Source organism: Solanum lycopersicum, chromosome 9, assembly GCF_036512215.1.
Source record: "Solanum lycopersicum chromosome 9, SLM_r2.1".
Taxonomy (NCBI): domain Eukaryota; kingdom Viridiplantae; phylum Streptophyta; class Magnoliopsida; order Solanales; family Solanaceae; genus Solanum; species Solanum lycopersicum.
In genome coordinates this window covers 60,980,763-61,051,674 of record NC_090808.1, presented here as the reverse complement: position 1 = coordinate 61,051,674, position 70,912 = coordinate 60,980,763, and the positions used below count along the sequence as shown (strand labels likewise).

Genomic DNA, 70,912 nt, shown 5'->3' with positions numbered 1-70,912 from the left:
GTAATTTAGTATAATAAAGGCAACAAGTAAGTCGAAGAGTGAGTTATAAATTGTTGACATGAAAGGAAGCTTCTTAAGTGGGGCAATGTGGCAAGGCATGGGGGTGTATCACATTGTATATGACGAGGCAATTCAATGTGCTAAGTGGAACCCACTCTCGTGATCCACTTGTTTAATTCTAGTGTATTATTTTTTGAAAAAAAAATTAGCAATTAAATCATAATACTTGACATATTTAGTCAAAATAACAATATTTTAAATATTTATTTAAAATATCATAATAATATTTTAACAAATAAAGAGTATCATAATATAATTTATTTATCCTCTTTTATTTTTCAAATTAGACTCACTTTTTGACTAAAAAAAATAAATTTCATTATCCATTTTTCAGTTTTCACCCTTTAAATACTTTTACCTAAATTCTATCATTTCTCTTTAAAGATTTCTTTTATTATTTCATATCTTCAATTAACCTAAACCTTGTCTTTTTTAAAATCAAAATCCTCTATTTTTTTCTAAGAAACTTTAGAAATCATTTCAAAGATTTTCAACCTTTATCGAAGTATTGAGATATAAAAGTATTTTATATGTTTTGTATGTTGGACTTATATGTATAATTTGCTATACATATACAATTGAAACGAATTGTATAAAACTAAGTGTATAAAACGAAGTATATAAAACGAATTGTATAATTATAAGTGTATATGATGATTATATACAATTTGAATTTGAACAAAACGAGAAAGGGAGAAAGACAAAAGAGACTTGAACAAGGAAGTACTTTTATTGTATAATTATAAGTGTATAACACGGAGATATATATATTTGCATGTGTACATACAATTTTCTCTCACTTTATAAAATTAAAAATACAATTTATAAAATTCTATTGTATAAAGCGAGAGAGGGAGAGTGGCGAACAAGAATATGAGGGAGAGAGGAATTGACAAATAATTTGTTATTGAACACAAATAAATTAATCGATAGCTACTATATTTATTTTATAATGTTAATTTATCGTTGTATATAATTATCCCTTACAAATACAATTTATAATAAGCATGAAAAAAATTTGACATTCAAAATGGTAGGTCGGTAATTTTTCCTTCTCTCTTCCTTCTTAATTTTCTCTTCTGGGATTTTTTAAAAAAGGTGACATTAAGGTTTCAAAATAAATGGGTAGTAATATAAGTCTTAAGTATTGGGTGTAGGTGACAATTATGTGATTAATGATTAAGGATTGTGGAGTTGCCCTCAAGTTTATAAGTTGACAGTTTGGTCCACTGAATTAAATGAAGGGTAAAAGGGTAATTTCACAATACCTAATTTAACCAACTTTTGGTGGGAATTAAATGAAGAGTAAATTGGTAATTTGACTATACAAAACCTAATATAACCAATTTTGATGGGAAAAAATCGAGCCAAAAGAGGAAATAAAGCTTTTTCCCCCGCCTCCAGCCGTCATATTCGTCCTCTTCTTCTTCTTCTGCTCTCGTTTGCTTGCTTGCTTTCCTTTCTTCCTGCTCTCTTCATCTTTATCTTCTTCTTCTTCTTCTTATTTTCGTACATTGCGGGTCTTCGCTGGTAGTGCTTGTGCTTTCTTCTTCTTGAATCAGTTTTTTACCTAATATGTAACTGGTGGACCAAATTTTGTTTTGTTTTGAAATTACTGCATAAGCGTTATACACCATTGTTCCTGGTAAGTACAATTAATAGTTATTTAAAATCAATTTATTATCATATGATCTGGGTACCTGCAATTTTTTCTATAATTTGCATTCATGTTTCCAACATATTGTTATATATGTTGCAACAGTTGACTATTAGAACATATTATAGTCATATGTAGCAACATGTGATTTATTTTCACAACAGAATAGTCATATGTAGCAACATATGACTTACATCTCGCAACAGAATAGTCATATGTAACAACATGTGATTTATTTTCACAACAGAACATTCATATGTAGCAAAATATGACTTACATCTCGCAACAGAATAGTCATATGTTGCTACATATGATATAACTAAAAAATGTAGCAACATGTGATTTATTTTTCACAACAGAACAGTCATATATAGCAACATATGACTTACAACTCGCAACAGAATAGTAATAACTAAAAAATGTAGCAACATGTGATTTATTTTTCACAACAGAACATTCATATGTAGCAACGCATGACTCAAATATCGCCACAAAATAGTCATATGTTGCTACATATGCTTATTATTCATGATTAGTAATTGTTTTTTTAATTATTTTCTTCAGGTGCAATGCCATTATTTGTAGGGATTGATTGTCGTGGTGAATGGATCGAGAAGAAAAATCGATTCATATGGCGTTGGGAGGATAGTAAAAAACGAGGAGCCGGTTAAGTAGGTATGTATGTCGAAAGAAACATTTTGTATGATGAGTTCTTGAATTTAGTCGTGCAAAAGTTTGGATACAATTGTAAACCTCAAGATCTTGTCATGAGTTACATTCCCCATTTTTTTCATAATGAGAAGGTTTTACCTTTTAAAATAACTGATCAATCTAGTTTGAGTGTTTATTTGGAAGGAATAGAGAAACCGCCAATATTTAGAGTCTACGTGGAAGAAACTCCTATCGAGGAGGATCATAATGTAGACCAAGGCCAATAAGATATGTTTAATGATGAATTTCATCCTGCGGACATGAATAATCCTAATGATGAAATTGAAATAGGTGAATGTGAAGGTGAAGCTCAAGCTAAAGGGTCAGACCTTGAGAGCAAGTTTCTTCCCACACCTATAGTTGGCAGCAACAATCCATGTGCTTCTCAAACTTCACGTGTGAATAATGTTAGAGATGATGAAACAAGATTTTACAACGGAATGACATTCAAGAACAAGCAAGAACTGGCAAATTCATTGGAAATTGCTTGCTTGAAAAAAGATCTTAGACTGAAAAAAGTGATCAATTCTCTAATGTGTTTTCCTTTAAATGTCATATCCGAATTACAATTGGTGGGTGAGGTCTGTGGAATTTACAAGTGGTGACAGGTTTTCCATTAAAATATATGAAAAGTACCATACGTGTGGTTCAGAGCATCTTACAAGCCATAATCCCCACGCCACGACAAAAGTCATAGGTAAGTACTTTGAAAATAGGTTTTCCAATGGTAAAGGCCCATCCACAAGAGACATGTCAAATCAACTCTGCACAGAATTGGATTGTAAGGTGAAGGAATATTGAGTGTATTGAAGTGTTAACCTAATAAGGGAATACATGGGAGATATATATAGGAGATATAGGAAGGAGTACTAATCCTAATAGGACTAGGATTAAGGAGTACTAATCATAATAGGACTTGAATTAGTACACAGTAAATACTAATATTATTTAATACTATTTATTTAATACTATCTGTTATTATCCCCCCTCAAGCTGACTGAGCGGAAGCGAACGGAAGCTTAGAACTGAGGTAATCGTGCTGTCGGCTCGGGAGAGGCTTGGTGAGAATATCAGCCGGTTGTTCTTCAGTGGGTACATACTGCACAGTCATGGTGCCGGCCTGAACTTCATCGCGAACAAAGAGACAATCGGTATCAACATGCTTCATTCTGGTGTGTAGGACGGAATTCTTGGCCACACAGATGGTTGATTTGTTGTCACAATAGAGAGCAGGAATAGTGTGAGTGGCGCGGAGTTCGCGAAGAATATATGTGACCCACATGGTCTCAGCAGCAAGAAGAGCAAGGGCGCGGTATTCAGCTTCAGTCGAGGACCGAGAGACCTTGGGTTGTTTTTTTGTACACCAAGAGATCAGGTTCGGCCCCCAAAAAATGAGAAACCCCGATGTAGATTTTCTGACATTTTTATCATTCGCCCAATCTGAATCTGAGAAACCCCGAAGCTCCAAGTCCCCGGGTCGAATGAGTAAACCACGACCAAGAGTGCCAAAAATGTACCTGAGAATGCGTTTTAAACAATGGTAATCATGTTCACTTGGTCGATGCATGCGCTGAGCAACTCGGTTGACAGCAAACTGGATGTCAGGACGGGTAATGGCCAGATACTGTAGAGCCCCAATGAGGCTGCGGAAGTGGGTGATATCGGCAAAGAGGGTGTCGGCTCCATTCGTAGACGAAGAGACTGCCATAGGTGTTGGTTGACTGGTGCATTTTTCCAGTCCAGCTTTCTGCAACAGATCTCGAGCATATTTTGACTGATAAAGAAATAAGTCGCTGCCTGTCCGAGAAACCTCCATTCCCAAAAAATAATGTAACGGGCCAAGGTCCTTCATTTTGAAGGTAGTATGCATAGCTCGAGTGACATCCTGAATGAGAGCTGCAGTAGAGCCTGTAATAATGATATCATCTACATAGACAAGATGAATGACTTTACCCTGTGCTGAATGTCGAGTAAACAGACTCGTGTCGTATACGCAACACGTGAAGCCGAGTCCCTGGAGGAATGTTTTTAGACGTGTGTACCAAGCACGGGGGGCTTGCTTGAGCCCATACAGAGACTTCTGGAGTTGCAAACATGTTGAGGGAAGCGGGGATCAACATAGCCCGGTGGTTGCGTCATGTAGATAGTTTCATCAAGCATGCCATGAAGAAAAGCATTGGAAACATCCAACTGATTGATGAGCCAATTGTTGCGCACGGCGAGTGACAGTACCAGGCGAATGGTTTCCTGTCGAATAACAGGACTGAATGTCTTGGAGTAATCAAGCCTTTAGCAACCAAACGAGCCTTGTACTTGGAAATACTGTCATTTGCATTGTGTTTAATTTTGTACACCCATTTACAACCCACTGGGTGCCGCCCATAGGGCTTAGGTACAAGAACCCAAGTTTTCTGATCAGTCAAAGCCTTAAACTCGTCATCCATAGCATGACGCCAATAAGCATTTTTTGAGGCAACAGAGTAGGTTGTTGGTTCACTATCGGGAAGGGGTGTATTTGGTAGTATGGTAGCCTGAAAGGTTTTGGGTTTAAAGATACCGGCTTTTCCATGAGGTAACATGGGATGAGTATTGGGGGGTGGCACGGGCGGTGATGATTCGGGGGTGGCCGGGAAGGACCCAAAACGGATCGGGCTGGAGATGTTGTGGGTATGGGGTGGTTCGGGTTGGTTGTGAGTGTGGGTGGTGGTTGCGGGTGTATTGTGGGTGACGGTCGAAGGGGTGATGAAGGGTGGTTGGGTAGTGGGTGGAGATGTGGGGGATGGTGGTGAGGGATCCTGTGAGTATGTTGGAAAAAGAGGAAGGACGCCAATGAATGATGTATTTGTGGAGGAGGAAATAGACTCGTAGGGAAACTCATTTTCGACAAATTTGACATGACGAGATATTAGACTTTATGAGTTTGTGGGTCAAGACAGCGATAACCCTTGGAGGTAGGATGATAGCCCAAAAAAATACAAGGACGGGATCGGGGTTGTAATTTGTGAGTAATATAAGGGCGTAGCCAAGGGTAGGCAAGACACGCAAAGACGCGGAGGTTGGTATAATTAGGAAGTTCTTGGTAAAAGAGTTGATAGGGTGATTTGTTGGAGAGGGTGTGACTGGGCATTCTGTTAATAAGGTAGTTTGCGGTGGCTAGAGCTTCTACCCAAAAGGAGACAGGGAGATGAGATTGATGTAGAAGAGTAACCATCGTTTCAATGAGATGGCGATGCTTACGCTCAACCACCCCATTCTGTTCGGGAGTATATGGACAGGAGGTTTGATGTATAATTCCCAGGGATTGCAGAAACTGGCCAAAGATGTTATTTACATATTCCTTTCCATTGTCACTTCGAAAAAGTTTAACATGAGAATTGAATTGTGTTTTGACCATTTTTTCAAAAGTGACAAAGGTGGTGTATGCCTGTGATTTGTGTTTTAGTGGGTACAACAAAGTGTATTTTGTAAAATCATCCACAAAACAAATATAATAGCGAAAACCAGTAAATGAAGGAACAGCAGTAGGACCCCATAGGTCAGAATGAATAAGTTGAAAAGGTGCAGTTGTACGCTTCTCAGATAAAGTAAAAGGTAATTTATGAGATTTAGCAATTGAACAGGAGTCACAATTGTTTATATAAATGGAAGAAAAATCTAATTGAGACATTAAAGAATTTATTATTTGAGTAGACGGGTGACCCAGACGACTGTGCCACAACAGACTGTGGCCATCAGTCGAAAGAGCCACCGGAGCCACAGGAACGCTTTCTGAAACTGGGTGGGCAGACGAACTTGTGTCAGGAAGAACGTACAGACCATGCTCATAGGGGCCCTGAAAAATCACCCTCTTGGTAGTATTGTCTAGGATCTTAAAATCATTAGAGGTGAACAAGAGTGAGCAATTATTGTCTTTTGTGAATTGGTGAACTGAAAGGAGATTGGTTTTAATAGAAGGGACGTGGGTAAGGTTACCTAGGTGAAAGATAGCGGTGGGGGTTTTAATGGTACCCGTGCCAGTGTGAGAAATATTAAGGGACTCACCGTTGCCAACAGTAATACAATTGGAGCCATGATATGGATTTGGAGCGTTAAGCTTGGATAGATCAGAAGTAACTTGCATGTTGGCCCCAGTATCCAACAGCCATTCAGAGGAAGGGCCGGGTTGAGACGCATAATTGGCACGGTTATCACTATTTCGGCTCTCCTCATATCGAAACCAGCAACGAACAACAGTGTGTCCTGTTTTCTGACAGATTTGACATGTTGGACGATCCCGCTCGTAAGTGCCCTGCCCGCCGCTGGAAGATGACTGCCCGCCGCTGCCGAAGGAGTGCAGACTGTTGTTGTTGCCGTGCTGCTGACCGTCGTACGGCGGACGACTGCCCTGCCGACCGCCGCGCTCGCGGCCTCCGCTGTTTCTGCCGTAGCCGCCGCGGCTCCCCTGCCGGCCGCCACCACGCCCCCCGCGATAGTTCTGGCTTGCGGTGAGGGCGGTGGCCGGCTCCATAACAGCGGCTTCTCGGAGAAGAAGTTTGCTCTCCAGATCCACATTGATTTCTTCACTTTTTATCCACGAGGAGAGAGTAGCCAGGTCAACGGGCGTTATACTGATGCGAACCGCCTGTTTAATGGAGGAGTAAGCTGATAGGAGCCCCCGAACGATGCACATGACGAGATCTTTTTCGAGAATGATTTCGTTCATGGTGTCGAGGGCTGTGATGATGGTGGAGACCTCGTCTAAATACTCCGCCATAGTTTTCGTGTCTTTGGTAATTGTGTGGAGACGATCACGCAATTGAAAAATATGAGAGTGGGAAATTGATGCATAGCGTGTTGTGAGGGCCGTCCACAGGGCTGAAGCAGTTGTGTAGAATCAGACGTGTTTCTGAACTGTGGGAGAGATGACCGCAATCAAACATGATCGGATCTGGCCATCCACGGCTTTCTAGGCGGCATGGGCTGGATTGTTTTTTTCTGATTTGTCTGTGGCGGTGATGACTGCCGGCGCCGGTTCTGTGCTTCCATCAACGTATTTGAGAAGGTAATTGGCCTCAAGGGCTGTAAGAACGGTAATTTTCCATGTAGGGTAATTTATGTCTGATAATTTTTTGGGAATCAGGGCATGAAGATGCCTGAGAAGGAGTTTAACGCCAGAAGGAAGTGGATCGAGAGGATCCACCTCGGTTGTCATGGCTGCCGCCGCCCAAGAGAAGAGAGGGAACGATCGGTGCCCTAAAGAGAGAAAAAAAACTAGAGAAAAAAAGATCTAGGTTTTCTGGCTCTTGATACCATGAAGGAATATTGATTGTATTGAAGTGTTAACCTAATAAGGGAATACATGGGAGATATATATAGGAGATATAGGAAGGAGTACTAATCCTAATAGGACTAGGATTAAGGAGTACTAATCCTAATAGGACTTGGATTAGTACACAGTAAATACTAATATTATTTAATACTATTTATTTAATACTATATGTTATTATAAGGTAATCTATTTGAATATTTATAAGGGCATGGATCCTGCTAAGTCTAATGTTAGGGGAACACATAAGCACAGGTGCACAGTGCTTAATGCGTACCGGTATATGCTTGAAGTTGCGAATCCAGGAAGCAAGACGACATTGTCTCTCGATGAAAATGGGAGAATCCAGTACTTTTTTTATCATATGCTGCTTGGATAATTGATTTTCAAGAAATGAGAAAAGTAATAGCCGTTGATGGCACATTTCTAAGGAGCAAGTATGGAAAAGTTCTACTATCGGCGGTGGCACAAGATGCCGAGAATCATATATTTCTAGTGGCTTTTTGTGTCATGAACAAGGAATGTGATGCCTCATATGAATATTTTTTTCAAAATATGAGAAGCTTTGTAGATGATATTGATGAGTTGTGCATTATCTCTGATAGACATCCAAATATTCGAAAGATGGTTTCGAGAATCTACCTTGCATCTCATTATGGTTGGTGCATGAGACACCTTGGAAAAAATATTTGAAATAACTTTCACAATTCAAACGTAGTATCCCATTTTTATAAAGCAGCAAAGGCGTACGATATATGTGAGTTCAATGACCATTTCAATCAAATAAGAGATTTGGTATCAAAGGCCGTTGAAGCTCTTGAACGTATTAGATTTCACACATGGAGTAGGGCATTTTGCCCGGAAAATAGGTACCATCTCAATTGAGTTTATTTTTACTTTATGTGTTTTGTTTGATTTTCATATGTTGTTGTGTAGATATAACATTATGACGTCAAACATTGCAGAATCGGTGAATGCTATGTTTAATATTGAAAGAGAATTTTCCATTGTCGCTCTATTTGATGAAATAAACAGGAGATTTGCATTGTTATTTCACCAGAGGCCTATGGAACTGGTGCACTCCGCAAATAGATTTGTTCCTTCAATTGAAAAAGACATATCAGAGTATGTCAACGCGGGCAACAAATTGTTGGCCTATCAAATCGCTAACTACAAGCTCAGTGTCACTGGTCATGGAGATGTTGCTACTGTGGATCTACAAAGAAGAACTTGTACTTGTAGAATTTTTTATTTGGACAAAATACCTTGTCCACATGCCATGGCAACGATTCAATCCCAACATGGTGATGATTTTGAAAATCAGGTTTACCTGTACTCCCCTCCATATTATTCAGTAAAAAAATACATAATGACATATTGTCAGGAAATTCACCCGGTGTCAACTTAAGATTCTTGGATTATCCTTTGGATATCATACAGAGAGAAATACCTCCTCCATATGTTGATCCAAGTAATCCCGGAAGAAGGACATATAAAAGACGGTGTAGAGTTGGTGAATCATTTCCAACAAGAAAAAATAAGTGTTTCAGTATATAGGGACTTTGGCCACAAAAAAACTATATGCCCAAATTGAAATGCCCCATAAGAAGTGTTAAGCGTTGTGTTGTTGAATTTTAATGAATGTCCTTTCTTATTTAAGGATAATCTCTATTATATAATCTTATTTAGAAATGTCCCATGCGTGATTTGTTGCTCTTCTTTGTTTCTGTGTCAACACATGCCAAATGTTGCTACAGGATATATTAGATGTGGCAACATATACAACACATGTTGTTATAAGTGAATCATCTGTAGCAACATATGACTCAAATGTTGTTACATATAATCATTTGTAGCAATGTATGACTCAAATGTTGCTACATATAATCATCTGTGGCAACATATACAACAAATGTTGCTACAAGCGAATCCTCTGTAGCAACATATGACTGCAAATATATAATCATTTGTAGAAACATATACTTTTAAATAATGATTACATAGGAGTGTGCTTTTAGATATATTATATGTGGCAACATATGCAACAAATGTTGCTACAAGCGAATCAGTTGTAGCAACATATGTCACATGTTGTGACGGACGAATGTTGCGATATACGCATCAGGTGTAGTAACATATGATTCAAATGTTGCTACATATAATCATCTGGAGCAATATATGACTCAAATGTTGCTACATATAATCATACGTGGCAACATATGCAGCAAATGTTGCTACATGCGAATCATCTGTAGCAACATATGACTGTTACATATAATCATATGTAGCAACATATACTTTTAAATAATGATTACGTGGGAGTGTACTTTTTGATATATTATATGTGACAACATATGCAACAAATGTTGCTACAGGCGAATCATCTGTAGCAACATATGACTGCAACATATAATCATTTGTAGAAACATATACTTTTAAATAATGATTACATAGGAGTGTGCTTTTAGATATATTAGATTTGGCAACATATGCAACAAATGTTGCTACAGGAAAATCAGTTGTAGCAACATATGTCACATGTTGTGACGGATGAATTTTGCGATATACGCATCAGTTGTAGCAATATATGACTCAAATGTTGCTACATATAATCTTCTGTAGCAACATATGACTCAAATGTTGCTACATATAATCATATGTGGCAACATATGCAGCAAATGTTGCTACATGTGAATCATATGTAGCAACATATACTTTTAATAATGATTACGTGGGAGTGTGCTTTTAGATATATTAGATGTGACAACATATGCTACAAATGTTGCTACAGGCGAATCATCTATAGCAACATATGACTGTAACATATAATCATCTGTAGTAACATATACTTTTAAATAATGATTACATTGGAGTGTGCTTTTAGATATATTAGATGTGGCAACATGTACAACAAATATTGCTACAAGCGAATAAGCTGTAGCAACATATGACTCAAATATTGCTACATAATATCATATGTCCCAATATACTTTTAAATAATGATTACGTGGGAGTGTACTATTAGATAATACCTTTTGTTTAATAATTACGACTCTTTAGTTCACTTTGTTGAAACGTCATGTCTTGCAACATTTTAAAATTGTTGGCCTTTATAAGTACACAAGAAGGGAGAGATAAGTCAAAAGTTGTCTTCTCTTCTTCTCTTCTTCTTCATTCTCAAAATGATTTTAACTAGGAAAAACCTTTTTGAATCCCTCCCGATTGAACTAGTAATTCTTATCGTTGAAAGGGTTGATTCCTACTCTCTAGAAGATTTAATTATTGTTAAGTTATGTTTTAGGTTTCTCAATGAAGTTGGTAATGAACGTTCTGTGTATCAGAAGGTTATATTGGCCAGTTTCTCACTGAACCTACATGCACGAGGAATTAACATGCCAGGTCTTTCGTGAATATTTTCATAGCATCGGAGAACTTAGAAGTCTTATTCAGAAAAGGCGTGGTAATTTTACTATTTTTAGTTTTTTTTCACCTTGCATCAATTTATTTTGTCTTAATGTGTTGTTTCTTTTATAGTTTGATTTTTTCAATCGTAATGATTCAATTGCACTAAGAATGGTTAAAAAAAAGAAGAAGATGACCACCGTGGTGCAGAGTATGTGCTTGTCGTAATTTCAATCTTTGAAGGCGATATTTCCATGAGAGAAGACTTGATGTACATTGCCAACATGAAAAAAAGTATGCCAGTAATAGTGAGAAGATCTCGACACCATTTGTGGTGCATTTTAAATCGAATGTGAGTGAAAGAATCTAATATTTTGGGTGTAAGACATATTTATTGCACTGTGGCACATGTCGCAACACATGACTCGTCTGTAGCAACATTTGTGGCACATGTTGCAACAGACAATTCAACTGTAGCAACATTTGTGGCACATGTCGCAACACATGATTCGTCTGTAGCAACATTTGTGTCACATGTAGCAATAGAAGAATCATCTGTAGCAACATGTGACACAAATGTAGCAACATATGCTTGTAATATACTAATAATAACTTACTGCATCAAAAAGGGTTAAAAAGATCTGAAATATGCCCTTCTTTGGTAGTTTTTGTTCTTGCCATCAACTATCTCATCATCATTGGGGATGATCTCTCTTCTGCTGCAATTACTTGGTGGGTCAAATAAGAAATGGCTTCAAATGCCCAGGACTGTAAAAAAGGAAAACCTGTCAATAATCAAATGTTGAATTATTACTTAATATAATACAAAAAGATTAAGAACATTCATGAAAACCCATGAAAACCCAAACAAGTTACTGGTCTTTTCTTCTAACTCAACATATAGTCGACAGTTAGATGAAAGCTCTCATGACCCCATGGGTAGTTCTTGAAAACTTCAATATCCTGACAGAAATTGACATACTTTAAAAGTATGTTGTTGCCCGGATCCTTCGGCAAAAGAATATTATGTATAATCCAAAGTAAACACAATGACTCCTTGTGCTTCCTTGGTGTATCCTCCCGTTCCAATAAACTTAATAAGTCAGCATTTTTAAAGCTTTTGCCAACAAGGGGCATTAAGTCCTTCTCCTCAGTTGGCAGTGACTGTTGTCCTACTTCTGCTACTTCTTTAACTATTTTCTTTCTTCGTGGTTCCGTTTTAATAATGTATTCAGGGATGGGCTCAACAAGAGGATGACATTTTAGCCCTGTAACTATGGAAAACTCTCTTATGTCAAAGAAAATTGGCATGCCACAATAATTAATTAGAATCTCATCCTTCTTATTGGGATTTTCAAAAATAAACCTTCTTTTCAGAAGTTCATACATGATGGTCATTTGAAAACGTGGAAGTGGATCAATGGGTAAATCAAGAAAATGATCAAAACAACTATTTCTGAAAAAATCTTCCAATTGATTTCTCTTAAGGATATCCCTGAATTTGACGAAAGATCTTCCCAGGACTGACCTAATGATGCTGTCACCATTAGCATCAGGCTGCAGATGCATAGGGAAAGTGTCTGCATTAATGATTTCAATCCCATCATCACCACTAGCATTGAACTCTTCATGAAGTTCTTGTTCTTTTTCATGAACTTTATTTATTTTTTCTTGTTGTGCCACAACTACTACTTCTGTATTATTCCCTTCTTCTTCTTGAACTTCATTTATTTTCCCTTGTTTCTCAAATTCTTCTTGTTTTCCATCTTCCTCCTCCACTACTTATCTTTGTTCATATTCCTTTTGACAAAATTCTACTTCTGCTTGAGAAGAAGAAACTGCTTTACTTGCAAGATTTTCTAAAAGTGTAGCATTTTCGTTCCTCTTCCTAGCAATTTTAGATATAGTCTTCTTCTGGATCTTTGTTTGGTCAGATGTATCAATATCAAGTTTTCTTTTGATAGGAGTAATTATATTTGTATCTGCAACCACAAAATAAAATATTTAAAAGCCCCAAAATGAGCTACAACCACAAGTCAAAACAGGGTAATAAGGAGATAAGCAAGCAAATGCATTTCAAACTCTAATTAAATATTACCTGATAAGATATATATCAACGATAAAGTAGAAATTATGAGGACAACACAACGTCGTCTTTGCTGTAGAAGATGATCTGTGAAAGAAGGAAGAAAAGAAGAGAAGAGAAGGAGAAGTGTACTGTACTGGCAAAAGGAGAGGAGAAAACTGAAATTAATTTTTAGTATAAATAAATAAATCTTGAAATACGAAATGACACATTTATAGAAGAAAGGAGAGAGGAGGAGAGAGGGGAGAGAAAAATGAAAATTAAAGCCGTTTATTTTTTTTTTAATTAGGACAATTCAAACTGTGACATATGTTGCCACATATATACTATATGTTGCTACATATATACGATCTGTTGCCACATATAATTTTGTCGTGTTTATTACTACAGAAATTACATATATTGTGACGCATATACTATCTGTTGCTACAGATGATTCGCTCGGTTGCCACATGCAATTTTGATCCTTTCTATCATAATTGACATTTGTTTAAACAAAATCAAAATAATCATAAAAACATTTTAATACATAATCACCTATCTAATCAATGGTTATAAACACAATATTTTCATTGATCTTAGCCTTTTGTTTTAGTTCTACGCATCTCTGGGTCTTCATTGTCACTAACATAACTATTTTGAGCCTTTACAATCCCATAATTTCATAGGAGTAAAGCATATCTCAAGCGAAGGGTGTCAGCACTAGTTCCACATTATGGTACTTGTATTCCATCACTCAAATACTGAGTGTATGCAACAACAAAAATTCCACAATCTCTGCATGGTATATCATCAATCAGAAAATATAATAACATCACATTTCGATAGTCGTAAGACAAAATAATATTGTGATACTTACAGACTACTGCTTCCTTGTTGGGCAATACCAGTAACATGATTGACTTTGAATGGGTGAGATTTGTTCTTTCCTTGGTAATATTTTAAAACTGACCAGTTGGTTCACTCATTTTGCTAAAAAAATTCACTCAACTCAAGGTACTTTGGCAACATTGTAGTCATCTTTTGAATCTCGGAGGATGGTTTTCTATTAGACCTATTTGAGGACATGGAATCATACATTTTTATGCACTGTTCCTTCAATGCACGACTGTCAAGACCCAATGGAATTCCGCATTACTATTTACAGGGACATACATCATCAGCCAAGTGCCAAGGCATTCCAGAAAATACAGCATACCCTTTTATTATGTCAATGATTTTATCATCATATTCACTAGAATTGTCAATGTATGTTTTGAAAAAACAAGTAGTGATGGTATACTGATATTTAGAATGAATCTGCTGCTCGACTTCTTACGTAAATAGTAAAATATGATATCCACATACTGCACACATAAGTGAAACAATTTTATCAATTTAATTGTATATATTCATGTACTAAACAATACATATAAAAGTGGACATGGATTTACCTCATCATTCCAGCACCTATTGGGTTGAGACATTACGTAGAACCAGTCCTTATTAATTGGAAATGCAACTACTAAATCAAGTTGGTCAAATTCAAGTTTTGAGCAATTGGCTAAGTAGTGATCCTCCTTATTTCCTCAACAATTGTGTAATCATTATAAATCATTATTTATTGGACAACAAGAAGAAATTCTAATAATAGTTGAACGTCCTTACTTTACTTACTTTTTTGCATGATGTTTGTAAAGACCCTCGTTTATCCAGTGCGAGAAGGATGTCATTAGTTCAGTTAGACCCTCGGCGTCAATGTTAAAACCTTCAAATGTATACTGTTGCTTCACATCACAACTGACAACTTCGACTTTCTTTCCTTTCTTTTTCGCTTTCGCTTTTTCTTTCTGCTTCACTATCTCCTTCTGCTTCTCCATCTCCTTTGCATTCTTCTTCTTCTCCTTCTCCTTCTCCTTCTCTTCATTTGCCTTCTTCTTCTTCTTCTTCTCCTTATTCTTCTTCTATTTTGCTTTCTTCTCCTTCTCCTTCTCCTTCTCTTCATTTGCCTTCTTCTCCCTCTCTTTCTCCTCCTTTGCCTTCTTCTCCTTCTCCTCTTTTGCCTTCTTCTCCTTCTCCTTCTCCTCCTTTGCCTTCATCTTCTTTTCTTTCTTCTCACTAATTACATAAAGTGTTTGGAAAATAGATTTTTTCAATCTCCTACACTTCAAAGGCTGTGAAATCTTCTTGGATCTTTGCACATCAATATTATGAGACATTTTCTTAAAAATATCAGTGAATTTTTTAACACGACTAATAAAATAATCATGTTGCTGCTCACATTTTTCGCATAGGTAAAAAGAGCATTTCATGTTAGAAAATGAAGTTTCTTGTATCTACAAGGTAAATAAAAAAGATTGAAATTTTACAATTTATTATAAAATAATAATAACAGTATTTTGCAACAGATCGATAGTCTATTGCGATAAATTAACATTATGTTGCCACATATGTACCTGCTGTTGCAACACATAAAATTTCTGTTGGGACATATAGATCTTATGTTGCTCATATGAATCATATGTTGACACAAATATACCGATTGTAACAACATATGAATCTTATGTGGCAACAGATGTTCAAGATGTTGACCTAAAGTGAGATGTTACAACATATGATAACTGTTTGAATATGCACCAACATATCACTAAAATGTGGCAACATACGCTAAAAGTTTCAGCAAATGAAATATATGTTGGACACCTGAACAACACTATATTTCTAAATCGTATCATCAAAATACTCACAAAAAGAACAACAACAACAAAAAATGACTTTTCACTAAATAATAACAAAATACATATACATTTCCTCAAAATGAGAATTTTTTGATTTGATTGATTTTCTTTCAAAAATAATAAATAATACACACCATTAAGAGCCTGTTTGGCTTTTAATGGTCAAACTGACTTAAAAGTTGGTTTTTGACTTATTTAGCTGTTTGGCAATCCTCAAAATAACTTATTTTAAGTTAAAAAAAACTTATTTTAAGCCAAAAGTTAAAAACTGGGGTAGGGGTGCTTTTTTTTTCCAGCTTATAAGTTGTTTTAAATTGACCACATTTTTACCTTTTTACCCTTAATGTTTTTATACAATCTCTAAATTACCCACATAACCCTACATCTCTTTCTTCTATTCTTCCCTTTTCACGTGTGGATGATAGACAAATACTATTACTAATGAATGAAAATAAAATAAATCTTAAATCTTTCAAGTGATCTATTTAAATTATATATTATTAAAATGTAAAATAAGTTGCACATATAACTTAAATAAAAATTTATATTCCTCTTATAAATAATTTGTGATAATAAAGAAATATGTGAATGATAGACTATTATTATTACCTATGGATGATACTAAAATAAAATCTTAAATCGTTCTTTGATCTATTCAAATTATATATCTTTAAATTCTATAATAAGTTTATATTCCTCTTATAAATAATTTGTGATGAGAAAGAAATATGTGAATGATAGTAAAATATAATTATTTTATGGTTGTAAAATATAAATTAATTAACTTTTATTATGTTAACAGTTTTTAAGGGTAATTTAGACATTTTGATTTAAAAAGTTGTTTATCAGCACTTATTTGCCAAACACATCAACAACTTTTTTTTTAACTTCAGCACTTTTATCCAAACACATAACTGCTTTTTTTAAAAATAAGTTTCAACACTTTCAAAAGACTTTTTTAAAGCTGCTTTTATTAAGCCCATCCAAACGGGCCCTAATTCGATTATGCAATTTTAACATTTATGGAACATTTTATTTTTCATTAATCCAAAATAACTTGCCCATTTCTAGTCGAACACAATTACAGTTCAGAAAGATGAAAAAGTAACGACCGGAGAGGAAGATAATGGAGAACTGATGAGAAAAAGTAACGAGGGATTTCCAAACTTTTAAGGAAAAAAAAGAACAATCCCCAAAGAGAGAAGAGAGGAAGAAGAAGAGAATTTTTTTAAAAAAAATGATTTAATTTAAATTATAAAAATATGTATTTTTATATTTTATAAAAAATTAAAAAAATTTTAAAAATATTAATTTGATACCATATTTACTTAATTAAATTTTAAAAAGAGCTCTTAATCAATCAATCATCAAAAACAAAAACAGACTTATTTGACCTTTCCCTTAATTTTCTCTTCTTTCTCTGCGATCTTTTATCTTCCTCTTTGTTATTCTGAAAAACTTTCTTACTTTCCATGGAAAAAAGTAGATTCATTCTTCTGCCCAGTTTCGGAGACGGAAATTCCTCATAGATTTGCTCCTACGAACAAAAAGGTACACTCCTTTGTTTGGTTTGTTGCTTGCTTCTCATTCGTTGATCTTCTGGGTTTTCCTTCCAATCGGATCTACCAAATTCGCCTTCATTTGCTTGATTTATGTGTTGTTTAATCATTAATGTTGTATTTGCTAATATGAATTGTTACCTGCCGCTTAGACTTAGTGTTAATTTGGTTGGTTTGTTGAATCCGCAAAATATCTCTTGCACTTTGGTTTACTCGCTTTGCTTCTTCATTTCAGTATTCCCAATTTGTAATCATTATAGCTTGCTAAAATTAGTTGTTTTGCTATGTGTTTCAACATCCACGGAAAGGGCTCTGCGCTCTGGATCTAAAATTTTCTCCGCTGCTATTCTAGAATGTTTACTTTTATACTATGTGTGTCAGTTTGATTTCTTGGCTAAATTCAGAAAAGAAGGATTTTCTGCTGATTTAGCCGACCACAGAAGCTTTAACTTGAGTAGTTGTGATATTGGTTTGTGGTTCTAACTACAGTATTACTGATTTTTGTTAAAACTATGGAAAGGTAGGCGATTACTTGCACTTACGCCTATACTCCTCATGTTTACCTCCACCTTTTGATAGTACAAGCTATATGATAGAATTGATGGCCTTGAGGTGTTTGATATAATTGATATAAAGTTATGTATATACAATTATTTTAGAAATAAAACATAGTTAAGCATTTGATTTGTTAAATTTATCATGCTCACTACGTGTTCGACAATTTGTTTGGAAGAAAAAATGGAGTATTCATCAATAATAATAAAATGTTTAAAACATATGAATACTCAAGACTGAACTAACTCACTAACTTGTCTATCTATGTGACCTCTACTAACTGAACTACTAAACTAGAGCCCTCCAGAGAGTGAAGAGGTCTCACGAAATATATTCTGTAATACCCAAACACATTTACTACCCATGGGGATCCCCGAGTAGTTTACCAGACAAATTGAGTTGTGGGCAACATCGAAGATTCTCTTCACCATCTAGGCTATGGAAGAGATTACTATAGAGATAGATGAAAGATTGTTTAGTCAATGGGTGTGAATTATCACTACACTTGCAACTACTATGTCGTAGTCGATATGAACTTAGTATATGTGTATTTTAAATTGCTCAAATTAGTGTATAGAGAGTTGAGGGTGGTACGGCTGCCACACCACATCTTACCTGGGGTTGGTGATAGTTTCACAGATTACTTTGACTGTAGTTTGATATATAATATCTGATGCTTTTGTTTTGTGAGTATCAGAATGAACTGTCTTTGTTTCGATTTTACTTCCTTATGATTAATCCTCTTCTTTCGTCTTTAAATATTGACATATTAGGCATGCTTTGACTGTCCTATCATTACGTACTTCTTGTGCTAGAAGATGTAACATTCTTCACCTTTTTGGTTTGCCTCCTGTAACGTGAAAATTTTTTGGTAGATAATTGAACATAACAGGCTGTGTTATCCTTATAGATGTTAACAAACAGCATATCTTGAGCCCATATGCAATATTGCGAGGTGCTGATAAAGTTTCATTATTACGTACGTGTGATCATATGAATAAATCTGAACGTGTAGTTGAACAGAAGGAACACTTCTCTAAGTGAAGCGAAGGAAAAAGCTCTCTAAGAGCAAAAAATTTATTCGAAGAGAACAACTTCTATGTGGAAGTCAATAGTCCAGAATGTACATAATAGTAAGTTCTTAAATGAACTACTAAGCATCATTAGCAGCTGAGGCAAAATATAGACATCTAAATATCAAAATAATACGATCGTGTGAATTGGAGTTTCTTTAAGGATATTGAAGCTCGTGGGATTCAGGCAAAAGTAAGTAAGTTGGAACAGTATGTGCATCTATGCTATCAAACTATCAATTGTAGTTTATTTCAGCAGAGGAGTTTTCTCCCCTCATAGAGGATACGCAAGGAGACCATTGTCTTTTTTTTTTTGCTTTAATGATGAATGGAGGATCAGAACAAAATGCTGAAATAAGCTGTACAATTGAGCTGGATTAGGGGTTATTAGGTGGGCAGGAAGGAAAAATAACTGAAGTGGTGTCTCAACTCTCATAAATTATGCTAATGACACACTGATAATGCGTGTCCAGCAGACGGGACAGTTGGAGTATTTTAGAGTAATGTAGTTATTTTTATGGCTTGGTGCTTGAGGTGTTAAATGGTTTTGTAAAAATTGATGTTTTAATTCAATTTTTACGATTTGCACCTTTTCTGATTGGAAGAAATATATATGGTTAGTCAAATTCTGCCTAAGTTTCATCACAAGTTCATGTAATAACAACAGTGACAACAGTAAGAAAGAATATTAGTTTATTCAGTGGTGTTGGCTGGGAAGATGATGTCTTGCATCATGTAAATGGCAATGGAGAAGTCTTGATTTGAGTAGTAAGAAGTAACAAAGCGTACATGGGGGGATCTTGCCCCTGTTACCCTTACCCTCGACTATCTTTGGTAAATGCGGGTAAGTTATTAGTGCCTTACTATAGGCAACCTTTTCGGCATTCAATTAGTGTTTGATAGATGACTACCAGATTTTGTTTTGCAAGTTTCAGAATGAGCTGTCTTTGTTTCAATTTTACTTCTTTATGATTAATCCTCTTCTTTCGTCTTCAAATATTGATATATTACGCATCCGTTGACGGTCATCATCACGTACTTCTTGTGCTAGAAGAATTAGAGTTTGATGTGTCATTACACACTTGATAATGTTCGAATCGTACTTTGTAATGGCAGATGCAAGGTGTGTTGAAATTTCTGAAGTTGTCTGCTCCGGATGCTTCTTTGGTTTGCAATGTCTGTTGAAATTTGTGAAGTTGGCTTCTCCAAATACTTCTCTGGTTTCTTATTTTTTATACACTAATTGGCTGGTTAGTAGTGAACTAACTTTAAGATAATTTTATGATTTTTCTTTATGGGAAAAGAGTGAATAGCTCTTTAGCTTTCAAATCTGACTTAGACTTCTTCAGACATTCTTTGATGTGTATTTCATCTTTATATTCTCCTTATCTTTTATCAAATTAAACGATATAACAAACAACAATGTCAGGCACATGTCCGTGCCTCGCACGGGCACACTACATCTAGTAACAAAAGAGAGGGGAAAGCGACTCTGGTGGGGTTGATGGTATCTTCTTCGAATTTGAATTGAATTGAATTCAATGGAGAAGAATATCTGTTAATAAGATTGCAAAAAATAAATGATAAAAATGTTAGAAGAAGACGAAGATTTCCTGGAATCAGAAACACAACTTACTGATGACCAGAAAATTGAGATTGCCAAATGGTTCCTTCTTAATGCCCCAGCCGGCGAAATTCAGTACGTCGCCAAAGGTCTTCTTCTTCTTCTCTTTCGTTTATTTTCTGCGCTAAAGTTTTTTGTATTTTGAAGCTTTTTTCGTGCTTGAAAATGTGACCGCATTGGTGTTCATTTGCGATCGGCAGTTTATTTTTTACATTTTTGGTTTTGAGCGTCATTTGGTTGGATTTGCAGATGTTAGAGCTATTTTAAAGGACGAAAATATATATAAGAAAGCGGCCGAGGAGTCATTTCCTTCGTACAACAAATCTCACTTGATTTGTCTCGAATTCCCAAACAGAAGTGGCGATGTAAGTCTCTCTCTTGTTTTCTTTTTTCATTGGGTAAGTTAGATCTTTGAAAATGTAAGTTAGACTAATCGTGTCATTCAAATTGATAATTTCAGATTTGACAGTTTTCCGTAGTCGAAGATTGAAATATTAAGTGAACTGTAAGCAATACTTATTGTACTGATGTTGTAATTTTCCTTAGTTGATAATTTCAGATTTGGTAGTTTTCGGTAGTTGAAGATAAAAAATGAGGTAAATTGGAAGCAATATGATGTTGCAATTTCCTTACTTGGTTCATGACCTCTCTAGGCATCCTTTAGAGCTCAAAGACTGAATGAAAACAAAGGATAAAAGTTATGCTTGAGAAACTTTTCAAAAAAAAAGTTGCATGAGAAATAAGTAAGATTAATCTAATAAGTCTTCAAGTAAAGCTTTTAGGATAGAGATATACTTCATGGTACTTGGATGCTGGCGCTACTATATATGAATGAGTTGGGTGTTGTTTGTTGAGCACCATGTTTATGGACAAGTTCTCTACATCTGTTTAAAGCTTAGGGAATTTCCACCACTTCAATAAATGATTACTTCTTCAATATAGAAAAGAAAACTTTCCGGAGAACTGTTCCTTATGAAGTCTAAGATTTTGTTCCCCTCTTCTAAAAAGAAAGTATAATGCTTTTCATTTATGTAGTAATGGACACTTGGAAGCTATTTTTCATGATCTAGCTGTGTAAAGTTGCTGTTCACTAATTTGTAGGTACTGATTACATCATTTAGTGAGGTTCATAAGGATGAGTATCTTGATCCCCGGACTGCGCAGGTTGCCAGAGTTGACCATGTCAAGCAAGTACGTTGTTCAGTTAGTACACAATGCAAAATGCTATTTTTGGATTTTTTACAGTTTGGTGTTTTGACTTTCTTCTTGTTGATAAGATTAATAATTTCATTGGATGAGGCACCTCCTTCCATGTGCCACTAACAAACTACCTTGCAAAAACACAAAAGCACCAAAAATGGTGCTGGAATTTATCATCAAATCCCCAGTCCCTTAATTCCCCAATAGTTGCATGATATGTAAGTTTAAAAGCTCATAATCTTGAAGGGAATCATTTAATAACTTCTATTATCTTTTTATGATTGAAAAGTCCATTTCACTGTTCCTATCAGTTGAGCCGACAGAATTTAATAAATGATAATCTAAAGTGACTATGAAAAACTTATCTTTTTCTTTCTTTTTTTTCGGGGCATGGAGTGGTGGGATCCATAGAAGAGGAAGCAGGTTTGTAAGGATGAGTATTTTGTTTAGAAGGTAATTCAAAAAAGCAATAATATGGACAGACATAAACCTGGTAGAGATGGTGGGACTATATCCAAAAATGTGCTTATTCTGAAAGAAAGGAAAAGAAAAGTAAAAAGATCAGGACGAAGTAAGAAAAAAAGAAAGAGAAGCACATATAGTGCCGGGGGTACTCCTTTTTATGCTGTGCAATTAAAAATCTCTACATAAACTGGTTTTATGCTCATGTTGTTTATCTATAGTTTAGTATGTTTAGACATCTTCTGGCTGATTGGAACTTGATTAGTTAAACACACTCAGGCATTAGGGATAAAGAACAAAACACCAGAGTGAATTGTGTTAACTGTTAGGTTGGTTTTCATGATAGAAGTGGATACCAAGAATGAAGAAATTGTAAACTTGAAAAATGTGCTTTGATATAGCAAGCTCTTGATTAACCTCATTATTCAATAGTTATGAACTTCACATAAGATGCATTTTTTATTCTTGTTAATGGTGATGGAGTAAATACCAATTTTGGAAAAGTAAAATAAGGTCTCTTCTGCTATAGCTGGTCCATGGTTGTAAATTAATCCTCATTAGTCTACAGTGCTGAATGTCACATAACATGCATTTCTTTTCTATTCTTGTTAATGTGATGAAGTAGATGTAAATAGATTGGAAAAGTGGAAGTAGTCTCTGCTTAATATAACAAGTGCATGGTTTTATTCATAATTCAAGGGCTGTGAAATTAAATGTATTTCCTCTCTCTCTTTTTTTCCTAGTTATTGTTGCCGTGTAATAATTTATGCTCCCTTCTTGTAAGCTCATGGTATGTCTGCATTCTAGGTTTGTAAAGACGTTAGGCCAGCAAGAGATGAAGAACTTCCATCTGCTTTCGTGGAAGAGTATAGGTATGCATCTGTAGGGTATGAGATATATTTCTCAGTTTAATATCTTTGGTATTGCTCCCCTTTTTAGCTACTCACTTTCTGTTTTTCCCATTGAGATGTTGAAGTTCTTCTATATTATGACATTCACAATTATTTTGCCTAATTGGACTTATTTTTTAACCATGCTCAACAAGACTTGCAAATTCAACCTCAGTTCTCAGACAGCACTCAGATTATAGTTTAAGATATGCTAGAACAGTTGCATTTCTTGTGGAAATTGTCTTTCCGGCTTAATTGAAAAAAAAGCTGCATGTTTTGGTCTGCGCTCACCGAAATCAGTCTGAAAATAAATAGTTTAGGCTAATCTCTCCTATATAGATGCTCTTCTTCTTAATCAGTATCATTTGTTCTCTGTCCTTCTATATTACATTCTATGTCTTATCTTTCGGGATATTCTTAGTAATCTTCGCCTCAGTCCTCAAGTGTTAATAAGATCCTACATCATGATTCATGTGTGTTTTTATTCCATAAAGAGATCTGATTCATAATACACTGGTTTACCTTTTTGTTCATCTTTATCGGTGAGGAACCAGTGTCTCCAAATTAATGGGTAATGACATCAATGTCAGATACTAAAATGGTAGTAAGACACCTAAATTTGGTATAATTGGGAGGCATTAAGAGTATGAAAGGATTATATTCTGAGATCGCAGTGAATTCTTCAATAGTTCCTAATGCTTGGCATGCAGATTATAAAAATCATGTTTTTGTTTTATGTGAGTAGTTCCCTTCTTAACATGGTTAGTTCTTCTCATCAGAGGCTTGGTTTATGAGTACTGACTTTGTGATTACCGTTGCTTGCCAAATTCTCCTATTCATGGTAATTCTTGTGTAGGTCTGCCATGGATGCTGAAATTATGAAGTATGTGAGTGAAACATATCCAAAAGGCATCTGTTCAGTTTACTGTACGAAGGGAAAGGATGTGGAAGAGCCAGGATTTGACTTTGAACTTGTTGTGGTGATTTCAGCTGCTAGGCATAGTCCTCAGAATTTCTGGTGTGTTGGATTATTAAAATTCTAACCCTGACTAATTTGTGCAACACTCCCTTCATAATTTCTAAATAGTTATACTTATCGTGGTGCAGAACTTGTAAACAGATACTGAAGTAATAGGTTGCTATATATAAACAAAGAATGAGGGATTCTATTGCCTATTTTCCTGTCAGCTTCACACTTGTCACTTGCGTCAAGTGATATCTTGTTATAGCACGTGTGACTTGTCAATTGGGTCAACTGATACTTCTTATAGCTTTGTCTAAAGAAGCTGATACTATATGCATCTTTTGTAGCAATGGAAGCTGGCGATCAATATGGAATATTGAATTTAAGGACGATATTCAATCTGTAGAAGTGAGAGGCGAGATGCAGGTATGCTTTTATCAACAGTATGAGCATATAGTGTTTGCCTTTTGGTTTCCTGATCTTTATTTTAACCCTTTCACAGTTTTCTGGTTTCTTCACTGACTTTAGTCATGAATGTAGACTTTACTGAATTATTCTTTTTGGATTGAGCCGACCTTCTAGTTTATGGGTGAGGGTAGTTGTTGGCTTTTTGTTGTATCAAAAGCTTAAATATTCAAACTTGTATATCCTTTACCTGCTCTGTATTCAGGTTGGCGCCCATTACTTTGAAGAGGGAAATGTACAGCTAGATGCAAAACACAAATGTAAGGATACAACGCTAATTCAGGTAAGTGACTATAGTTTGTTCATAAAATTCTCTTTGCTTTGTTATCGTGTCTCCTGGTCTTAAATCATAAGGGTATAGCAGTTGTTCTCTGCTGTAGATTGTACTGTTTCTTTTGTTTGTTCTTAACCAGTCTAAGGGTTAACGCTTCAAAACAGCACATAGAGACTGTAGATTGATGCCTCGTGAAAGTACTCAGAGAATGCAATGAGAGTTCAATTCTTTTGGCAATAAATCATGATAAATTTTCTCAAAAGAAATTTAAGAGCAGTCTGAGTTTAGCTATTTTTCACCTCCCTTCTGCAGTGTGAGACTCTGGTTGTTGGTACTTGTTTTCAATAAGCAAAGTCTGTTAGTTCTCAACTTCATGGTATGTATTGTTTCCAGATTACCATGTCTGGAGCAAAATTATAAGCATTACTATCCAACTCTAGCAGTGGAAGAGACTTCCGTCTATGATAGCTTTTTTCATAATTTTCTTTCATTTAACATGATTTGTCTGTAATTTATACTTTCAATGAGAGTAAAAAGGCACTAGGATGGTTAGACAACCAAGAAAATGAAAAATGATATAGCTGCTTCTGCACATCCTACTTTTTGTATCTGTGTAGAGATTGAAGGTCATATTAATATCAACACTTTGTATCTTAAGCAATCTGATTGGAAATCATATTGTAGAAGAAATAGAAGTAGCATGCCAAGAAAATAAATGGTGAGACACAACAGTTTCTGGATATCCTATATTTTGCTGGTCTATTGTTGGAAAAAGGTAAAAGCTAAAATTTTATAAAAAATAATCTTGAGTGATCTGATTAGTAATCGAACAGGGAAGAAAAGAAGTAGCATGGTCAGACAGCCAGAAAGAACAAAAAGTGAGACAACTGTTTCTGGAAATCCTATTTGCTTAACTAGTGTAAATTTGAAGGTCAAGTTAAAGGAGAAGTTATTTTCTTGAACAATCTTATTAACTCGAAGAAATAAAAGTTTGATCAAGTCTATCTTGTGATTTTGTGTATATTTTCAATGGTTCAAGTTTGAATTTACTGATTTTGTGTTGTCTTTCTTAGTCCCCAGATGATTCTGCAATTTCCTTGGTCAACATTATTCGCCACCATGAGACTGAGTATCTGGCTTCTCTTCAGGTTTTTACGTTGTTCCTGCATCACATTCAACCCCTCCTTCAATCATGTCACCTAACACTTCCCCCTTCCCTGCCCCTCTCTTCCACCACTTCTCTGTCAAGTCTCTGTTGCCGGTATTTTCGTTCCAAGTTACTGATCGACTTTTTACTGGCAGACATCTTACTTGAAATTGCCTGATACCACTTTCAAGGTACTCCTTCAATGTTTCTCACTATGTCTTAGCTGAGAGAAACACCTCTCACCACCTTGCACCATGAAAAGGATGTTTCTCATCTTTTGCAGGACTTGCGGAGGAAGCTTCCCGTTACTCGTACATTGTTCCCATGGCACAACACTGCACAATTTAGCCTTACTCGAGATATTGAAAAAGAACTTCGAATTGGAAAATAGAAACATTGCATGTCTTTTTATACAAGTTGAATATGTACACAGTACACACCATTCTTGATATGACAAGCGAGTTTATACTTGAGATTGCCGTCTCCGGCTATTTGTTGCCTTCTTTCTATTGTATTCCTTTGAGAGAGGAAAGTTCATGCTAATTTGTGAACTGTCCCTTAGTTGTCTGTTTGCCAGTTGGGCTGAGAGAGTTGTGTATGCTGTGAAGAGTTGTAAAGTACTGATTTAGAAGTCTATCTTCATGTTTTTTAACCTTGGAATGACTGAATAATGCTGGTGAAGAATGATACTTTTTAGTTGTTATAATGTACTTACTTTTTTCAAACGCACTACTTAAAAAAATAGTGATTACCGACCTCAAATAGAAGTCGGTAATTCTCTACCTTCGGAGGTTGGTATTGTTAAAAAGAATAAAAAAAAATAGAAAATCAACTATAAGGAGTCGGTTTTTATGAAAAATAAAGCGGAAAAATCATATTCAGACCTTTGGAGGTCCGAACTTTTTTCGGAAAAAATGAATTACAATAAAAATTGACCTCTTGATGTAGGTATTAAATAAATCAATAAATAAAAATATTTAATTTTATCTCAATTAAATAAAAATATCTTACAAAGATCGATTTGTGTTCATCTTGTGTTGATGCTAAGCTTTAATTTAGGAAAAATGTGTATGATAAGCATAAGTATCAATACTAGTTGATCCTATTAGTTGGTGGATTTAGTTGTTGGGATTAATACAAAAGTAGTTATAGTTAATGTTGTTTATTTGTTGAAATAAGTTCAAATAAATTAATAATAATATGGTTTAGTTGGTTGATTTTGATTTTGACAAGATGAAAATTCTAATTTAAAAATACAATATATAACATAATAATTTAAATACAAGATAAAAGTCCAATACATAAAAGGATATTTAAATGCAAGATAGCAATACATTACATATAATAATAATTTAAATACAATATAACAATACAATAAATAACTTATTTATTACAACAATATTTAATAATTCAGCAGGTCATTTTCAAATTTAGCAATATTCTGAAAAAATAATAATGCGTGATCCAGAAATTTATTGTAATTGTGGTTGTGCATATTGATTTCTTTTTTCAATTATTCATAGTTGTGCTTTTAAATTTTTCCTTAAAATTTTATTTTCTCCTATAAATTCCTTGAGTTTGATATATCCATCTAGCCTTTCACCGTTTCGTTGTTTGAATGTAGCCGACTTTAATTGCATCAATAAAAAATGATGGTAAATGAAAAACTCTTATTTGAACAATTTTTAGTTAGACGTAAAAAATTAAGATAAAAATGTTAATTTTGAACTATGTAATATATTATCAGAGCATTTTTGAAAATAACATAATAATCTTAAAAGTTGAATATTTATATAACATTTAAGTAATTGTATTTCATTTTTATTTGAATTGTACATTAATTTGTTTATTATATAATACTTGATTGCAATTTATGTTATTTTAGAATAACATATAATTTTATCTTAAAAATAAATTTGAAAAAACAAAATATTATATCACATGAAAATTATATAAAATGATTATTTGAGAAAAAGAAAAAAGCCAATAATTTCTGTTACGAAATAAGAAAATAAGAATGAAATGTTAGATTTTAAAAATAGAAATTCTATTTGGGGAACCTTACGTTTTCGTTTTTTTTCCTTTTTTCAACAAATGGAGTAGAAAGACGGAAATCAAGCTAGGCGGCAATCTTGAATTTGGAATTTTCCCCATCTAAAGATGGTAGGTTTAGCGACAATCGCCTTCTGAGTGTTAGGGTTTTGAGTTCTTATGAAGCTCTAATTTTTATTTTTCTTCTGTATCAGCTTCCCCTCTCTTTGCTCAAGACTGCACAGGGGCATCCCATGGTAAGCTTTTGAATTCATCTGGAAGTTTTTTGGAGTGGTAATGTAGTTAGATCAATTAGGTTTTTCCAAGTGCTGCGTGTTTTGAATGAACCCCAAGAACAACAAACCATGTGAATAAAGTAGTTATAGGAGAATACAGGAGTGTAATTCTCCTGTTTGGGAAATTGGAGGGAGAATAAAAATAATGATTTTTTAAAGGCAACAGATATTTTGTTGGTATAGTTTATCAGTTTCTGCATATTTATATTGTTATCTCCAAAATATGCCACAAGTCCTTGGATTATTGTATTTGTTCATTTATCTCAATCTGGGGAAACTTTTGTTTTCTAATACAGTTGGTGGAGCTAAAAAATGGTCATTTGGTGAATTGTGATACTTGGATCTTCGTGAAGTTATCTGTACGTCAAAGGTAATTCAGTCTTTTTAATATGTTATTGCTAGGTTTTCAAGTGTAAGACCACCTGATTTTGAAAAAATAATGCAGGATGGAGATAGATTTTGGAGAATGCCTGAATGTTATATTCGTGGCAATACCATAAAATATCTTAGAGTTCCTGATGAGGTTAGTTTATCTTCTTAATTACTATGATTAATAATGCTTTCGTGTAGTATTATTTGTTTTTCACTTGCAACATAGTGTGTATAGCACTTTTGGACTTTGTAGAAGATGGGTGCCTATTTTGTTGTAGTTATTTGTATTATTAAATGGTTGCTTTGCAGGGGTGACTGTAAAAATTGTAAACTAGTTGTGGAATGGCAGTTTCTACTTACTTGCTTTAGTGCTATCACTCAACATGACAATGAGTTCGAAAAATCTTTAGTTTTCATAGAGTACATACATGTTTATATACACAATAGTATTTTTTTACACACCTAACGTGCAGGACTGAATTCTTTTTCCTGTGCGAAGCACACAACTTATTTTCTAATAATGGGTGGGTTGAGAATTGCACCATGTTGAGATGTGAAATGTGTGATCATTTGATGTAAAAGCTTAAGTTGTTAGGGAGAACTCATTTTAATTTACTTAATAACATCTTGTATAGAACACCGAGGACGGTCCATTTACACCTTTATCATGGTGCATTCTAGGGGCTTGGTTTGATGTAAGAAGGTGGAATCAAGATACTAGCTAATTTTGGTGTGATCGGACTTATGGATATACTTGTCTGGTTATTCACTCAATGGGGCTTTTAGGGGTGGGTTTCAGTTGTGGTGTTGTAGTCTGGAGTTATGTTACTAGCTAATTGTGGTGTCTGGGTCTATGTGGCTAAACTTACCTTGACATACTTGGATTCAGAGCTGGAAAACATAGAAACCAGATAGAAAAGTTAAAAGAGGTATCAGTAGTAATACATGTCCAAGCAATAATCCAGGGAACTGAAGGTTGAACATATAACACAACTCTCATGCTCCTAAAGGCTAAATATAAATGCATCCATACTCTTGTTGCCTCTTTTCTACTGATAAAATAGATTTCTTGAAATGAAATCATTGTTGTGGTTGGAACATTTGTGTTTTAGACTTCGAACATAGTGTTCTTCTCAAATAAGATGTGTAGCCAAATGGTTTTTATATAAGATACGGAAGTTAGATAATTATTAGTTCTTAAGTAATTATTTTCCAATATTACTGGCTTATTTTATATAAGATATCCTATACTAAAAAAGATTATAAGATGTTAGATATCATAAGGTTGAACCCCTATTGATGTTGTTCTTTCTTACATGCCTGTAGTCAACTGTATGTTCATTTCCTCGTGACTGTGAGTAGAACATTCCTGTAAGAAGATAATTGATTACACTGATGTGATGTGATGCACTTTAGCCAAATCAGACATTGTTGTGCTCCCTATGGACCGTTGAATCTGACACCTTAGGTAGGAGTGCGACTCTATGAAGATGGCAATGAGAGATTGCTTTAGCGATGACGAGCTTCCATGTGAAATTTAACGTTTGCAGTTTTGACTAAATAAAGTGGTGGCGCATGCTTTCTGCTTTTATTTTCTGTTTACATCGTATTATGCACTCTTCCGCCCTTTTTTTTATAGCTCGTGACAGGCACATATGGAAAGTTATCCTAGCTTCTCTCATCCATTCGCCTTCCACACATTCATAATTGATTCAGGAATGACCTTTGAGTTTTGGAGGTTATCCTTTTGTTGATCTTTTAGGAGTGCCAGGAACCATCTTTTCGCAGTGTTTGTTTCCTTCGTTAGATGCTTTTCTTTTTGTTTATGTGGCCTTTCAATACTACTACGAAGGGAGGTGATGTTTGAATACAACTGTTATCCTAATTTTCTGTAGTTCTCCTTTGTTTGGACACATGGGGGGTGGGGGGTTTGAAATGGAGAGGTAGGTGAGAAGAATTTTCATGGGCAGCTCACATTTTCTTTTAAAAAGTCACAACGTTAACAGATAGAAGTAACTATAAAATGAAAAACCCCTATATCCTTTCAGACGTAAAAGGCAGATTTTACACTTCCACTTCTACAAAAATGGAAAAGAATGCAGATTGCCTTTTCTTTTGTACATGGAATAACTTTAGTTTTGCAACATTATTATACTGAGAGGCTAAGCTTTGTAGATATTCTTGATGATATATATCTTTTAAAATATGGACATACCTACTTGTGTTTACTGGTTTGAATGGTGCATTTTTATCACTGGGGTTGGAGACTGAGTTTGCAGTAGTTTATAAATTCTGGAAGCTTAGTCTGCCCTTGGCTCTTTATTTGACCAAGTTAATGGTGCTGTTTGGTTAACTATGCTATAATTTTCCAGGTGATTGATAAAGTTCAAGAAGAAACAAAAAGCCGTGGAGGTACTACTTTGGACTGTTAATTATCAGGAATTGTTATAACCAACTTAGCTATCGGATCAGTGTGGGGTTTGTTGATTTCACAAATACTGCCCTACTAGCCTAGAATCAGTGTCTGAGCATTCAGCTTAATTAGTATATTTTTAAAATCCTTTCGCAGATAGAAAACCACCTGGTGTTGGTGGTCGAGGAAGGGGAAGAGGAGGTAGTAGGGATGAAGGTGCTGCTGGAAGACAGGCGAAAGGCATTGGGCGTGGAATGGAAGATGCAGGTGCCAAAGGCCGGGGCAAAGGAGGACCTGGTGCCAAGTCTGGTGGAAAAGGTATGAAGTGTTGAATATGCAATTTTATCCTCAATCCACGACACTGCATTTCCATGCGAGATATCTTATTCATGCGTATATCTATCTAGCAATACATTCATGTTCAATGCTTGAATTTTGTCTCTAATGTTGTAACAGTCGTCAAGTATATTTGTGAATGCAATATCTATATAGCCATTTGCTAATCAGATGATTTTGGATGGTACAGGTGGTGGCCGTGGACGGGGCTAATCGTCAGTCATTTAGAGAGGAGACAAAGAAGCCAAATGACTATATTGTATCTAATTTTGTTTGTATGAAATTATAAAGCAACTTACCGGAGAAAAGGCATGCTTCCAGTTATTATTATTTTAAGATGGAACGTATGTAGGGCTTGAAATGCTCACTCTCTATGTAAGAGTGCGTGTCTTGAAAATATTTGGGCTCTCAGTATGTGGTGTTATTTCAAATGAAAAATGTGCTAGCTTTTTTTTACCCAATCCGAGAAGCTGAAAACGCCTTTCACTTTATACATAGAATGTTAAATAAGACGAGTAAATATTTCTGTACTTGAGATTGGGGGCATACATTTCACTGGGCTTGTACATTCTTAGCTGTCGAAGAATGGATTTTTATCCCCTTATGATGGCAGAGTAGCCTTGTTGTAGGCAGGAACTTTAGATTATGGGATAGTGACAAGAACGAATAGTGCTACACAAGAATAGGATGGTAATTCATTAGCAATTGTTTCATCAACAGGAAGAGTGCTTAATTTTCAATCCCAAAAGCAAGATGTTAGGAATTTACAAAGGATAAAATGGAGGGACTCAAAGGAACAGCTTCTTTGCGAAGTATGAAAGAATCGGTTCTTGCTCCTAGTCACTTTGTAAGTTGATTTGAAACATGCAAGTCCTTGGTTCAACACATATGGGTAACCCATCTCCTTTACCTCAAGTAACCCTTAGGCAATACTATGTGCAATGTACGAATAATACGTCCCCACCACACAAAAGCATAACCCTAAGGTCACCACACCAAAGCTGAACTCAATATACAAACTTTCCCTTACTACCCATAAGATATATAGACATGATCATCACATTATTTCATGGAAGTAGTAGTAGGCAAGTCTAGCTTTGAGGAACTCACTTATTTCATTGGAGATGGAGCAAAACTGCTTTCCAGCTGACAAAAGAGAAATCACCTTGCATTATTTTGATTGATGCTATAGGCACAAAGCGTTTTGATAGGTACTGTATCTTTGTTTTCCGTTGCTCATACCCTTGCATGCCCCATAATATCGGCGCATACTCGTTAAGGAGTAGCGTGTGCTTGCAAAAAAAGAAACTCATGTGTGTGCTGATATATATGTTCTTCTCTTGCAGCAAAGTTAGTGGGGATCTAGAGGTCCAACCAACTATGTTGGAGTTACTTAATCAGCAATGATCGGATTAAGGTTCTTTTCTACTTGAACTCATCAAAAATCACTTTGATAAATAAGATATAAATATGTCAAACACATCGAAGCGAAAACTAGAAAGAAAAAAAAAGTGCATAGATTTCAATTGAATACCCTTCTTTCACCTGCCCAAAGCAAGATTATTTCACGCATCTTCTGCGTAGTACCAACGCAAACTTGTCCCCGGGATACAATATATTGTTCGGGAAAGGTCCAAATATACCCTCATACTATGCATATTTTCCCTCTGTTAATACTTCAAATCACTAATGCCCTTAGTGTCAAATACTTGGTCCAAAACATGTTGTGCAAGTCGGGCCATAAAATTCCCTCTTTAACCCCACACTCCAAGAATCTTCAAAGATATAAAGTTAGTAATAGAAAAGTGACTACAACATATCTAGTGTAATTCCACAAGTCGAGTCTGAAGGTAGGAAGTATGCACATCTTACCTGTACCTTTGTGGGGTAGAAAACTCTCGACTTACAAAAGAAATTAAAGGGTTATTTAGTCGCAGTTAGCACCGATGAGGATGTATCAATTTAAAAACAATGACTAAGCATTTTGTTCTAATACAAAGCACTTAGATACAAGATCCAGTTTTGACAGATGCTCAAGTGTTTTCTTCCAAGTTCAAACATTCCTATTATTACAAAGTAAAAACTATATATTTTATCAAAAGAGAAGTCACCAAAGCAATGAACATGCATCTTTTGAATTGACAATTGCTCCAACTATATATAATATATTGCAAAATTTGAAGTAAAGTTTGGCTCTGATTTTGTGCACCTCAAGTCAGCTGAGTTTTTTAGGTTGAACACCAGAAGTATGGGTCTCCTCAATACGTCTGGTAAGCAATGATATTCCGTAATGTGAAGCACTTGAAGCAGTGTAATATGAAGTCATCGTAAGTTGAGTAAACCTTGGAAGTGTATATCCTGTAATGGAAAATCTGGTCATTTACACATCAAAAATTACTTTCATAATTAAGATTAAAGCATGAAAAAGATCTTTGATTATTGTCATTAAAGTACTTTCGAACGAGTGTAAGAATGAGTGGCTACTTTATTTTCCTTTAAATGGCACTTTCCCATGAATTATTCCTTCAAAATATTGTAAAGAGCCTAATTTATTCTAGTTTTGAAAAATAAAGTGAAGAAACATTTCTTTGGGACAAGTAGGAGTAGAGGGTCGGTTAGGCCTGCCTTTTCAACCAATCTTCAGGCATTCGGTGCCGAGCACATCTAAGAGAAAAATAGAAAAAGAAGCGCATGGATTTCAATTGGATACCCTTCTTCACCCACCCTAAGCAAGACTAGTTCAGCAGGCTAATTCACGTATCTGCTGCAGAGTACAAGCGTCAGCCCTATGAGCTAACTAAACCCCTAGATACAATCTATTGTTCTGGAAAGGTTCAACTATACCCTCATACCATATGAAATTGAGCATATTATTCCTCCGTTTATACTTCAATTTACTTAAGCCCTTAGCATCAAATACTTGATCCAAATACGCCCTTATTCTGCTCAATTGCGCATAGTATTTAGACCAAGTATTTGACGGTAAGGGCATATATGAACTAAAGTACTAACATAGGGCAAAAATCTGCTCAATTTTGATTAGTATAAGGGTATATTTAGACCTTCTATGTATGTTGTTTAAACTTGGTACCAAGAATAAGTACGACAAAGCGATAAATAAAAATACTAAGTCCAGTAAAGTCAGTTATGTCTACAATTCTCCAAATTTAGAAGTATTTGAATCTTCGGATCCTTGATTGTGCGTGGCATGACACTATTGTTCACTGGCCACACCTCTTATTCAAGTGTTCAACATTTCTTATCGTAACAATAAGATGCTCATATCTTGAAGAAGATAATTAACCTAAGCATAACAGAAAGCTTGCTCAACAATGATCTGAAACAAACAATTTCGAATATATGACATACATTCAACAAAATACGGGTACCAGAACATGTGCAATTTTATTATGACATTGAGCTGTAAGGAAGGAAAAGATGCTTAATTTTATTATGTGCATAGATTGCAATATTTGTGGCTACTTAGTTCACATGATTTGAGAATGAACTTGTCAACCACATGGCCACCGGAAGCTACAGGTGTGATGTAACCTTTTCTTCTCTTCGAGAATTATTTCCAGGTGAGGCTCGTCTATTTTTCCATCAAGTGTCATAGCCATTTCTTAGTGTTGGTTTAGACATCGATCATACTCATCACAACAACATTCCCAGTGTAGTCCCACAAAGTTAAATTGGATCTGTGGAGGATGTAGTGTATGCAAACCTTACCTTTACCTCAAGATAGAGAGACTGTTTCCGATAGACCTTACCTCTATTACAAAGTGAGGTTTCAACATCAGTCGTTCAAAAATGAAATAAAATGCACCGTGCTGAGCCCACATTGTATTATTACCAGAATTACCTTATTTGGTCGATTAAGGTACACCTTTAAAATACGCCAGAACAACATTAGAGGGGTTATATCTGATATATGTGGTAGTTAGTTTCTCACTTGATCAAGATATGTCTTCTTGATTACAGCATTCTTTTCATATCCATTATAAATTCTGATTTCTTATAGTATATAGTTGAAAGCAATGTTCATTAGAAGTAGATAAGCAAGGAGTGAAAATATCACCAACAATTATATACTTGCGTAAAACGGAAAGATTAACATTAGGTTTTCTTAAATACTCAAAATACTGATGGGATAAAGTGATATCCAATTATATTAAGATAGAGAAAGTAAACTAAAACAGAAATACCAATATAAATTCTAGCAAGCAATTATTGCATTAAACTTCAAATTACCAACTTTTAAGTATTGGTGCATAGAAAAGTATTGTTACAGAGGGTTACTTAAAAAAAAGATTAATATGCTGAGTGTCATGGTAACTTTATTATCAATTCATAACATAACACATGCTAAATTGAAAGAATGAAGATTAGAATGAAATTAGAACATAGAATTACCACCAAATGTCGCGCTAGCTGCAGAGAACATGAGTAGTGGAGGAAGCTGCAAGAACAAAACAAGGGGAAAAGTGAAGTTTTAGATAACACATCAATTGTATACTCAATTATACATAGATTTGAGTACAACACAAAAATCAAGAATACAATGAATAGGAGGAAGAGAGGAAGAAAAGACTTTAAGATCAGAAAAATGGATTTAATGCCTACCCCTATAACAAATGGAAGCCACTTTGGACCCTTCACATGTCTCTGGACAAAAGGAATTCCTGAAAAGTATTAGCATTAAGACTTCAACTATGAATTCATTAGATAAAAGAGAAGGAAGTATTAAGTTTGATATTTCAACCATGATTTACTATAAGGAGAGTAATACAAAAAAGAAAACAAAGATAAGCACATAAGAGATGATTAATTAATCATGCCTGTATTGAAACCATGAATTACACTGAGCAGTCCACCAATTCCAGAGCCAGCCTACACAAAGGTAAAGAATATTACTTTCACTAGTTGGTAAAAGCTCTTCATATTATGGTTGCGCTATAACTCTGTTCACTATAGGTTTATTAGCCTTGTCCAACCGAATATAAAAATTATGATTAGTAAGACAAGGGTAAAATATTCGGCTTCGGGTAAAAGATAGTCTTTCAGATTTTCAAGTGGAAGACATTCAAAAACGGAACTTTTTCAGGGGTCACAATAGAAACTTTCTTCTGCATAGAACTCAACGAAGCCCAATTCCAATTTACTATAAAACAAAATCTTGAAGTTTTGGACATATACAAAACATTCATATAACTCTTCGGCATCAACCACTTTCAGTATCAACATGGTATGATCTTGTGGTTTGGTCCAAGCCTGCACAATTTCCCAAAAGGCCTCACGCCATTAAGACTATCCCCATACTTTTTTCCATGACTATGGTTTTGGGCTAGGTTACCAATCTCAAGAGGATTCAACAGCTTATAAGTAACTTATGTTTTTTTTTAGTTACCAGTATGGACTTTGTTTACGCACACATAACAATTCCCCCACTAACTAAGTTCCACATGATCCATTGCATTCGTGGGCTAATTCAGAGTTGGTCCCCACAACATCACTATGTCATCTCCTTACTCATCTCGCAGTCATTAGGTTAAACAGCTGAAAGATACACTTAACATGTGTGATATTGTCTGCTTTGGGACAAGCATGTACAGTTTCCCTAAAGGGCCTCATACTATTAAGGGGTCACTTGGTTGAGAACAAGTTATACCGAAATTAATCATCGGGATATAAGTTATTCCACCGTGTATATGAACTTATCCCATCACTAAGGTCTAAATGATGGGATAAATAATTTGAAGACGGCCTAATATCTCTAACCAATCGCATGATAAAATAATCCCTCATTTTATCCCTAAGATTAGTATACGTTATCTCTCGCACTAAACGACTCCTAATATAACCAACACTTATAATTAGTAGCTTACTTTTTATTTTCAACTACCAAAGTGGGACTTTGACCACAAATACCAACACCATTCAATTCTTAAAATTTGTGACTACTTAGGTAAATTTTAACCATAACAACAAATTTAGCTACTTCGATCTCGCAGTTCAAATACCATTCGAAACATGTAATATAGCATACTAACCACAATTGTGAAATCATGTAGAACAGGAGTAATCGCCCATTCTCCATTTTTCTGCAACCGAAATCAAATTCAAACTACTAGTTAGGCATTTCATCAAGCATGTACTAGACAAGATGTGGACAATTACAAAAAAAAATTAAATTAGTAGAATATGATACACACTGAATTGGAGTTCAAGAGAGAAAGACAACGAGGACATCTAGCAGAGCCGAGGCCAGGTTTGATTGTAGGATCATGATGGAGATTCCCTCTCTTCAGCTTTTCTTCGTATACCTCTCGTGTTCCCATCTCAATTGAGAACAAAGCAAATAAAAAAAAAAAAGAACCTTTCAGCTTGTGTGTAGAACTACTGTTATATATATTTATTTAGACTGATTTTAGAGTTAATTTTTCAAAGAAATTAAAAAAACTATTTTTTTAAATGATTAAAATAAAAAATCTAATGAAAAACAATTAAAAAGGTTCTGAGTTCGTATTAGCATTCGAAATGTCCCTTTAACAACACGATTACTCCACAAATTGATTACTTGGCTAATGCTTTAAAAGATAAGCATATTTGGCTAAGTGAAAACAAAATATTTATTTGATTTTAAATTTTTAATGCAAAATGATTATCCTTTTTAAAAAGTTGAAATTTTGAAACCTTAAAATTAATATACACATAATAACAAATAAATAAGATAGAAAAAGAAGATTTGAGCCAAAGTCTAATCTTTAGGTCTGGGCTCAATACTTGAGCCTATTCTTCCACCTGTCCTAAAATCTAACAAGATAATAAGCAAGTAAGTGGGCTTAGACCCAAAAGTCTTAAAGCAAACATGACAACATTAGAGATGATTTATGTAGTTAGATTATAACCTTCATTTTATCTTTTGTTTTCATAATTTTTTTTTCTTTTTTAACAAATAACAGATGGAAACTTAAATAATAACAACGTAAACAAAGAATCATTAAGATCATTGATTCATATTTAACTACATTAGAGATGATTCATGTGGTTATAAACTCCATTTTTATCTTTTATTTTTAATTTGTTTGTTAATATTTTTGTCAAAAGCAGATTTCATAAAATAAATAATGAATAAAGTATTTTCTTAATGAATGAAGTACTTTACCAATGAAATTAATTACTTGTAGATTTCCTAGGTTAGTCAAAGTAAATACATTTTCAAGATTAATTTAATTATATCAAGAGTATAATGGGCAAAAATGATAATTTATGCATTAATTTTATAAAATAACATATATTGTGGTCCAACTATATTTAGAAAGGAACGATATATAAAATGGGAAGGGAGTAATTTTATTGAAGTTTCAAATTTCAATGATATGTACTAAAAAGGGTTGTTTGGCCATGCAACATAGTATCATGATAAAGAATTATAAGATTGAAATTGAAGTTTTGTTTGGACATGCAATATGGAGTTTTTGTGTTGTATATTTTCTCATAAACATAAAAATTCCATAAGTTGTAAAATTATTAAAATAGCCCCAATTTTTTATTCAATCTTATCAAATAAAAAAATTATAAAATCGCATAATAAATTATTAAAAGGTATTTTGTTCTCCACTTAAGTAATCGTTTCATTAAAGTTATAATTTAATAAAAAACTTGAACATAAATTATAGTGTACTAGTTTTTAATATAATCCTCCCACATAGTACGAATAATTTCCTCAAGTTAAACTTGCATTTCTCGATAATGTGACTGAGAAGACGAACTAACATAGTTACTTTGAGCCGTTTGTTGGTCAATATCATCCGCAACTATCTTTTCATGTTTATAGACCATAAATACTTCATCACTTTGACAATAGGTTGGTGTGAATTAAAGTGACTATATGTTCGTTAGAATAATAAATTTATGTCGGTGAGAATAATAAATTTTAAAAAGTAATGATGTGATTATAAATTTTATTTACATATGAAATAAATAGTTAGTAGATATAAATGTGGATTGTTTTAACAAAATATAAACTCGTGGATCAATTTTTGTATTAAAATATCTCAAATCATGATATGGAATCACCATGTAATTCCATATCATGATTTTTGGAGAATATGAAATCACATCTTATGATTCCATATTGTGAGATGGAATCAGCGTGAAATTGCATGTCCAAACGCTAATTCCATTTCACAATACCATATCGTGATATGATATCACATGGCCAAACGCCTAACAATTCTCTTTATGACATTAAACGGAGTCTCCCTGCCATAAAGTGTCAGCTTGTGCCAGCCACACAACAAATTTGTAGTCCTTGTAATTTTATTTTCAATTTCTTTTGTGCTACTGCTACCATTTGGTTTTTAAACATTTTAACATACATCTAACAAGTACTTTCACTCTTATTTGTCACTGGTTATTTTCTTTATAGTTAGATAACAAATCGCAAATAGTTCAAATTTGAATTTTGAGTTAAAAGTTATTTTTTTTTGTGTATTATTCTCTTTAATATATATAGTTTATTTATGTGTATATAGAAATTCGGAGTCTAAACGGTAAAAGGAATTGACAAAAATTTTAAAAGGGTATATCAAAAAACTTTCTAACCAAAACGGTAAAATCGTTATTGATGTAGCGATTTATTTGGCCGGCGTTTGGAAAAATCGCTGCTCGACGAGCGATTTGTACAATTTTTATTTTTAATTTAAAATTGCTGCCTTGTCAGCGATTTGTAAAAAAAAAATTAAAAAAACAATTGTAAATTGCTGCCACCTCAACGATTTACAATTCATAATATAAAAAAACAAATTTCACTTAAAAATCGCTGCCTTGACAGCAATTTGTTAAAAAATAAACTTAAAATAAAAATTGTACAAATCGCTTGTAGAGCAGGGATTTTTTGTATCGCCGGCCAAATGAATCGCTACATCAGTAGCGATTTTACCGTTTTGGTTAGAAATTTTTTTTGATATATCCTTTTGAAATTTTTGTTTATTTTTTTTGCCCCTTTAGACTTCGGACTCGTATATATATCCCCTTTGAGAATCAAGAATATAGGTGGAGCAAACTCTGAATTTTACAAAAGAAATTGTTGTAGCTTGTAGACCATCCTTAAATTCTCTCTTTTTCTATTGTTGTTGAAACTTTTGATTGATTTGCAACCAGTAAGAAGTCATATTAGCGCAAAGGGTGGTCAATTAAATCCGCTTGTCAACAAATTACATTTGTGCGTATGTGAGATTTTATATATATATATATATATATATATTGATTGTTGAATTCATCAATACATAACAAGCATGTTTTAGGTCATAAATTCGTATCGTAACATTTTTGCATATCTTATCTCCAATCATGGCTCTGCCTCGTCCTCTAAAAGTTACAATTTAGAAATTAAATTTCAACATGTTGACATGTCTGGTGTATTTTATATTTATATATAGAGATCGGAGGAGTAATAGGTATTAAGATTTAAGATCCAACAAGACCCTTGTGCCTAGCATATGCAATTATTGATAGGAAAACGGATGCAGAAGCAATTCCAGAAAGAATGACCACCTGCAATACAAATACAAGGGTTAATTTTTTTTTTTTACATATTTTGAGTGTACGAAGCATCCTGCATTCACGCAGGATCTAGGGAAGGATCACATCCTGAGAGAGTGTGATATGTGTAGACAGTCTATCCTGACGCAATCATCAGTGACTGATTCTATAGCCACAATAGAGACAACTTTATTGCTGCTCGAATCATGCACTCACACGGGATCCAGGGAAGGATCGCATTCCAAGAGAGTGCAATACGTAGGCAGTCTATCCTGACGCAAGCATCAATTGCTTGATTCTATAGCCACAATAGAGACAACTTTATTGTTGCTCGAATCCTGCATTCACACAGGATCCGAGGAAGGATTGCATCCCAAGAGAATGTGATGTTTAGGCAGTCTGTCCTGATGCAAACATCAGTGACTCAATTCTACAGCCACAATAGAGACAACTTTATTGTTGCTCCGAGGCTTTACTTCTAGAGTTTAACTTCTATATACTTTTGAATTGATATAATAATATACTACTCCTAGAAAAAGAATCGAGTATGCGCACCCATTTAAAAAGGTAGCCATGGTCTTTCTTCCATGGAACTGGAATATTCATTCCAAATATTGCAGCCACCAAGGAGTACACTGTCAAACAAACTGTACCAGAACTCAGGAACAGCTCCAACTGCGGTATCAATCAAAACAAATGCTATTTATTCGCCTATATACAAGTCGAGAAGTAGCAGACTTATACAGGATACATTTAACAAGATGGTACACATTTCAACATACCTGGATCAGCTGATTTCGATGATTGTCCAGCTGCCAGCAACAAGGAATTTACTGTTAGTTTTGTGTATAGTTCCTAAAGCTACAAGGTTTTAGCATCACACAACAAGTTGAATCAGCGCGGAGTAGTAACCTGAATATTGATATAGTCCTCAGTGTCATCAATATATTCGCGCAGCTGGATAAAGGAACACGAGTATCACTATGTAATTAGAGTTATCAATGATCAGTTCATTATTTCATTTTGGCTATGTAAAGGGCACCAGGTTCCTGTTTTTTTCATTGTCTTACCGTTGTCAATTTGTTCATCGTGCTTTCAATTTGCACAAAGTACGCCTGCAAAAGCATGTAGTTATTGAAAAACACAAGTATCCGGGGATTAATTAGGCCAAAGTGTGTAAGTTTGTGATGATACTAACCTCAAGCAACATTTCAAGTTCCTCAACATCAGTCTCCTCATGAGTTATCCCACTGATCCTGCTTGCTTTGGATAATAGCTTTGAGCGTATTGAGAACGTATCAGGAGACCAGTAAGGTGCCACCTGACCACTCAGGGGGGATGAAACTCCGGCAACTAATTTTCTTGAGAGATAAAGGTCAGCCATGTCACCATCATCTTCGAGTAGTTGTTCAAGATCATCCCTTACCTAGATATTGGCATAATTTAGATTAAATTAGATTAACAAAACATTCAGCTCTAGATGAACTCATCTTTTTCCTTTTAGACACCATATCATTAGTCCATAAACGGACGCATAGACCAGAACATCTTGTATGTTTCAGGATATAACATGTAGAAGAAAAAGAGAGACATACTTTTTGAACCCGACTAGTCAACCTAGTCATTGCACTCTTCAATTTGCGCACTCTATCCAGGTTGCGACTACTAATCTGCAAATTAGTAAAAGAAAAATCACACATTAGAAGAAAAGGTACTTGGGAAACAAACTGATCAAGAGAGACTAATAAATGCTCTGTGCGCAAGCACATACATATCATAACCAAAATGCTATCCAGTAAAGCAACTAAACAATGGTTTCCTTAGTTGTACTTGGGATGAACAAACAGTTGAGGAGGGACATTTTGTCAATTCAAATTTATGCAAAACAATCAGGCAAGGTCGTTATTAATATGTTGCCTCCTGTTCAAATAAAACCAATCTTGGTTGACGTAGATAAGTCTATATCTAGGATAATTCTTACAACACATTCGACCTGATTCTGCGGTGAGGTAAATATATCTGATAGCAAGTTTTTGTAATAAAACTTCATTAATCCATCCATCAGTTAGAAGTGATCGTTTCCCTTACCTATAAAGACTCTGTAATTCCCTCTTCTATGAACATTGTTTTATAAGTCTATGCTTAACATAACATTGCAACAAACTAATTATCTTTTTCCCTTTTCTTCCCTTCTGACTTTCAAGCCATAGACAAGTGGGAGAACGCTAAATATAGCGTTTTCACAATAGATCTTCCGCTGTTAACTTAGTTCTACATTAATCAATTAGAAAAGGAAGGTGCTAATCCACTGCTTTGGAAGAAAACAATGACGAAACCATCATATATAACATGTCAACTTATCGAACAACAGAAACTTGTTGGACATTCGGTGGTAGCAAGTAGATATAACTTTCAAGAGCGGCAGGACATGGCAATTGATTAATGGTAATTAGAGCAACTCAATGCAAAATAATCAAAGATAATTTCAAACCAAACAAATTTTATCTACTTAGGTAGACAATTTTAGGCAATTTGATCAGCTTCAAACGATTACCACACTCTTTTACAGGTAGTTAGTTGCACTAAACATGAAAGTGACCTTATAACATATCGATTTACTATCTTACCTTTGAGGTGAGCTCATCTAAAGCCGGGTAAGCAGCAGTCTCTAGTTCTCGTGTCTGAGTGTCAAGATAACTGCATACTCCTTCTAGTGCTACTTCTAAAGCTCGAAATTCAAAAGGAAACTCTGCATCACAAATAATAGGAACGGATGATTAGCAATCGTGTTGCTTGCATAGAAAGAACACATAGTAACCAACAACTCAACACCGAAATAAGAAGCAGTAGGTGCATACCAGTTGGTTCAATGGTTTGCATTTCATTTCGTGTCCCATTAACAACAGATTGATCATCATCTTCACCTTCTCCTAAGCTAATAGCTGGCAATGGCAATCTTCTTTGAAGTTCTTCAACAACAGGAAGAACATTATCATCCATTGGGTCACGAATCAATACCTACCTCAATAAAATAAAACACATACAATGGGATATACATTTATTATCAAACAAAAAATCAAGAAAGCTATAAAGCGACAACCGATAATCATATATTCCCAATGAACTTAGCTTCAATACTCTAAGGGGTCGCTTGATAATAGAGTGTATTAGTAATGTTGAGATTAGTAATGCTGAATTATTTCTATCCATTATTCGTCTTTAACCATGTGTATTCATGTGTTAATAGTACCTAATAAATCCTATCAAACAAAGGACTATGTATTATTTTATCTATAAAAAAAAAATTTACAGTTACATCACTCAGAAAGTGAAATTAGTAACCTGAAAAATAAAGTATAACAACATAAATTATACAGATAATGTAAAATTACATTCGATTTCATCACCACCTCAAAAATATGGTAGTTAGGCAACGTAGAAACACTACAACAAAAACAACTTTTCATGAACTCTCTCTGTCTCAATTTATATGAACCTTTTATGTTTTGAGAATTAAACAGTTTAAATTTGACCAGAAATTTGTGCATGAAATCTTCAATTCTTTAAAAATGAAACTTACATGTTAATAAACTACTTAAAAAGTATTATGAGTCACAATAATTGATAATTCAAAATGTTTAAAATATTATGAAAAGTTTATCGTCAAAGATAGACTTGTTTGACTCTTGAAATCCGAAAGGTGACGTATAATATGAGACAGAGAGAGAAAAAGTAATAAACATGCACATTAACAGAGAATGCTAAACACTTTACCATGATTAGTTAAATGTCATGATTTGATTCAATGTCAGTATAGATTTTAGAAAAATTTAGAAAAAAATGTTAATTGCCACTAGATATACATATTTAGCGATATTATGATTGCTAAAAATCATTTTTGTTGCAGGGAAAGTAATAGAAATTTACCTCTTCTGTAGTAATAATTGCTTTGATATGCTGAAGGCAGAGAACAAACAAGCCAAAACAACAAAAGCACAGCAATTAGATTACCAAAATATCGAATCATAGAAACAAAAGCATGTTTGATTTCTTAGACGGTCATTCAACTAACAGTTATTTTTTCAGAAAGTCGAGACTGGTCGAGTCGAGACTGGTCGAGTGACCATTTGAGAAATCAAACTTGAAAGGTAAAAAAAAAAATTAAATGCACCTCCAGATTGAGTACAATAGCTTTTTCTCTACCGAATATTGCAGAAGGATAAGAAAGCAGAGGATCAAGAATACGAAGATCTCTAGCATGTATTGAAACTCTCTTCATAATAGCATATTTATCCAAATCCAATATACTACTCTGCCCTTTACTGTCTACAAGTATCCATCTTCTGGATACCCCTGTTTTCATACTTCAAACTTACAACAAATAATAATAGTAATTCAAAAAAATCAGTGAATTCGAATACTGGTTTTTTGCAGAAGGAAAAATTTGAAAGGTATAAGAGAAAAGGGGAAAATTTTGGTGATAAAAAGAGAAAGATAAGGACATGAAAATGATAGGTGAAATTGTAAAGAAACAAAAGATAGTTATTATTATTACTGATAAAAAGAAGTAAAAGTTGGTTTTGCATGTCTGTATGTTTTTTTTTGGCCGAGTGTGGGTGCGTTAAACAAGCAAAAACTTACATAAACAGACAAGTACGGTGTATCAACCCTCTATTTTTTCATGTTTTTTTTTTTTGACAATAATATACTTAGAGACGAAAACAAATTTTGGTATTTGAGAATAAATAAAATATTTGTTCTAATTATAATATTTATATATTTTTTCTATTTTAATTTATTTATATAATTTAAAATATTTAAAAAATTTATGAACAATTTACTAGTGACACGTAAAGTAAAAAGGATGTAATTTAGACGGATATTATTAAATTGGTGACTTCGTATGAGGGTTGCAATCTGACAGGTGGTGAGGTGGTAGGGACAGTGGCTCATGAATTGGGATTGAGATTGGTGGTGAGCTGTGTTAGTAAGTGAGAGGCGGAGCTACGTTATTGACAGTGAATTTGGTTAGTCTAAATATTTATTATATATATATATATTTGTAAATTTTGAATTTAGTAATTTTAAAAAATTAAAATTTTGAATTTATGAATTTCAAATTTTTCTTTCGCTTTTTTTAGTAGATTAATATTGAATAATTAGTGTGTAATGTCACTTGAACTGTGTTCTTTTTCTACTTTTATTAGTAAAAAAATATCTTTCTTATTTATATAAGGAATTAAATTGTTTTTCTAGAGAAAATATTTTAATTTTAATTAATTGATTAGATATGAGAAAATTTAAAAATAATTTTTATTCAACACAAATACACTTTTAAATTTTTAATTTTTATGGCGAATATTCTTTAAAATAGTATTATATGAAGTTGCATTTGTGAAAAATAGATTTGACCAACTTTTAAATCAAACCAAACGGACTCTTAGAACTCGTTTGGATTGACTTAAAAGTAACTTTTAAATCAAAATTAAAAAGTAGGAACTGCTTTTGGTTAGGCCTAATAACTTTTAAATCAATCCAAACACCCTCTTAGAGCCTGTTTGGAAAGTTTTGTCAAACTATCATTAAGTCATTTTTAATTTTTAAAAGTGTTTGACAAAGTTAGAAATAATTTAAAACAAGTTGAAAATCTACCCTATTGAGTTTATCACTTGCCATGGTTAGTTCAAGCATTTAACAACTCCTCAACTTCTCAAATGACAGTATGCAATACATTTGAATCAAGGCTCTAAAAAGAAGACTCGTATTTTAACAACATAATTATGTCATAATAATTTTCTTTGTCCCAAATAACAAATTTATAATAAGTATACCTAATATGTCATTCCAAAACTTGTTTAAAATGCATTTCAAGATCATTACAAGTGAACTATTTACCTAAATATTCATGAAAATAAAATTTCAAAAATCTCAAAGGATAAAATTTATAATTAAATACTAAGCAAAGTCAAAAAATAAAAATCGATTTTCATCGCTTCCTTCTTGATCCACGACTCTAATCATATGACCATTTTTTTCATATCAAACTCAAATCACTTTTTCTTACTTTCTTTTTATGTGCCAAAAATTGGGGGTGAATTGCATCAAGTGAAATGAGATAAACCAAAACTAATGCAGTAAGCAAACTCTATATCTCTTTAAAATTGTTAGAAGAAAAAAAAAAGAAATATAATATAATTGAAAAATAAAAACAAATCCTTCCAAGTGACAACAAAGCTCTTTGTTTATATATGCAATTTTTTCTTAGGCTAGTTTAAGAGAGCTTTTATATTTATAGAACTCAAGAGACAAACTTCTATAAGAGTCGTGTTCTTTCATGAGTAAACGACTTTTCATAAGATTCATGTCCTTTCATGAATAGACGATTTTTCATAAAAGTTATGTCATTTCATGAATAGACGACTTTTCATAAGAGTCATGTTTTTTTATGAACAAATAAATTTTCATAACAATCAAGTTTTTTCATAAACAAATATGTTTGTTCAATTTAAGACTTCTATATGTTACTAAAAAATACTTCCTTTGTCCCATTTTGTGTAGCACTTTTCATTTTTTGAGAGTCAAACAGTTTAACTTTGACCGGATATTCGCGTATGAAATTTTCAAATTTTTGAAAATGAAATTTATATACTTGTAAACTACATCAAGAGCATTATAAATCACAATAATTGATAATTCAAAATGTTAAAAGAATCTATGAAAAACTTATTATCAAAGATAGACTTATTTGAATCTCGAAATGCGAAAAGTGTCACATAAAATGAGACGAATGGACTAGTAAACTTGGTCATAAATATTTATCTTCTAATTATAGTTGATGACTTAGTTATGTTTGTTTACCGTTTTAAAGTCTGTTTGAGTGATTTTGTGAATACAATTTACATATATATTGGAGTAACTTTTGAATTATAGACAAAATTCAATAACTTTACGAGAAAACATCACAATAAAGTATATATATTGTTATTGTTGATCTTAATTATGCAGGGGTTCACTGATTTTAGTTTTGTAAACCTCTAATACATCTATCTAGTAAATATTATATAAAATAAACTGCTAAAACAATTTTATATAAGTAATACAAATGACAGAAAAAAATAAAATATTAAGATTTTAGTAGAGCTTTAATTTACTCGATAGGTATGTAATCTTGCTCGATTCTTTCACATGTTCTCCTACTAATTGTAATACATGGACATATTGTTAGGAAAAAATAAGAAATATAATTGAAAAAAAAATAACTTTCGAGGCATTATGAATCGACTTTATCATATTCGTATAAAAAATACAAACAATTTTCTTCAGAATGCAACAAAGATTTTGTATATATTTGTAAATTCAAAATATGATAGTCAAACTAACTAATATTTATATGAATTCAATCATAAAATCTTCAATATTTTTGAAATATAACTTTACATAATTAGAAACTACACGAAATTATTTCAAATCAGAATAACTAATGCTTTAATGATAAAAAAAAATATCTTCTGAATGGATGTGGCTGGTTGGTCCACTTCATAAAAAATCAGTGGTTAACATTAGATGACATGACACATGGCTGAATACAATTGGTTAAAAAGAGATAAGGAGCAATCCAAATAATCCATGTTGAGGTGTGGTTATGCTTTTTTTTTCAACTAGAGATTATTATTCATCCCAATTATATGTATGTTGTGTATGAAATAAACTGAGTTGATAATAGCCCTATCAACAAAAAAAAGTTAGAAGTTGTGATCATTCTCTCTCACTAATACAGAAATGGCAACCATCACTGCTTGCACCACAACTTCTTCGGTGGCGCGTGCCGCCCTCGTGCAAAGGGGATCTGTATCTCGCACCTCAGTTGTTCTTGGTACGTTCATTTTCTAGTTTAATTTCATAAATTTCGAAGTATGATAGTTTTAGTTTATCGCAAGTTCAATCTCAAGAAGTTGAAAGTAAATTCGTTTCACATGTATAAGCATGTCTATCATTCATCGCTTAGGGTTAATAACAATGTTGAGTTCATACATCGATTTAGAGAGGCATTATTGATCGGTTTCTTTTATATAGTTTTCGATAATTTTCACTTATTTAGGGACTTTTGGACTTAAATTAAGTCCAAAATTCACGAGCATGGGTTCATCGATCTTTACATACGTATAACACACACATTCACCTAAAAGTTACTCTGTTTTATTTCAATTCATGTTATATTTTTATTTTTCAAAATTCAAAGTCTGCAAACATTGATCAATAATTTAAAAAATATATCTTTTTTACATTGAAAGAGAATTGCAAATTATAGTATAAACTTTGAATAGATGAATTTTAATCCATCAGTCAAATTGATTCTTAGAAAACACGAAGATTGAGACAAAATTAGAAAATAGTATATATATCAAAGTCAGAACTAGTTTGAACCTTGTACCTTCTTCAAAGATTAGTCAAATTGATTCTCAAAAATCAAAAAGCGCCACATATATTAGGACAGAGTAAATATTTAAATTTAAATTCTGAATCTGTGTTTATTCAGGATTACCATCAATGAGCAAGGGTGGAAAAGTGAAATGTTCAATGGAAGGAAAGGGAAAGGGTGAATCAAAGTTGGGAATGGGAGAATCATTGATGGCAGCAGCAGTAGCAGCAAGCATGTCAAGCCCAGTAGCAATGGCTTTGGTTGATGAAAGAATGAGCACTGAAGGAACAGGGCTACCATTTGGACTCAGCAACAATCTTCTTGGTTGGATCCTTTTAGGTGTATTTGGTTTGATTTGGTCTCTCTACACTGTTTACACTTCTGGACTTGATGAAGATGAAGAATCTGGAATGTCTCTTTAATTTTTGTCTATTATTTTTTTTTTGTCATACTATAATCAAACTTTAATGAATTTAACTACTTCTTTTGATGTTGTATCTCTTACACTCTTCAATTGAAGTATTGTATTTTTCCTTCTCCTCTTTCAATAATCCTTCAATTTGTGATGCATTAAACAATATTGAACAAAATTAGTGATTTTTAGAAAGGGAAGAAAGAAATATGAGGTATACGTTTGTTCTACGAGATTTATGTAAGTTATACAATAAAGAGTAATAATGTCGCTCAATAGGGACTTGTGATTAATTATTTACTGAATTAAAGTAATGTAAATCAGGTTTGCCTAGATGCCTAGTAAAGAATGAGCTGGTGGAAAAGAGTTGGAGATCATAAAAAACATTTATTTACGAGGAGCAAGCAATAGGGAAGTTTTGCTTCTTAGATGCCGATTAGATAGAAATAGATCTTATGTAGGTTGGAACTAATTCTTGTTGCCAGCTCGATTTCGAGGAATAAAGGGAGGGCTTGACCACAATTTTTCAAGTAAGAGATAAAATCTTACTAACTGGAAGGAAATTGAGGGTTTTGATCCATTGCGATTCGCTTTCTTGGTATGGAGAGATCTATCATGACAAAGAGAGCTCCTAAGCCTTATTATGTAGATCAAAGAAAGACGTAATTTCCAATTCATTCAAAATAGTATTTTAATAAAGAAGAGAGGAGCTCGACGCTAGGATGATAAAACACTTAACACCTCTCATTTTTATTATTTTTCCAGTTATAATTATGAACTCACTAAAATAAAGATAAACTCAGTAATGGATGTTAGAGTTGTTCAAGTTGATTTACCAATCCTACTGAGTTCTCGAATTATTTCTTCATAATTGATTTATCAGTTATATATTACTAATTAATTTGATAGATTTACTCGTAGTATTCTCTTAAATATTACTTGTCTATCAAAATATATTGTCACTTGTATTTTTATGAAATTAGTTTATTATGAATGCATTGAGTTTACCATATTTAATTGAATAAGACAACTAAGTGTATCTTTATCTTAGCCATAAATTTAACGAAATTAGGCAAGTCTTCTTTAGTTCTTCTCTAGTCTAAGAATAACCTCTCTTGAGCATGTCTCAAGTAAATGATAGAACCTAAATGACCTCTCTCGAGCATGTCTCAAGTAAATGATAGAACTATAGCTGTTAATATGGGCTAACTCACCTCATCCGGAGTAATCCATACAGGCTTTGACATTTTACGGGTCAGGCTGGGCTAGTCCATTTTTTATGTGGGTCGAAAAGTGATCGGCCCAACCTACAAATACGTAGGCTACAGGCTTGCCGGGCCAGCCCACCTTTTTTAAAAATTATACATATATATATATATTAATTACTAATTATTAATTAAAAATATAAATTATAATTTAAAAATATTATCATAAATATCGACAAAACAATATTACATGATGTTAATGTTACTACTTGTTAATCAAATTCACAAATAAAATTATTTTTATAAAATATTTATTAAGTTAAGTTACCATTTTCAAGAAACAAAAAAAAATTATTAAATTTTTTCAAGTAAAAGTATAAATATCTAAATAGAAATATTAACTTAATTGTTTTGAGTTTGGACTCCCTCTAATTTTAAATTTAATATCATATTATATTTTTTAATTAAATTTTATTAGCCCACGGGCCGGCCTTATCGATATTTCTCAAGTCAATTCAACAGGCAGGCTAAAAAGTCTTTTTCTTAAATGGGCTTCAAAAATCTTTGCCCAACTCTACTAAATTTGGGTTTAGGCCAGTTCCGCCCACGGGCCTAGCCCATATTGACGGCTCTAGGTATAACCTAAATGTTTGTAAAACAATCAAGCAATTGATAATTCGTATTAAGATTGAAAATAATCGTCAAACATAAATATATGTAATTTATCATTTTCAGAATGTAAAATTTAGCTTCACATAAACATATTGAGAATATATATATATATATATATATAAAAGGTAACCGATTAAACTTCAATTTCCACAATGCTCCTACCTTTCTCTATTTATGAAGAGTATGTATCTAAAAGATCATTTGATAAGGTGTACAAGAATAACACTAAATAGAATGCATTAGTTAATGATATAGAATCATAAGTGAAATCAGGGTGAAATTGTCTATCCAAACGTTGATTTCATCTCATATATTATATCACATGACCGAATGCTTACTTAGTGATGAGGATATTTTAAAATTATTTAACAAATAACAATAATAATTTTATAAAAAATTGAAGTTGATAAAAATAAGGCATTTGGCAATGTTTAATTTTCAATTTATATTAAGCCAGAAATTTTTGAAAATTGATTTGAAATTAAATTATACTCTAGAATTTTCAGAGGATAATATAATAATAATAAACAAAAGTATTTTCAGTTAAAAATAAAAAAAATAACTTCAATTTTTAAAATTAACCTTTTAGATACTTCCAAAATAGTCAAATTTCCAAAAGAAATAAATAAACAAAAAGCTGCGTAGAAGTGAAGTTTGAATAGCTATCTTTGAGAGATTTTCCGAATCACAAAAAATAAAAATTAAAAATAAAGAGAGACAAATTCGGAATTGCCTTCACTTATTTCTTCACCACAAAAAAGAAAAAAAACAGAGAAATTTATTCCGCCATGGCTACATCTTTGAGCTCACCAAAGCTCAGTACAACTCTTTCTTCTCCAACTTTCCATTCTCTTTACAAGACCAAATTCTCTAATTTCTCTCTTCTTTCTCTCTCTAACCCTATCAAGCCTCTCCGCTTCAATTTTCTCTCTCATACCCGTACCTCATCATTATCTTATGGCCGCCGTTTCACTACTCCTCGTGCTGAGTCATCTAATGGAGCTGAAACTCCTCGGCATTACGATTTCGATTTATTCACTATAGGTGCTGGTAGTGGTGGCGTTAGGGCTTCTCGTTTTGCTTCTAATTTTGGGGCTTCGGTTGCTGTTTGTGAGCTTCCTTTCTCTACTATATCTTCTGATTCAACTGGAGGCGTCGGTGGCACGTGAGTCTTTCATTATAGTGAACCTTTTTTATTTGGTTGTGAAAAAATGTCATCTTTAGTTTTTTCCTACTTTTATCTGGGGAATTAGGTGAAGGAGAATCAACAAATTGTTGAATTAGAGAAAAGTGTAGAAGATGGGCGATTTTTAACTGTTCTATTTGTCTCAAATATGTTTTAAGCTAAAGTGTAATGTTGTTTTATGATATTGTTGCTAAAGTTTCTGAATTGATCGAACTGGATGAGCTATGTGATTCATAGGAAAAACTGCAGCTTTACTATGGATTCCAGGATCATTTCGCGGAAGGTCCTGATATCAAAATCGTGCATATTTCTCTAGAGAGAGTGGGATTGTTTTTCAGAAACTAGACTATGATTATCATTAATATAAGAAAATAGTATGTACAGTAAGGTTGTAAATGCCTGTGATGTTATCATTTCTTTTTACCAGCTTCTTAACATGAAGCTTGTAAACAAATGGAATTGAATGGAATTGACTTAGGTGAAAGAATATGCATGTTGCGTGTACGTTGCATGATGAGTGATGTTCATTCTATGTACAAAAAGTCCATTTTCATATCGATGGGGCTAGCCTTTATGGGCCTAAACAACATCCTATTGTACTCAAAATTGTTCTCTAAAAGCTCGGCTTGTTCTCGATAATACTGTGGTAGTTGATTGTCTCCTTTTCACATCAACTGCCCGCCTTGATTCTGCATTGGCTAACCACGTTTACCTTCAAGTGAAGTTTTCTTCTGCCATTCTCTACGGAAAAGCGGTTACTTGACCAAGTCGTTATATGGTAAAACCATATATGACTTGGTCAGGCACAGTAATTATTCTATCTTATCCAATCTTTGGAGATGGATAGAAAAAATGAGTGATTTAAATCACCATTTATATCTTGAAGTATCTATATAACTTTTAGAAAACTGTAAACAAAGAAAGAATTGTGAGATTCCCTCGATCTCTCCATTTCATTTTATATGACTGTATTTGTCTTGTAGTAGTGATATTGGAGAAATATATTGTAATAATGGTTGAAAGCTAGTTTAACAGTGAAAAGTGAAAACATCCCACATCAAATTTTAAAATCAGAATAGTTTAATGTGTTGAATTCTTGATAAATGTGAACGTTGTATGGAAATAGATTGGTGTTCAAACATTATGGGACATCCCAAAATGAAAAGAATGTCATATAACTTAGAACCAGGGGAGAAATAATTTCATATGAAGTGTAACATAAACAGTAATGTTTCTATTAAGTGTAATCATTTCTTGATTTCTCTAATGAAGGTGTGTGCTTCGGGGATGTGTACCCAAGAAATTGCTCGTATATGCATCAAAATATTCTCATGAGTTTGAGGAGAGTTGTGGTTTTGGATGGAACTATGAGGCAGAACCTAAACATGATTGGAGCACCCTCATTGCTAATAAAAATGCCGAGTTGCAGCGCCTCACGGGTATCTACAAGAATATTCTGAAGAATGCGGATGTCACTCTGATAGAAGGGCGGGGAAAGGTTGGGAAATGTTAGGATTTGAATTTCATGCTCTTTAAGGCTTCAAGTTGAAGCATATTACCTTGTGTTCGACTGTACTTTCAGGTGGTGGATCCTCATACAGTGGATGTGGATGGTAAACTCTACTCGGCTAAGAACATACTAATTTCAGTTGGGGGCCGCCCATTTATCCCAGACATTCCTGGAAGCGAGTATGCTATAGATTCTGATGCTGCCCTTGATTTGCCAACGAAGCCTGACAAAATTGCCATTGTTGGAGGCGGTTATATTGCACTTGAATTTGCTGGAATCTTCAATGGATTGAAAAGTGAGGTCCATGTATTTATACGACAAAAGAAGGTTTTGAGAGGCTTTGATGAAGAAGTGAGTAATTTATCCCTGACATGCAGAGTAGATTCTGTTAAGTATATTCTCTCATAACCCAAAATCTGGATGATGCACTCAACTTCTTTTGTATATGCAGATTAGGGATTTTGTTGGTGAACAGATGTCACTGAGAGGCATTGAGTTCCATACCGAGGAGTCGCCTCAGGCTATTGTCAAGTCAGCAGATGGTTCACTGTCTATAAAGACTAACAGAGGAACAGTTGAAGGTTTCTCTCATATCATGTTTGCAACAGGACGAAGTCCAAATACTAAGGTTTATTCTGCTTTCTGTTGGTAGCTTATATCTCTGATAGACCTCATAGGTTAATTCAGTTAATTACTATGTTTGAAGCCTTATGGAGGAAGAGCATGGTGATTTCTCCTCTATAGTCTAGCCAATCATTCTCCCTCCCCCCAAAATTGGCAATACTAAACCCAAAACCCTGTGATGCCTGTGAAAGGCTGAAAGTTTGCTAACATTTAGCGCAGTGGAAATCCAAGGTACTCTGACGAGATTGGAACTCCAAGGTACTCTGATGAGAAGATCTTTTACTGAACCTTCTTTTGGGCTCTCTCTCCCATCCTCTCTTTGGGTGGTGTGAGATTGCCAAGGCCAGTCAGTTTTTTTTTTTTGGTGGGGGTGGTGGGTGGCGGTAAATTATTTGGTTGGACTGGTGATCCTGTAAAGGTGATTATTTTGCTTCTATTTTCATCATCAACTCCTTCGTTGTTTGTTATTTGATGTTGTTCATATTAAGTGGAAGGATATCGTCTTCTCTTATTACTGCTTTCATCTTTTTTTGCAAACACATGCTCTCTTTGATTGGATATTCAAGTTGTAACCACCACTTGCTTTCTTTTTGTTTAAACACATTGCAGAATTTAGGATTAGATACAGTGGGAGTGAAAATGACAAAGAACGGAGCCATAGAGGTGACTGCCTTTCTGCCTTCCTCTCTCTTTTTTTTTTCCGAATTTGCTTTAACTATTTAGTGCATGTGTTCTTGAATGAGAGTTTAATTTGCAAATTGTTTTTACAGGTTGACGAGTATTCTCGTACATCAGTGCCATCAATTTGGGCAGTTGGAGATGTTACTGATAGAATTAATCTAACTCCAGTTGCTTTGATGGAGGGAGGAGCATTGGCAAAAACTATTTTTGCTGGTGAACCCACAAAACCTGATTATAGGTACCTCTTCTTTCTTCTGTGAATTCATTTGATGACTTAAAAAGTTTGACAAGGACTGCCGAAGATGCACACTTCTCCAATTATTTTTTACTACAAATTGGTAATGTGCTTTGAGATCTGTGGTTCTACCATGTAAAATGCATAAGCTCTCACAGCTGAATTTTAATTTGTTTAAAAAGAAACATCTATAGCTGCTCCCTGATCTGAGTGTTCTGTTCTCCCAAATAGGAACGTACCATGTGCAGTATTTTCCCAGCCACCTATTGGACTAGTTGGCCTGACAGAAGAAGAGGTATAATAGCGAGAGTATGTGAATTGATAATTAATTATTATGATAAATGATTTGAATTGTTTTTACAGGCCATCAAAGAATATGGTGATGTTGATGTTTATACAGCAAATTTTAGACCATTAAAGGCCACTCTTTCTGGTCTTCCAGATCGGGTTTTCATGAAATTGGTAGTATGTGCGAAGTCTAGCAAAGTTCTGGGCTTGCACATGTGTGGAGACGATGCACCAGAAATTGTACAGGTTGGAGTTTCCGTTTAATTCTTTGGTGCATATTTCAGATTGTTCATAAAATATGCATGTAATGCTTTTTGTCATAATGAAACTTCCAGGGATTTGCGGTTGCAGTCAAAGCAGGGTTGACCAAGGCGGACTTCGATACCACTGTGGGTATTCACCCTACAGCAGCAGAGGAGTTTGTCACCATGCGAACCCCAACAAGGAAGATTCGAAGCAGTCCATCTGAGGTTTGTCATTTACCTGATTCTTGTGCTTTCCTCCTTGTAATTCTTTTGTTATAGTATTTGTGAAGAAATTGTTAGGATTATTAGAAAAAGATCGAGTCACATGACGATGAACATGAAAATCTAAATCAATTGACTTTGACTTCCCCTTGCCTTTGTTCGAATTCCCAGTTCGACCTATTTTTGTATATAACTTATAACTTCAGTTCTTCAAAGGGAGAGTGAAACCTTAGAGTTCAATGGACATAACTCCGATCTCTTGATTTTTTCTGAAATATGACTTGCCCCTTTATTCATCAAAAACCTCTTTAATAGGAGTCTTATTACATCAATAGGAAGTCAATTCTTATGAAAGTAGGAAATCTAAATCCTATTCCAAACTAATATATATAGCTTAACTTAATACTTATGAAGCTATGAAACATAAATCCTCTTCTAGAATAATAAATAAAGCTACTAAAAATATAACTAAATACTTATTTAATGGCTTTCAACGCATGCACAACAGAACCACTTTAACTTCAACATCTCTCTCACTCTTAGTGAAACTGAAGTCTGAAATCGCATAATGTATCAACCAGTGTGCTCATTATTAGGACTGTTCCTCCATTGAACTGAATATCCCTTTAATGAAGCAAATGATCAACTTTCAGCTTTTTCCCTCTTCTTCTTCCAATAAATAAGATTGGTCTTTGAAAAAATTACTTCATACTCTGTGGAAACTTTAATAGATTTTTGATGTCTTAATTTTGTGTCATGCTCTTTTCTGCTACTGAATAGACTATGCATTTTGTCTTTTTTAACAGGGTAAGGCAGAGCACGACTCTAAAGCTGCTGCAAGAGTTTGATATGCGGCGATAAAGGCTCAATTTGTTAAGTGACACAGAGAACACGAGTAAGAAAGGGTTCCTTCTGTAATTCACAAAAAGGAGGCTGTTTGTAATTTTACATATGCCTTGTCTCATATCGTGTTGTCTTCTTAGGCGCTTCTTATTTATGCCACTTAGATTATCACCGTTAGCCACTGCCTCTTGTTGCCATGCGTCATGTGAATTAAGGTTGAGTGCAATTACAACTACCTCTGTCTTTTCACATTAAGGAGGAAAACGGAGACCACTACATGATGATGGTAGTTTGTATTTACTTTGCTGCCAACATTATACTCTCTCAGTTGTGAAGTTTGAACTGAGATCACAATTTAGAAATTTTAGTTTTGTGATTAATATTCATTGTGGCCAATAAAACATCCAATAACATAAATCCTGATAGAAGTGCTAGATCTCTCAGATCATTGCATATGCTGCAATAAGCACTTATGGAACTGACATATTGAACATGACTGAAAATCCTTAATCAGATCCAATATGATGCAAATTCATTGACATTGCCCTACACGGTATGATTTGTTTAATTGTGCATAATCAAATAAAAGACTTCAAGTTTCTAATGAATAACAGATATGCATGTGCAGAGCTAAAAAGCTCAAGATGTTTGAAGCGCCTATGGTAATTTGCCAGTTTGTAGTGTTTGCAATCAGGGATAATGATTTTATGAGGATATGGATGCGAAGTTCAGAGGGTGGATGTGGGATATTGTAACTGCACAACTCTTTTATGATGCATCTAATTAAGTGTTCAATTTTTGGTTTCTTATTTTATTCTCTTACAACTGAGGTGATTGTTGGTGTCCAAAATGATTACTGCTCCTTCGGCTCCAGTTTATGCGACACTGTGTCCTTATTATTCTGTTTAAAAATGAGTGACACGATTCTATATTTGGAAGCATGAACTTACTTTTTTGCTCTTAATTTGAACTTTGAAGCTTTTATTGCCATACTATGACCATGTTTTAGATCACTAGTTTCAAAGTCTTATATAGTCACACAAAATGTCATGGCTTGTTTAAGACCTCAAGTTTCAAGTTTTTTAAAAAAAAACTCCATGCCGAGTCAAACTATGTCACATAAATTGGAATGAAGTACATCTTTCCAATTTTTGTACAACCTCAGGAATTAGACTCGCAACTTGATTGCACTCATTGTCATTTAGCTGTAGCAAGAGTTCTGTTTTAGAATTTCCTTATATGTTCAACTGGCTTTGTAACATATATGAGATGGATTACATGGTCTCCTAAAGTTTGAAATGCTCAATATATTGACGGTTGATATCACTTTAATGAAAAAAATGGTACCTTTAAACCCTGTATGTGAAGATTGGATATTCCACCCCCTCAATCAATTCAATATGTAGTATCTTTTCTTTAACCAGTATGTATGTTGTCCATTTATCAAATGCACAACTGTTTATATTGTACGGACATTACATTTGCAGGTACAATTTGAAAGAGGTTTTAGACTGATGAGAGCTTATGGAACATCAGTATGGAGTTACAACGAGCAAAAAACTTTCTAAGACAATGAGTCACTAATACTTCTTGGAACAAATGCTAACTTCACTACTTAAAAAGGTCTCTCAAGGTGGTTGCGATGATGGTATATGCATTTATCCATTGGCTTGCATCTTGTCAACAGTGTTTCCTTTGATCAAAGTAATTGAGGTTAAACATTCTGTCCAGATTTTATTTAGGGGAGTCCAGAGGATTGCTGACTAATATCTTGATGATGCTTTTCTCCGTTATTCTACTTTTCTGCTGGGTTTGAGGGCGCATTTGGGCGGTGTAATTATAACATTGCTTATTAAGTATTGTTTTTGTAATTATAAAATTAGTTGATATGCTGCAATAATAGCAGTTAAGCGGATTGCTTAATGGCTTTTATATATTGGAAATGTTCATTTTCCTAAAACTACTGTCAGTTTACACATCTTTTATTACTTGTTAGTTGTTTGATATTGTGACAATTTAACCTTTACATGCTAGTCACTGTTAATAGTTCGTTGATAGAATGAGCGCAAGTGACAAGCTGAGATTGTAACTGCGAGACGGCTATGATAGATAGTAAATGGCAAGGCTGTAAAGTTTGATCTAATTGACTTAAAGTTTAGTTAGACAATCAGTTAGACTGTTGGTTTATTAAGTGGACAATTAGTAGACTTCACAGTGTATTCATGTAGCTAGATCCAGTTGCAGTATGTTTTCTCTTCTTCATCTTCTTCCTGTGATCGATCAGTGGGAGAAGTTGTTTCGATTCATACAAGTCTGAGTTGAATCGTTCTTGAGCAGTTGAGTTCATAGCTATTGAGATGACCGCTCTTGTGATTGATTAGTGGGAAGAGTTGCTTCAATTGAGCACAATCACCCTTTGTCTCTTCTTTTTCTGATCAGTCTCTGGCACATCCTTTGTGTCTTCAACCTACAGGCACACCAGGTAATTTGCTGTTGTATTCGATTATCTGGACCGAGAACTATGCACTGTGGAGTAGATCTATGAGAGAATAGGTTTACTTGGCAAGAGCAAGTTAGATTTTCTCGATGATTATTACTTGAGATGAGTTTGACCTGCATGAATAGTGGGAAAAGGTGAATTGTAGTCCTCTTTTGTTTTATGAATATTGTAAAGAGTTGGTCGATGGTATTGTGTATGCTTTTAATGCTCACAAAATGTTGAATGATTTGAAGGAGATTTGGCAAGGTGAATGACTATTGAATCTTCTACTTGCATAAAGAGATTGCTACCTTATCACAGTGTACCATGTTTCTATTGAATTATTTTTCCTAAACTGGAAGATCTTTCGAATGAGTGTAAAGTTCTCATGCTCTATCTTGAAAGTGCATGTCCAGAATCTAAGAACTTCAGAACATTTTATATCTAAAAGACTCCTATAATCCCAATGAGCTTTAATGAGTCTTGTGCTTAATCTAGAAGCCAAGTACTGGTTATGATACTGATAATTTCATAGGAGAATTAGACATTTTTGGTTAGACATTTTTGGCAGACTTTGCACATGTTGCAGAGGTAAGAGAAGGAGCTGCAGGCTTCAACGACATTGGTGAGTGTTAATTTCAAGGCAAGGAAAATCCCAATGCAGTGCGAGTATTGCGACACTAAAGGACATACAAAAGAAGTGGGGTATCCACCAGATTTTGAAGTTCAGAAAGAAAGGAGGAAGATCTCAACTTGTGTTAATCATGCTGATATAAGTTTGCTGGATGGATATCCACAAGCAACCAGCCATCAAGCAGAACCAACAAACTTATCAAATGCTTAACATTGAAAACGAAGAATGAACATCTCGAACATATGGGGAAAGCTGCAACTGCAGGTACTTTTATAAACTTAATGTCATATTAAGTAGATAGTATAGTGAATAATAGGCATCAAACCACATTACATCTAATCTAGAGATGTTAGGAATGATTATTTGTATATTCATTATTTCAAGTACAACTTGTTATCAGTTTCACTATTTACCAAGGAGTTGGATGTTCAGTAGTATTCTTCCCTGAGTTGGTTATATTAGAAAACCTCTTCAGTAATCAGGTGAAGATGATTGGTAAAGATAACTTTGGATTGTATGTTCTGAAAGGGAAGTCATTACAGCATGCTCAGCTAACTACAATAATGAACAAGTGGTGTGAGTAATGCTAGTCAACTGTTGATTATCGTTTTTTGTTTGGCCAAAAGGATTAGAGCATGCACCTCTAGATATAGTAAAAAGAATCATAACACCTAAACTTGAGATTTGATAAACAACATCATTGTGTACTACATGCCTTTTAGCTAAACAAAGAAAGTAACTGTTTCAGTTGATTTCAATAGCTTACTAAATTTGGGTTTGAACTTTTTCATGATGACATATCGAGTCCTTGCAGAGTTCTTGTTACTATTTGAATCAGGATGCATTCGAAATCATGACAGTAAGTTATATAAATTACACACTCATTTTTCATGTATATGATATAAAGTTGTATTTTATATATATATTGCAGAACTTACTGTCTATATACAAAAGTCATGGTTGAATCACCTTCCTCTATGATATTTGTGATAAAGCCAAATCAACTGTCAATGTTTCTTTGTATGCAATTCTCAAGGTCCTTTGGTTGGTTGATAAAAAGGATTATAATTTCGAAATATTTATGAGATTATTTTATACCTCGAAATCAATGAAAACCCACTAAATAAGAAATAAAGAGTTTGAATTATTGTTGAGAAAAGAAGCAGGCTGGCTCCATTAGGTCAAACACCATAAATTTTTTATTAGGTTGTTGAGATCATGATGTTGGGGATATGTATTCTTTCACTTTCTAATGGATTTGAACATTTGTCCACGTTTTCTCTACTTGTTATATAGCAATATTTATATATATATTATGGATAAAGTTTTACGTTCTCTGTTCATTTTTATTTGTCCAATATGCACTAAATACGGTCATGTGATTTTCTTTATTTAGTTTGAAAAATCAAGAGATAAATTTACTATTTTATGTCTTTTTTATCTTTGCTACTATTACATACTCTCTATTCATTATTCTATATTTAGATGACTTATAATTAGTAAGAATAAAGTTCGTTAAACATTGAAAAATGAATATACCCTTTTTAGATGATCTTAAGGGGGTGTGCGAAGTCAAACGTAAATAAGTAAAAATATACCTATGTAACACTTGCTTATTTCCTCTTTATGATATATTATTTCTAAGCATAAACATTGTCTTTAGATAATGTTTGTGTAATGAGAACATTTTGTGTTGATATCATTAACCAATCCTATACCTCCACAATCATGTTAAATTGATCATCTCATACTTATAAATTCTAGTATTATATTCCAAATATTATTTCGTAATCTCTAAAATGTCATTATTGAAAATTCCTTACCATTTCTTGACTTAATAACTTTAGTTTAGATTTTATACGTGGGACTAAATTTGATCTCTTTTCTTATCAATCACCAGAGTTTCATAATTCATATTGTATATGGATTGATTTATGTGAGTTGTAAGATATGTTAAGAATTGATAAAGAAATTACATTATTTTTCTTTATCATAAAAAAAAAAGTGAAATATACATACTTGCCTTTTGTTTTATTTGTCTTCCTCTAAAATTATACTAACAGATCCTGTTGATCTGATGACAGCTATCTTTAATTAGTAAAATTATAAAATCCTTAGCCAACCATTATTATTTACAAACTTTTGAAGATGATCTCATCTCAATCTTATCCAAATTCTTTAAATTAATGTTTTAATTTGTGCTAACAAATGCCAAATTTTATTTAATACACTTTTTAACAGCCACTAAAGTTTGTCAATCTTTTGAAGTGCTTGTTTGGATATACTGTACTTTAAAACACTTCTATAAGTATTGGGATAAAATGCATCAAATATATATTTTTAAGTTAAAGAAATAAAAATTAATCAAAAAGCCATAAGTTAAATTTTTTTACTTTGAACGGGTCTCAAATGTGTATTTAATTTTCTCAAAAAGTGTTATCTTTAAAAAAGAAAACTGAAAGGCGAAAAAGCGGGAGAACCCACTTAGACCTAATAACGGGCAGCACTCCGTCGACCACGACGACTGCGAAAAATCAAGACCCGTAAAGGAGAAGGGCCGGTGGGGGGAACGATTGAAATAGACGTTAGGAAGGTACGAAGTGACTCGACTCTAAAGGCATCTCGACTACTTCCAAAATCAGGTCATAGATCATTAATGCGATTTGTAGAAGACTCCCTCCCTATATCTAGCCCGCTCTCACCCCAATATACGTGCAGGAGGAAGCACCAATGAACGTGAACTTCTTTATTTTACAAAAAATAATTTCTCCTACTTCCTATAAGCATTATTGTTTCTCTTAAAAAGTTAATAAAACACCTTTATTACAAAAAAATTAAATAATTGTATACAAATTATTGATCGAAGGCAATTATATATGGTGTGTTGGAAATTGTGGAAAACAAGGTGCTATTGCAGATGAAAAATCAGCCAAGACAACATGTTCAGATAAATAGAGATGTATCATATCTTAACTAGCGTTTGATCTTAAGTTCTCAATATTCTTGATAAATAATATGTGAGTGAAGTTTTTGATTTGGCTCTAAGTCTTTTCAAGAATATTTGACTATTTTAATAAATATGATTTATACCTATAAGGTTTAAAAATTATTAAAAATAAACATAAATTTGAATTATTTATTTATAATGAATATATTCCGTTAAAAATAATCTAATAACATAATTGATAACAATCAACAACAACAATATACCATATAGGCAAGAGCACAATACATTAATCACATATTTAAATTTGTCATTGATTCGGTTATAATTACAACTCATTAAAAACAAATTATTCTTTTTCTCAAACGACATAGTAATGGGAGGATAAATAATATGCATAAGACGTAACATAAGACATAAAACTATCATTTTATAATATATCATGCAAGACAAAATGTATTTTTTTTATTTAATTTTATATAAATTTACGTATGAATCTACTTATATACATTTCAAACTAGAAAACATATATAAATATCATTTGTTCGAAACAAATTTAAAACTGTATTTATATATTATGCCATCAAATAACTATATACATGGTTCTAGTTTCAGAATTAGATATGATAAAAGAGAAAGTTCATAATTAGTTTATATATATATATATATATATATATATATATATATGAGGTAAGGTTTAGTCCCTCCTTCAAATTTTATAGGTGGATAATTTTTATCTCTCAATCATCAAGAGTCTTATAATTCATAGTATATATGGATGGATCCATATGAGTTGTAAGTAAGACATGTGAAGAATAGATAAACAAATGAATGAGTCATTTACATTATTTTTCTATTAATTAAAAAAATAAAGTAAAGTGATATGGTGCATACAAACTTGCCTTTTGTTTTATTTGTTTTCCTCTAAATAATTATATACAGATCCTGTTGATCTGACAACAATCTTTAATTAGTATTGATATTAAAATCCTTAGCCAACCATATTATTTACAAGCTTTTTAAGATGATCTCATCTCAATCTTTATCTCCCACCACATTCTAATCTTACAGATAGGCTTAACTAAACTCTTTTTTAGAAATGATATTTTATTCAAATTCTTTAAGTTAAAAGTTTTAATTTGTGTTAATAAATGCCAAGTTTTATTTAATACACACTTTTGAGCAGCAATTAAAGTTTGACCAAGCCTTTTAAAGTGCTTGTTTGGATGAGGTTATATTAAGTATTTTTAAAATATTTTTATAGTATTTGGATAAAATAAAAAGAAGTGGATTTAACCACTTACTTTTAAACAAAAAGACAAAATAAGTTAAGTGTCATTAAGTTATAATTTCTAACAACTTCAAATTCAAACAGGCCTCGAGTGGGTATTTTTCTCAAAATGTATTTTTTTAAAGGAAGTTTTTGAAAAAAAAATAAATTATGAGGGTGTTTAAATTTGGTTTAAAAGTTAACCAAACGTATTTTTAAGTCAGTTATTAACTTTTGAAAGTGTTTGACATACATAAAAATAACTTAAAATAAGTCAAAAAATGATTTCAAATAAGTTAAAAAGTGTTCGACAAGGCTAAAAATAATTTAAAATAAGTCAAAAAAAATTTAAATTAGTTAGAAAGTGTTTGCAAAGGTTAAAAATAACTTGAAGAAAAAGTTAAAAAAAAAAACTTAAAATAAGTTAGAAATCAAAAGTAGGTCTTCTCTTATTTTTTATTTTTTGATTCAAAAGTCATTTATGTTTGACTTTTTATTTTTTACTTAAAACCCACTTATTTTAAGCCAATCAAACGACATTTGCTTCTATCTTATGAAAAACTAGTAAAATTACATGTGCTTCGTGCAGAATGAAATTTATTACTTCTTATCATTTATCCTTAATAACATAAATATAAATTAATGATTGTTCTTTAACATGAGCAATGGTGTCGGTGAGCCATCAACAATAACAAAGTACGCAATATATAATCGTGCAAAAGAAGAAAAAAAAGTTTAAGTTTAAAATTTTCGTTATTTTAATATCACATAATTTATAAAATAATACTTAAAACCTAACAGTTATTAAAACTAAAACATTATATTATATTACATACAAGATTACATAGTAACACATATTAATAATGTACAAGATTAAAGTCCTAAATGTTTGATATGATGATGAATATCATGAGTATGATCATCAAGTCTAGGACGTTCAGGTTGAACCCAACGTCCATCTTTGTCTCTAATCATACCTTTATTTTCATCTTGTCTCCAATTAGGAGGAACACAATAATGATCTTTCAAAAAATCACATGCTTTGTTCACTAAGGCTATGTCTCTGCCTTTTTCAAGCACAAATCTTCTCCCTTTTCCATGATATCTGTCAAACAGATAAATACGTTCTACGTTTAAAAGTCTAAACTGTTAAAAAAATCACATTTTTAATATAATATATATAGCTATGCATTCATTACGTTCCTTATGTGAAAGTTATATAGAAATTCAAGACTATAATTTGAAATGATATTGAAATATGATCATAATTTTAACGTCATTCAAATTTTTATATTTTTAAAAAAATATAATCATTTCATCTGATATTTTAAGATACGTACGACAATACTAAATTTTAGTTATGACTTTGACTTGAAAAGCTCACAATGTCAAAAATAATCGCACTAATTATTTTTACCAATTAAAGCTACCACTCACAAAAATTCAATAGAATTTCAAAAAATTGTTGTTGGAATTAGAGTTTTCACACGGTGTGGACTCATGTGAATAAGATCTGTATGTCTAGAAATGCCAAAACAAGATATATAATATATATATATATATATGGCCATGCCATTAATAAACAAATATATAAGTGATGACTCATCTTACTTTATTCATTATTTAAAAAAATATGATGATGTTACTTGTCTTTGTTTATTATTTTTTCTTTTTGAAGTCTTCATCTATGCATCTGTTCGAGATAATAATAATAATAATAATATGCTCAACTTTAAATAATTTCGAATCCCAGTTGTCTACCTCACAACCACCTTAATATATATATATATATGTTTAGTGTCGAATCAGAATCTATAAAATTATATTAATATATTTTCTATCGTGTAGAAGATATCATCTCTATTTAACATTTCGTACCAAAACCTTCAATCTAAACTCCTTTCAGACGTGAACTTATTTTTTATTAGTTTTAACATAATGTTTTAGAAAGTTTTTATATGTCCATACCAACTTTGATTAATTATTATCTGATATAATTGTATAAGTATATTTCTTTTTGATCTTTCATATTGATAAGTTTAAACTCTTTTGTCATTATCCGGCTGCCATATACAATAATTATACTGGTCAAAATTTGTATTTAAAAAAAAAAAAAGAGATTAGCATAATTTTTTACTAGGAATTTTATTGAAATGCTACCTAGTAACTCTTATTATTAATTATGTGAATAAAAAAATTGTTTCAATTTATATTTATATAACACGTTTTTGTTTTTTAAAAAATAAGGTTTATTTTCACGCATTTTAATTAATTTCATAAAATATGTCACCTCTCATCAGTAATAGATATCAAATAATGTCTACCAAGATTAGGACTTAGGACATATAAGAAGATTCACCTAGTATTTTTTTTTTGTCTACGTTAGTTTATGAACCTATAATCTCAGGGTTCTCTACGTCTTTATTGACCACTAGGTCGTCATATCCTTGGTGACACTTTTGTATAGTTAGTAGTAATAATTTAACTTACAACTTCTCATTTTAGTCTTATGAGACAATTATACTCGCCCAAAAATCTAAAACTTTTATTTTATTTTTTTTAAATTAAGCAAATCGTATCTATTCAAACAATTTTATTTCACGTACAAGAGTAGAGTTGAAGGAAGACTAACCCGTCAAGCAAGTGCAAATGAGCCTCCAAATTATGTGCACAAACAAGATCACTAGTTGGTTTCAAAAAAGGTGAATTCTTATGATCCAAAGCCAACTCCACACCAACATGTGAATAACTCCATGGTAACTTTTCACATATCTTCATAACCATAGATGGTGAATGCTCATTCAACACTAATCCTGGTGATTTTGGCACTATATCATGAACATTCACAACTCTCAACACTTTCACACCTAATTTTTCAATTCTTTCTTTGAACCTTACATTACCAACTCTTGGCCCTGAAAATGAAAATACACATATTGGCACACCACTTGTATCCGCCTTCACATTTAACCCCGTTTCCACTAGGTCGTACGCGCTTAATATTGCTAGCGCGCTACCTAAGCTGTGCCCTGTAACCGTTATGCTCATTTCCTCGTCTGGATACATTTCTATTAATCTTTTCACTTCCGTTAGTATCTGTTCTCGAGCTGAAAACTTGCAATACCTGCATAAATCATTCAAAGATATGAACTCTGATCTATTTAACAATTTAACCTTTTAGAGTGAGATGGTTACACATGTCGAATTATGTGTTAGATTAAGCCTTTGATAGAATGGTTACACATTTCAACATGGTATCAGAGCAGACAGAAGTACTCAGATCGAATAACAGCTTAAGTTTTTTCGATGAAATGGTTACAAACTTCAAACATGGTATCAGAGCAGACAGAAGTACTGAAATCGAATTCTATGTTTTCTCTGATAGCTTAAACTTTTTAATGAAATGAACGTACCTGCAACTCTCGTCTTTGTCAGTGTAAAGATCAAGAAATCCAGACTCGACCTTGACATTAGGATCAGGGCAAGGTATATTATCTGAAGAAATGGGACGGAGATAATCCATTAAATCAGCAATCCATTCCAAACGAGTCACCGTACCTCTCCATGCTATTGTTATGTCACGACGACCTAACCGTTTCGTCGTTTCGTCATTTGAAACCGCAACATAACCGATCCAATTCGCGTTTTTACTCCATATCTGTTATTCCAAGACAACATAATTAAGTAAATAAAAATATAAACGAATACTTTTTTTTTGTCAATTTTAACTTTCGTATCAGACACAGAAAATAAAAGTTACCTTAGGCCAACGCGATTGCTTGAAAAAATTTGGCAAGTTAATATTTGAAGTTGCATATAAATAACGTGTGATATCGTATCCATATTCAGCCATACCTAATCCATCAAAAAACTTACGTCTTGGAAATTTGCAACTCCCACAATATTTAGAATATGGATCGAAATCGAAAGCATCGTAACAAGCTTGAGCCATTTCTCCGTAGCGAATTAATTCGCTACGAAGAAGTGGATCCATTGGATCAAGCATACCTACCCAATCATCTTGACCATGAATTTCTAGCCATCGATCTACTACTTCTGCTTCATAAATATTCGTCCTGTTACTAGTGTTTTCACTTTCTTCTAATTGATCTATGGATAGGTTGGTCTTTTCCTTCTCGTTAATGATAGATGTAAAAGACTGGCTTGTTCTAGAGGACAAAGAGCGCGTTTTGGTTGACGACTTGACTCTAGTAAGGGGATAAGAGGGAGGAAGAAATGAATCGGCGGGTTTGAAATTGGTTGTACCTTGGTGCTTATGGGGTGTACATGTTTGGAATGTGAGAATGGAGTTTTTAGTCAGAGAAGCCATTGATGAAACAAAAATGAGGTAGGAGGGGCTATGTATTGGGATGATGAATGGTGGTGGTCCTTTTATATATATATATAGTAAGATGGAAGCAACGTTTTAATATAATATTATATACTAACGTGTATCGTGGTAGAGTGGCTGGTAACACTGTTTCAGTCTTAATCAGAAATTTTGAATGTGAACTTTGAATATGAAGAAAGTTCTACTAAAACATTGCACACAAAATGAGCCTCAATTTAAATTTAACTGAAACGTAAATAAGAACATTGAACACTGAAAAAAAAGTTAAGATAATACTAATAGTTTCAAAAAAAAAAGATGTAAGTGGTTTTTTAAAAAAAAAAGGGAAGCAAGCTTGATATATATATATACTCTAATCTCCATCGATTACTTTTACTTGTTCATTTTAATTTTTTTAAGGATAAATATGAAGATTTTATTTTTAAAATATTAGAAAAATAAAAATAAATAGAGAAGTAATAATATAGTCAATAATTTGAATAATATTTATGTGAAGAAAAATGAAGTGCACATGTATCACATGGAATAATTTTATGGGTAATATTCTTGGAGATTTAGAAGTTGACCTAAATGGATTTCTCAAGAAGTTTCCCATTTATGATTTTTTATTTTTTAAAATATTAACTTTGTTATATAACTTGCTTTCAATTTCAATATAATACAGTTAAAATAAATGTAGTACTATTTATTTTTACTTTTACTACTTAGCTAAAGTTGGTTAAAAATCATTAAAAACATATATAATATTAATAAAATTAGTAAACAGAATTATATTGCATATTCATGGAAATGGTATCACTTGTGATAAACTATACAAACTTCAATTCATTTAAAGGAAACACACGAAACTCATTGTAATGAAATAATAGAACATCATATTATAATAAGTTACCGTATTATTTTGACTTTCAAATATAGTAATAAAATTTCCACATTATATATTTGACTTTCAAAATTTTATCGTTGTTTTTCCTTATTTAATCACTATTAGAGTTCTAAACTTGATTGATAATAGAAAAGTTGACTTGATGATTTTGTTTAGCTGAAATTAATGTTTCTTTTTGTGTTTGAGCTTTGAAGCCAAAATTTAGGTTAGCAAAATATGATTTTGTTTTGGCTTGGTGAAGTTATATATCAAATGTGATATTGAATTTCGAGGTTGTGGAAGAACAATCTCATGTATGTTACTCGTAAATATTATGTATATATATCACTTGTTTATCATATATAGATATGTCACGTGTATATCATATATAACATTGATATACATGACATACAATAATATACACAATCATCTTTTTTCGCAAAATTTGATTTTGAAGTTTTCTTTCTTTATATTAATATAGGTTGTAAATAAAATTACTAATATTAATTTTAAAAAATTGTAGAGAGATATCTTTTTTTCTTACCAAAGGTAAAAGTGTGTTTTTCCAAACTGAATCTTTTAACTATAATTAAGGTACTCATTAAATTAATTTAATGTAGCTCTTTAGTAAATAAATAAGACAAACATCATTCATCGAATGTATTCTCTCCATCGATATCCT

The 70,912-nt window shown here is 33.3% G+C and overlaps 6 protein-coding genes, 1 long non-coding RNA gene and 1 pseudogene across 11 annotated transcripts; 4 read left to right on the top strand and 4 right to left on the bottom strand.

The window, feature by feature from the left end:
• The first annotated feature begins 17,286 nt into the window (after window positions 1–17,286).
• On the top strand, window positions 17,287–26,857 carry LOC101246178 (F-actin-capping protein subunit alpha). Of its 3 annotated transcripts, XM_004247170.5 has the most exons (12): window positions 17,287–17,489; window positions 20,242–20,375; window positions 20,555–20,838; window positions 20,999–21,114; window positions 21,851–21,940; window positions 23,219–23,283; window positions 24,158–24,319; window positions 24,613–24,691; window positions 24,936–25,013; window positions 26,078–26,152; window positions 26,307–26,342; window positions 26,435–26,857. In XM_004247170.5, the coding sequence occupies exons 3-12, from the start codon at window positions 20,706–20,708 to the stop codon at window positions 26,540–26,542; spliced, it is 942 nt and encodes a 313-aa protein (XP_004247218.1). In that variant the 5' UTR covers window positions 17,287–17,489; window positions 20,242–20,375; window positions 20,555–20,705; the 3' UTR covers window positions 26,543–26,857. The 3 variants fall into 3 exon arrangements, with proteins under 3 accessions (XP_004247218.1, XP_004247217.1, XP_010326433.1); XM_004247169.5 differs by having other exon boundaries at window positions 26,078–26,342; XM_010328131.4 differs by lacking the exon at window positions 20,242–20,375 and having other exon boundaries at window positions 17,293–17,489.
• A 1,327-nt stretch (window positions 26,858–28,184) lies between these two features.
• On the top strand, window positions 28,185–32,060 carry LOC101246660 (probable U6 snRNA-associated Sm-like protein LSm4; annotated as a pseudogene).
• A 1,494-nt stretch (window positions 32,061–33,554) lies between these two features.
• LOC101246958 (uncharacterized) lies at window positions 33,555–38,175 on the bottom strand. The gene is made up of 6 exons (XM_004247171.5): window positions 37,812–38,175; window positions 37,650–37,700; window positions 36,438–36,489; window positions 36,223–36,281; window positions 36,013–36,058; window positions 33,555–33,957 (listed from the first exon to the last, which is right to left on the bottom strand). The coding sequence occupies exons 1-6, from the start codon at window positions 37,935–37,937 to the stop codon at window positions 33,815–33,817; spliced, it is 477 nt and encodes a 158-aa protein (XP_004247219.1). The 5' UTR covers window positions 37,938–38,175; the 3' UTR covers window positions 33,555–33,814.
• A 2,726-nt stretch (window positions 38,176–40,901) lies between these two features.
• LOC101245882 (magnesium transporter MRS2-I) lies at window positions 40,902–45,699 on the bottom strand. Of its 3 annotated transcripts, none has more exons than XR_011211565.1 (11): window positions 45,317–45,685; window positions 45,073–45,102; window positions 44,004–44,163; window positions 43,773–43,894; window positions 42,741–42,815; window positions 42,344–42,571; window positions 42,216–42,260; window positions 42,058–42,102; window positions 41,928–41,957; window positions 41,701–41,844; window positions 40,902–41,157 (listed from the first exon to the last, which is right to left on the bottom strand). XR_011211565.1 is itself a non-coding variant. In XM_004247168.4 (11 exons), the coding sequence occupies exons 1-11, from the start codon at window positions 45,506–45,508 to the stop codon at window positions 41,071–41,073; spliced, it is 1,134 nt and encodes a 377-aa protein (XP_004247216.1). In that variant the 5' UTR covers window positions 45,509–45,699; the 3' UTR covers window positions 40,902–41,070. The 3 variants fall into 3 exon arrangements, 1 of the variants encoding a protein (XP_004247216.1); XR_011211566.1 differs by having other exon boundaries at window positions 41,701–41,792; XM_004247168.4 differs by having other exon boundaries at window positions 41,701–41,820; window positions 45,317–45,699.
• Window positions 45,700–48,762: 3,063 nt separating this feature from the next.
• On the top strand, window positions 48,763–50,100 carry LOC101245583 (photosystem II reaction center W protein, chloroplastic). Its single transcript, XM_004247167.5, has 2 exons — window positions 48,763–49,018; window positions 49,682–50,100. The coding sequence occupies exons 1-2, from the start codon at window positions 48,925–48,927 to the stop codon at window positions 49,984–49,986; spliced, it is 399 nt and encodes a 132-aa protein (XP_004247215.1). The 5' UTR covers window positions 48,763–48,924; the 3' UTR covers window positions 49,987–50,100.
• Window positions 50,101–52,592: 2,492 nt separating this feature from the next.
• GR (glutathione reductase, chloroplastic) lies at window positions 52,593–59,630 on the top strand. The gene is made up of 11 exons (NM_001247314.2): window positions 52,593–53,018; window positions 54,312–54,537; window positions 54,622–54,900; window positions 55,001–55,177; window positions 55,783–55,836; window positions 55,944–56,092; window positions 56,321–56,384; window positions 56,453–56,623; window positions 56,713–56,847; window positions 57,651–57,739; window positions 59,175–59,630. The coding sequence occupies exons 1-10, from the start codon at window positions 52,642–52,644 to the stop codon at window positions 57,690–57,692; spliced, it is 1,674 nt and encodes a 557-aa protein (NP_001234243.2). The 5' UTR covers window positions 52,593–52,641; the 3' UTR covers window positions 57,693–57,739; window positions 59,175–59,630.
• Window positions 59,631–59,800: 170 nt separating this feature from the next.
• Window positions 59,801–61,978, bottom strand: LOC104649267 (uncharacterized). The gene is made up of 2 exons (XR_743283.4): window positions 61,739–61,978; window positions 59,801–60,300 (listed from the first exon to the last, which is right to left on the bottom strand). It is a non-coding gene; the product is annotated as an uncharacterized lncRNA (long non-coding RNA).
• Window positions 61,979–65,748: 3,770 nt separating this feature from the next.
• On the bottom strand, window positions 65,749–69,655 carry LOC101268316 (phospholipase A1-Igamma2, chloroplastic-like). The gene is made up of 4 exons (XM_010328236.4): window positions 68,775–69,655; window positions 68,428–68,672; window positions 67,647–68,138; window positions 65,749–66,119 (listed from the first exon to the last, which is right to left on the bottom strand). Exons 1-4 carry the CDS (start codon window positions 69,342–69,344, stop codon window positions 65,888–65,890), a joined length of 1,539 nt encoding a protein of 512 aa, XP_010326538.3. The 5' UTR covers window positions 69,345–69,655; the 3' UTR covers window positions 65,749–65,887.
• Window positions 69,656–70,912: the final 1,257 nt, after the last annotated feature.

Excerpts from the sequence above, each read along its gene's own strand:
- LOC101246178 (XM_004247169.5), top strand. The coding sequence starts at position 20,706 with ATGATAAAAATGTTAGAAGAAGACGAAGATTTCCTGGAATCAGAAACA. Across the intron at positions 20,839-20,998 it reads AATTCAGTACGTCGCCAAAG|ATGTTAGAGCTATTTTAAAG; the intron begins GTCTTCTTCTTC and ends TTGGATTTGCAG. Across the intron at positions 21,115-21,850 it reads TCCCAAACAGAAGTGGCGAT|GTACTGATTACATCATTTAG; the intron begins GTAAGTCTCTCT and ends ACTAATTTGTAG.
- LOC101246958 (XM_004247171.5), bottom strand. The coding sequence starts at position 37,937 with ATGGGAACACGAGAGGTATACGAAGAAAAGCTGAAGAGAGGGAATCTC. Across the intron at positions 36,282-36,437 it reads AATTCATGGTTTCAATACAG|GAATTCCTTTTGTCCAGAGA; the intron begins GCATGATTAATT and ends AATACTTTTCAG. Across the intron at positions 33,958-36,012 it reads AGCTAGCGCGACATTTGGTG|GATATACACTTCCAAGGTTT; the intron begins GTAATTCTATGT and ends TTTCCATTACAG.
- LOC101245882 (XM_004247168.4), bottom strand. The coding sequence starts at position 45,508 with ATGAAAACAGGGGTATCCAGAAGATGGATACTTGTAGACAGTAAAGGG. Across the intron at positions 42,103-42,215 it reads CGATGAACAAATTGACAACG|CTGCGCGAATATATTGATGA; the intron begins GTAAGACAATGA and ends TCCTTTATCCAG. Across the intron at positions 41,158-41,700 it reads ATGGCTACCTTTTTAAATGG|GTGGTCATTCTTTCTGGAAT; the intron begins GTGCGCATACTC and ends TTTGTATTGCAG.
- LOC101245583 (XM_004247167.5), top strand. The coding sequence starts at position 48,925 with ATGGCAACCATCACTGCTTGCACCACAACTTCTTCGGTGGCGCGTGCC. Across the intron at positions 49,019-49,681 it reads TCGCACCTCAGTTGTTCTTG|GATTACCATCAATGAGCAAG; the intron begins GTACGTTCATTT and ends GTGTTTATTCAG.
- GR (NM_001247314.2), top strand. The coding sequence starts at position 52,642 with ATGGCTACATCTTTGAGCTCACCAAAGCTCAGTACAACTCTTTCTTCT. Across the intron at positions 53,019-54,311 it reads ACTGGAGGCGTCGGTGGCAC|GTGTGTGCTTCGGGGATGTG; the intron begins GTGAGTCTTTCA and ends TCTCTAATGAAG. Across the intron at positions 56,385-56,452 it reads TTGGCCTGACAGAAGAAGAG|GCCATCAAAGAATATGGTGA; the intron begins GTATAATAGCGA and ends TTGTTTTTACAG.
- LOC101268316 (XM_010328236.4), bottom strand. The coding sequence starts at position 69,344 with ATGGCTTCTCTGACTAAAAACTCCATTCTCACATTCCAAACATGTACA. Across the intron at positions 68,673-68,774 it reads AGCAATCGCGTTGGCCTAAG|ATATGGAGTAAAAACGCGAA; the intron begins GTAACTTTTATT and ends TTGGAATAACAG. Across the intron at positions 68,139-68,427 it reads GACAAAGACGAGAGTTGCAG|GTATTGCAAGTTTTCAGCTC; the intron begins GTACGTTCATTT and ends TGATTTATGCAG.